Raw genomic sequence first — 72,089 nt, 5'->3', positions numbered from 1 at the left:
ACTTGCTCAGATAGTTTGGAACAATGTTCAATTTACTTTGATTGGGCGGGAGATGACTGACTGATTTTGCTTTTGCTGCATTGTCCAAGGTTTTGATCCAGTCAAGCTCGCCCATTTTTCTTTTTATTTTCGTCGGATTACAGATGAGGTCTTGCTCTGAGGAGTGAATTTCCAGTAGTTTTGCTTTGCACGCTGTTTCCCAAGATTTTAACACACTACAACGTGCGGCCAGGGTTTCAGTACGTATAATGGCTAACAGGTGCGGACAGTCTGGGAGCAGCGTTTTCCTATAAAGCATCATGGATTTTATCTCCATGGTCCCTTCTAGGGAGAGAAGGCCTAACTGTCTTCTGATGAGTGGCGCAGATGTTGACTTTGGGAGGCCTAATACCGTGCGCCAGAAATGGCCCTCTAACTTCAGCCACAAATGCGCTGGCGTGTGAGGAAGAGCTTCTGCTGCGTAGGTGAGTGACGGAACCACCTTCGCATGGTAAAATTTGATCATTGGTAGCAAGGAAAAACGTCCAAATTTCTCATCCAGGGCGCGGGCTTGTGCCGCTAGTTTTTTTGCTTTGTTCATTAAGCAGCTCTGGAGGGTTGCGTTGATACTGGAACAGTCCAGTGTTACTCCCAAGTATTTGAAGCTCGAGACTTTTGCAACCCGCTCCAGGTACCAGGATAGTTTTTCTTGTGGTCGTTTGGTTTTTTCCATGATCATGATCTTAGTTTTGGATACGTTGATGGTTAAGTCATTTGCTCGAGTATAAGCGGCCAAGTTATCAAGCTGGCGCTGGAGGCCAATCGGGGTCATGTCCATTAGAATTAAATAATCCGCGTATAGTAGCCTTGTGGTTTTCTGCTTCCCCATCAACGGCGGAAAGGAGCGAATAGGTAGTTCGGAATCCTTGAAATCGCTGAGATAAGCGATAAAGAGGGCCGGGGCTAATGGGCAGCCCTGTTTCACTCCTCTACCAACTGGGATTTCTGCCGATAACAAGCCGGCTTGATTTAGCATCACTCGCAACTTGGTATCTTGGTGTAGTGCTTGAATAGGTTGAAGAAATTCTGTAGGGCATTTCCAAAGACTCAGTTTTCCCCACAGTTTCGCTCTGTTAACTTGATCAAAAGCTTGCACCAGGTCTATGAATGCCAGGAACACTCTCGGGCCTCCTCCGAGGACTTTGCTTTTTAACGCGCTGAGGAACATGATATTTGTCGTCATGCCGTTGTTTTTAGTAAATCCCGTTTGAAACGGGTCGGCGCACTCTGCGTTACTTGCCCATCGCTGAAAGTGTTGTAGTAGCAGCGAGCCAAAGACCTTACTGACGGTGTCCAGAAGTGCTATAGGGCGGTAATTCTTTGGGTCTTCTTTGTGCCCTTTTTTAAATATGGGCACTACAATTGATGTAGTCCATGAGGACGGAATTTGCCTGGCCTGTTTACATCGTTTGAAAATTTCACTAACCAGCGTAGACCATTCTTCTGGATGTTGTTTAAGGTCAAAGTTTGTGATTCCATCCGGGCCAGGGGCTCTCGAAGGTTTAAGTCTTTGAAGAACTTTGGTGATCTCTGCTTCGTTGCTCAGGTCTACCAATGGCTCCTGTTTAGTACTGGTCGCCAGAGGGCTGGAGGCTGCGGGCGTCTGGAACAAGTTTGAATAAAAGTTCAATCAATCTGTTTCACAGATCGGGTTTATTGGGGATTCCTCTAGGGGAGCAGATGTGGATCTGAGGAGGGACCAGAACTCTCGCGGATGATAACCGCAGACCAGCTTCAACATGGCTTCCGCGTCTTGTTGGTATAGGTGAATCCGATGTTGTCTGTTCCAGGATTTATAGATTAGCTGGACCCGATTGAAGCTTGCTTGATTTTCTGCTGAGGGAAAAACGGCAGTTTTCTTCTCGCTTTCCTCACTAAGCGCCTTTTCACGACCAATTCTTTGCTGTACTCATGTGTAGCGAGTTTGTTTTTCCGTCTGGAGCTATTGGGTTGAGATCTGAATGGCACCAGGAGAGGTTGATAGTCTGGTAGTTGCGGGTCGTTCTGTTGACCAGGCTCGCTTCCTTTACTTAAGTAATGGTGCTTTATCTGCAAAATGGAAGCTGCCGATAGTTTTAGGCGTTTTTGTTGGTTATTTGACTCCACTTGAGCAGGCATGTATAGGTTGTGAGTCTGACTATTCTTCCATTTCAGGACCGGCAAATTGTGATCGTTCGCAGAGGACTTTAGTACTTCAAATGAGATGGTTAAAGGTGCCAGGTATCTGCTGATGAAAATGTGATCGATGTCCGCATGAGAGTTGCCTCTTTCCCAGGTTGGTGGCCTCTTTTCTCTAGAGAATAGGTCGTTGGAGCAGAGCAAGTCTCTTGACGACATCAGGGACAGCCACGTTACTCCACATTTATTTCTGGGTGATGAAGAAGGAGGAGGAGTACCGGTCGTTTCATGCGGGAACCAAGTGGCATTTAGGGCGCCGCAAATAATCAAGAAGGCCTCTGGACAATTCACAAGAGCTTCGTCAATAGTCTCTCCAGTCAAGGCAATGAAGGATGAATCACTCATGGCTACAGGGTTCCAGTAAACATTGATGATAATTAAGGGCTGCGTTTTGGACTTGCCCTTTTCCTCCTCAAAACTCTCCCAGCTTATTTCCATGGCAAGCAGGTATGTAGTAGATCTCAGAGTTTTCTTGAGGTGTAGTCCACAGCCACAGCGGATGGCCGTTATGAGGCCGGATGAGGGGCGGCCAAAGAGCCCTTTAGTTGCTGGAGCACATGCCATGTTGTATCCGTCCATGGAGGGACGTTCAATCACCCAGGACTCTTGTAAGCAGATTATATCAAAGCACCCAAGATTTAGGTCCCCTTTCTTAGTCAGATGTAAGAATCCGCAGGTGTTCCATGACCCCAGAGACAGCTCTGGGGTTTGTCTGATAGAAAGGGGTACGGAGAGGTGCTTGGCGGGTTGCTATTTGTTCTTACCGAGCGTGAGGGCCTTCGGTAACCAGGCCCATAGTTGCGATAATGGGGCTTGTTTGAGAGCGTAGATTCTTTAACCGAATGATTGGTTTACGGTCCGTTGAATTTTTGCCAATGGGCCGACAGGGCGTCTGCCTATTCCTAGGGGATCTTTATAGGCAATTTCGTTTCTTGTGACATCTTTCGTGGGTTGACGAGTCACTGCTTCACGGCGAGAACTCGGGGGCGAACCCCGTATATAGAGGTCCTGTGAAGGTGGTTCGTTGAGTCGAACTTTCGCTTCTGGGTCCCTCGACTCCGTTTTTTCCCCAGACGATTTTGGTTTACTGCTAGAGTTTGTTGAATGGGAAAGTTTGTTTGACCCAGCTGTCTCAGATGGTTTTCGTGGTGAGGCGGGTAGTGCACTCTCTTCGAGTTCGAGGTCAAATCCCAGCTTTAGTAAGTGTTCTGCTGCCTCAGAGATCGTAACTTTTGCCCAGTTTGTATGCACATGCAGATAGGCACTATAAATAAATAAATAACCCAGAGCCACTAAAAAGCCCCACTCCCATCCAGCACGCAACACCTAGCAACACCATCCTCCAGGGGCTGGATGTGATGGTGAAGCATCAAAGGGAAGTAGAGGCCATTGGGAACATGCATTCAGAGTATCTCCAGGCATTCTGTGAATGCCTGCAAGGGGCCACCCCCAGGAATGTGAGAGCCATGGAAAGAAACCTGGAAGAGGCATATGCCAGTACTGCCACCCTGACTGTTTATGGGCAGAGAGTCAGGGAGCTGGGTGAATGGGTCTCAGCCATTGCAGAGGCTTTCTGACAAAGCACAGAGGTCACACTGCAGCACATCCGTGTGCCAGGCTCAATACCCTCCAGTTCAACAACACCCACTGAGGACCCACAGCAGGGCACACCCAGGTGTGGCTCCCAGTGCTAATCAATACCAGATCACCAGTTTCTGGCATAGGTGGAAAGAGGCCACGGAAATAACGTTGTGACATGTTTTCCACTGAGTGGCCGTGCTGGGAAGTTGGTGGTGGGAGGGGGAGTGGGCATAGTGTGCTGGGGAGTTGGTGATGGGAGGGGGGGTAGTGTGCTGGGTAGTTGATGGCGGGAGGGGGAGGGGGATAGTGTGCTGGGGAGTTGTTGGTGGGAGGGGGAGGGGGGGAAGTGTGCTGGGGAGTTTGTGCAGGGAGGTGTGAGGGTGATAGTGTGCTGGAGAGTTGGTAGCAATACATCTGTTGAACTGCATCAATGCAAGGACATTGTTGATTGTGTCAAAGTTGTGTTTACTCAAAATAGTGGGTCTTACTCAGTGGTAAATGTCTTGTGCCATGTACATGTGTCAGAAAAAAATCGTCCTTGAGAGCCTGGCGTGCAATTCTGCCATCCCTAACATCAACTCTGTTGATGCGTTCTGCAGCCCCTTCATCATGATCAGCATCCTCATTCCTCTGGGGGTAGCATGTCTAGTCTACATCAGGGTGTAACTGTACATTGTGTTGCATGCAGAGGTTGTGCAACATGCAACACGGTAGCACAATTAAGTCAGCTTTTTCTGGGATGTACATCAGGGCTGTAACAATTTAATGAAAGACCACCATCAACACAGGGATTTGCTTCCCTCCCGTTTTAAGGTGTGTTAGGGATAATTCTCTTATAAGGCTAATTTCCCAAACCTAGTGAGTCCCCCAGCAGCTTTGCTGGATTTTTGGGGTTTGTTTTTTTCTCCTGCTAAGAGTGAGAATCTTTTCCTCCCACTCTTAGGCATGATTTGAGGTATGTCTCTGACTCTTTGTGTGCTTATGGGCTATGGGGTTTTCTTTCTGCTCCATAGGGTATCATCTATTTTTTATGTGTGTGTTACCCAGCACCCTCAGTGCAATAACACAGGGGTGTCATAGTGACCCCCAAACATAGACTCCATACCCTACGACTCACTACTGTCTCCCAGGGCATGTAAAGTCACCATTGACTTTACTAGTCCTAAATTGTGAACAGAACCAGTACAAACCATCATATTGTGGAAGTACTGGGAGGGGTTAATTATATTGCCCCTGGGTCTGTTTTCAAGGGGGCACTGTCCAGTCCCCCCTTGTCGAGTTTCTGGCTGGTGGCAGTGGTTACCACACGAAATATTCCACCAGAATATTCTCTATGGGATTTTCCCATTGATTTTTTTTTGGTGCAATGTTAAAGATACCGCCGGTTTATTTATTTAATATTAAATTAATGGTTCAGTCTTTTTGGCAGAACTCTTTTCTAAAATGGCGTTCGTGTCCATCTCTGTAACTGTGATGAAGGTCGAGCCCTTTGTTCCACTTTTTGGCGGGCTTCTCCACAGAAGCCCTCCAAATGGTGCCACTCTGTCTGGGTTCCACAGGATGGGTGGGGAGGGGAATTGGCACCCTGGACTGCGTTGTCTTAGCAACTCAAGTTGCACTCTGTTCTGATTGGGCCAGTGGTGAGCCGCCCGGCTCACCACTTAGCATGTTTGAGTGACAGCTAAGCTGTTGAATGGGGGTTTTTCTGCATAAAAGCAGGGGCTTTCGGACTGGAACTTCAGAAGTCGCCACAGGACCTAAGAATCCGAAGAGGGAAGAAGCTGAGCCATCTGCAACGAAGACACCACCGGTGAAGCCCTGCTGCAACTACCTCACCACTTTCCCGACGACAAGAAGATCTTCTGCTGGACGAGTCTCCTTCCTCTGAGCTGGTGGGACCAACCAGTGCACCCCTTTCACTTTCCAAAGACGTCTCTTGGTCGAATCGCCCGTGCCAAGCACCCCGGCTGCCGGATAGCCAAGCTTCACCACTTTGACCGCGAATAAAAGGAACGCACCTTTTATCAATGAACTCCGTGGCTGGTTTCATCCCTGTGCAGTGCAACAACTCCATGTTTCCTCCTCGATGAGATCCTCTCTTCCCCTGATCGGAACAACGAACTGCAACCACTGCCAGGAAGAACTGCCACCGCTGGAGCTTCCTCTCTCTTTAAGGTACTGTGTCCTGCCTGGCCTCCCTTTCTTTGGTTTGCCCAAGGTGACCCTTAAATCCTTGGCTTGTGGACCCATTTGTTCAACTGCCTCAGGTCTGCACATACTCTCCATTGACAGTTTGGTTTGAGGATCCCCAGTACCGGGTTGTTGAAGGTACTGTGGAGTGGCCGAATCATCCCACAGGATTCTAAATTCTTAATAATCTGTGTGAGTGACTCCATGGACTCGAGAGGTAACCGGTATTGTTTCACAAATACAGGAGCCATCTCGGGATCCGTGGGAATGGTGGTTGAATGAATGCATGTAAGTTGCAAGTTTTTTTATTCAGCCACTCTCCACAGGAAACCCTGTGATCTTCCAGCTAAATGTCAGAGGATGTCTGATCAGCTGTAGCTCTGGAGCCAACAGGTCGATGGGTCTTCCGTGTAACCATCTGCTACCACGTGAACCCTTGAATGGGCCCTTTTAAATCAGTAACGCGTCATACAAGGATGGGGATGCAGAATAACTCTTACACCAAATAATTAGACTGACTCAGGAAGTTGGCAAAATGTCTCCTCCGACTTTTTATTTTTTTTATTTTCAATTGTGTAAAACAGGGAGTTACAACAGACATCAATGGACGTTCAATCGTGCTCTCATCATCAAAAACACACTTAAGTACAACTTTATAAGTGATGTCATAGTACGTGGCAAACTAAGAAAAACTTACGGGGAGTTGTGATTGGCTCAAGTGAGCATCTAAGTATACTTTCTTTGAGGGATCCAGTTGTGATTGCATCTCTACAGTCAGGTGGGCAACTTATGGCCACCCCTAGTGCATGTCATCTTCATCAGTTACTATCCACGGTACACCATTGACTATCAAACTATAAGGCCCTTTGTTATATGGCCTTCTACAATTGGTTGGCACACTTGTACCCTTCTGGAACATTTGGATCACTAGCAGCACAGAGGCTGGTAGCCCAGGTGCCAGTGGGTGGACTTGACATTCTCTTCCCACCCAATTAGCCCTACATCTCTCATCGCTCATGCCTTCTGCCGTTCAGATTGTCTTTGAACCTGTGTTTGCAAAGTATCACTGCTCCTGGGAATAAACTGGAGTATAGGCACACTCTTATCGCAGTCCACGTCTGTATGCAAACTCCTATTTTCATCCTTGACTCATGTGACAGGAGACCTTATTTTGGCCAGTTTTGCAGCATTTAATTGTCTTGAATTAATAAACTTGGCATTCATGATGTTCTTTCTTGCACCTTAACAAGGGCTGAGTCAGCTTCTCACATTCACTTGTTCTTCAAGGATAGATAACTGATACTTGACTGCTGAATCCTTTGACACCAGGCCAGACAGCTATTCCAGGTTTTTCCTTGGTCTTCAGTTGTTTTCTTACTGCAACACAGCCCTCCGATCCTTTTTTCTTCACGGGTCTGAGCTGTACTAAAAATGTGATACTGATGTCCAGAATTCTATATAATGGTGGCACCGCCTGCAGTCTATTCACTATGTATAGCCAGCCTTTATGATTACTTAGCCTACTTACATTGCTGCATCTGTACAGTTATAAAAAGGATAGCATTTGCAGCAGAATTCTTCATACGTGCACTCTTCAATCTGCATATGAAAGTTTACTTGATTCTTTACTTCGTTATCAGATTCTATAAAATCTATGCAGTTTTCTTCTTCAACCATTCTTCCCAGTGTGTCACGCTCATTTCTTCTGATGTCACAGGCCTCTTTTCTTCTCATCTTCATATTTCTTTGGGGATCTCCTCCAAGAGATTGTCATCTCTGCGAGGGTACATCACATAGGGTCTTCTCAATGGATATCTTGTCTCAAAGGCTCTTCGTGGAATAGGCACCATCATTGGTGTTGCAGACGTCCCAATTTCTGGCTTCTGATATATAGGCAGAATGGGTGAGGGACTTCCTGTGGAGGCTTTCAGCTGCTCCTCTACACTCCCCCCTCTGGTTGATTCATTGACCACTCCTTCACCAGTCTTCACATCTTGGTATACTCTCTTGAAGAAGTACTTCTTCGCAGTCCAGATTTTCACTACTCCCTTCAGGCATCCCGCTGATTTCACATGTTCATCAACACTCCAGGTCATGTGGCTGCACTGTCCATTCGGGCTACAATAGATCCATCGTCCCACATACATCCTGTGATTTCTTGGATGTAGGAACCTTGTTCCCTCAGGTGCTAAAATGCTGGCCTCTACATATTTTCTGATCTCTTCATCGGTTAATTCCTTGGGTCCAAACCCTGACTCGACATCGATCATAATCTTCATTCCTACTGCCTTCTTTAATGTCTTCTTGCACTTTGTAATTATTATCCTAATCACAAAGAATCCAAATGTTATCATCACCAATACTGCTCCCAGGAACTTGAAGATATTGGCCAGCCATTGTGGAACCCATGAGAAGATAGATGCAAACCAGTTGTTATCTGTAATATCTTCTGTCTCATCTTCCATCTTGTTGTGTAGATTTGTTAGCAACGTTATGGCCTTTGTCAAGGTCCCATTCTCGTCATCATGAGAAGGTATGAACGTGCAACATAATTCTCCAATTTTGGTGCAAACTCCTCCATCCATTGCTGTGATCATATCAAGGACATATCTGTTCTGGAGGGTCATCAATCTTATTGCCCTCAGTTCTTCCCTGATAGCATTGAATCCCTTTATGGTGGTGTTGGTCGTGTGCAGGAGCTCCCACCGAGTGAACTGTAACCACTTCACATTCACCATTGTCTGAATCCCTGGCATAAAGATAATTGTAAAGATTGAAGCAGTCTTGCTGAATAGCCTATGCTCATAAGGAATGGCATCAAAGGCTTCTATCTATTTAGTTGAGAAATAATTCTCCCTCCTTGTTTGGTTGAGAAATTCAAGTTATCTTCTCATCTTCAAATGAGCATCTGCCTTTGGAAACCCTCCAATGTTCAGGTCACTTTGAAGAATCACTAATGTTGGAACATGAATAAGCACTATAGAACACATAGGGCCTCATTACACGGACGGCGTTAACCATGGCGCTATTAGCGCCATGGTTGCCGCCGGTATTTTACCGAGTCCGCCATAGTGAATGGCGGAATTACCGTCCTATTCCAAGGTGTGTGTGGGCGGTAATTCCCCATTCACCATGGCACTTCCCCATTCCCATTTTTGCCCCATAGGGCTCAATAGGAATGGGGAAGGCAGTAATTACAGTACCGCAAATTGCGGTACCGTAATTACCTCCAAGGTCCCTTTGCGGGTCCCATCCTTAAAGGCTGGTAAAACCAGCCAATAAGGTAGGGTCCCACAAAGGGACCTCGTAGTAAGGCGGTAAGGGTTTACCGGCACTGGTACCCTTACCGGTACTGGTAAACCCTTACCGCCATCCGTGTAATGAGGCCCATAGTGTCCTTGGGCAGCTCCATGTAGGCTCTGGATCCACAAGCCCAATAGTGGTTCATTAGAACTACTTTCCCATCCTTCATGCCTGGTACATCAAGAAATTCAACCGCACTGATGATTCTCTCCAACTTTCCTCATGCCTTTGTTTCTGAGACGCATTTGCTAGAGGTGTTATCTGCAACAGTCCTCCTTTATCATCGATTCATGTCAGTCATTTTGTAATCTTCGAACAGTGATCTATTCACTGTCCTTCTGCATGTCCCACAGAGGCTTCAGGTCATCCTGTTAGTGCTTGTGCTTTGCATACAATCAGGCCTTTAGGTCATCCTTCTGGGGTCAGCACTGTTCCTTTAATTTCCAGTTGACCTCTTTCCCAACATCTCTGTATCTCTTCTTTATCTTTGCCTTGACAATTTAGCTTCTTGTTTTCTTTCATCCAAATTTCTGCTCCACTCATTCCAGGCTGTTCATATCTGATCTCCAAATTCCTTGATTCTGGCTTCTCCCTTGTCTTCAAATCTTGTACATAATTATCCTCTCTTTGAGATGTCTCTTTAGTCACCCATACCAAGGATGCATTTCGACCCTGGAACTGTCCTGCTGTCTGGCAGAATGTGTTAGGGAGAGTTCTCCAGAGTGGCTAATTTCCCTTACCTACTGAGTTCCTCAGCAGCTTTGCTGGATTTCTAGGATTTATTTTTTTCACCTGGTAAGAGTGTGAGCCTTTTTCCCCACTCTTACATGTGTTTTTCTGTGTGTGTTTAACATGTTCTTGTGTTCATAGACTGTGGAGCCTCACCTAATCCATAGGCATCATCTTTTTACTGTGTGTTACACAGCACCTTCAGTGCAGTGACACAGGGTTGTCTTTTAGACTATTTAAGACTCGATTTTCTGGGACTGACTACTGTCTCCCAGAACTTGTAAAGTTGCGATTAAATTTATTTGTTTTTTAAATCCACAGAACCAGTACAAACTATCTTACATAGAATACTGGAAAGGGTTCATACTTATCCCTTTTTGTCTGTTTCTCTTGCAGCATTGTTTCGCTCCCTTTTCATCAAGACTTGGCTAGTGGCAGTGGTAACTACCCTATTTTTCCTAACACTGTTATCTTAAATAACATTGGTAGTGTTTTAGGCTATCTTGGTAGCCTCGAACTTAAACCCGCTAGACCATATACATTTTTATACATTTCCGGCTGGGTTTATTCGCCATTTCTTTTTGAAAATGTCTTTCCCATGTTTTACTCCGCGGGCCAAACCAGGTTTGGTTTCTTTTTTCACCGTCTTTTCGCGGGCTTCTACAAAGAAGTCCTCCTTAGGCACCTGAAAGTCTAGGTAGGCAGGATGTGAGGGAGGGGTTTTAGGACCCCTGCCATGGGTTCCCTTGGTAACCCAAGTCACACTCCCGTTTGATTGGCTAAGTGACTGTCCCGCCAGGACAGCCACCCTGCTGTGTGATTGACAGCCAGGCTGCGTGAATGGGGGAAAACTGCATAAAAAGCAGGTCTCTGGGTCCGGAAAGGCAGAGTCACCACTGGAACGAAAGAACTGACGAGAAGCTGACAGAAGAGGACCCCTACAACGACTGTCAGCTGGGTGAAACCCTGCTGCATGTCCGAATCTTCAGACTCCAACGACAGAGGAAATCTACCAGGAATCGTCTTCCGCTGAGCTGGTGGGACCAACCAGTTCACCCAAACTGCAAGCCAGGACTCACTCCTCTGGTCGAATTTGCTGTACAGAGCTACAGTGAACCAGATAGCCAGGAAGGTCTGACCCTGCTTGGGTTTTAAGGAGCGCACATTTTATTTGTTGCTTTGCTCTGCTGCTGGTTTCTTCCCTGGGTAGTGCAGGACCCTCCAGTCTTCCTATTTCATGTCAGTCCAACAGTCGCTTCAGGAACCGTGAGTCTGCGGGAACTGCCAGGAACGTCCGCCGCAGCTACAGCTTCTTCTCCATTTAAAGGTACTGTGCAAATCCAGTTGTTCATTTCGTCCAGCCGCGTTAAAGGTCTGTGAAACCTTTCGCCAATCCGAGGGCTTGTCCTTCTCTACTCTTTAAACTAACTTTTCTACCGACCCACTTCATCCGGAACTCTTGGCAAAGACTTAACTGCAAACTACCCTGAACTGTGTGATCTTGAGCAAAAGACTTTTGTCCTATTGACTTTGCCCCTAAGCCTTTTCAATTTGATTCCATCACTCTAGTTCCTCTTTCTAGATTGCCCTGCTTACTTACCTGTTAGTGCTGCTCAATTTTTAACTAACTTTGTCTTTCCCTCCCTTTTTAAGTTACTGGAGTGCCATTTTGCTCATACTTCATTTTGAGTTTAACTTGTCCAGAATCTATTGGGAGTGGTGTGGCGTATTAAGAGTGTGATTTTTCAACTGCTTTACTTTAGTGAAATGTTTTACAACTGATGTGTAAATAAATGTATATTCTTTTACTCAGAAACCTTGAGTCAATGTTTGTTTGAATCATAGTATTTGCTGTCCTTTGTGTAACTATTGATACTGCTCACTTACTCTTGAGATATGTCTGGCTGCTCAGCCATCACTACCACTTTACTCTATAGTACAAGCTTGTACCAAAGGTGAATTTGTACTGTCACTTGTAGTCTTAATTGTGTGTGGTGTTCCCAAAGGGTACTACATATAATTCTGCCTAACAGAGTGTGAGATGCGTCATGCAATGAGCTCTTTGCACTGATACTTCTATAGCTATGAATATCTTAGAAGTTCCCATGGCATAAGGTATGAGCGCAAAGACATAGCAACTCCCCTTAGATGTTCTCCCCCCCACCTTTTTCTAGTGCTGATACCATATGTTATTACCCAAGTGGGCTGCACTGTCCAGATATGTGTTTACCCATTAGTGTCTTCCTCTGTATTTTTCCTGTGCCTCTTTAACAAAATATCTGCAGCCCATGGAAACAACTCTAAAACACCTCCATGCTGGGGAGACATTGTCTCATTGGTAATGGGCAAACCAACAAGAGTTCCTGGAGTGGGGAGAATCAAAGGGATCTCTTCCTTTTTTGGATCGAAAGCATAACAAAGCTGAATCATAAGAAACAGAAAGACACAAAGCAAACCTGTTCATATGTATATTGCACACCAACATACTAATCCCCACCATTTATGCCACTTTGGAACCTCGTGAGCTAGCTCATTCTCTGAAATTGAGTTATCTTTAACCTTTCTAATTTTTGCTTCAATTTAAGGAAGGAAAAACATTTTACTCAGGTAACTGTAATAGGTCTGGCAGCTGCAGTAGTTCCTCTACTATTGCAATGAGCAACTGTCTGATTGCTAGGTTATTCTTAGGATCCTGTAAAAAAGTGTGGATATCCACATCTCTTCTAACAAGAGCTGGATAAGCTCAAAGAATAAACACAAAAATGGCATGCACAATACGATGCACATTACTTTCGGGGAGAACCATAAAATCAGTCAAACAAATATTCAGTGAAAAACGAATCAGGGTACTGCGCATGTTTCCAATTCTTAATCAAGTGTTGTCATTTAAGCATAATCACGATATATTGGCATTTCTTTGAAGTTCATTCACATTAGTCCTGTGGCTCAAGCAAAAGAGTTTCACACCTACTACAATATCTATAAGGAGTGTCCAAGCCACAGTCCAAATGCAACTCTGCACGTATTAGTCAATTTGTATCCTTATTGTCCTTCTTCTTTGTCATGGATCAAGTCTGCACACCCTAAAATTCTTCTACTTGTCTTGCTTCTGTATCGATGGATAGGGGTGGTGCAGCTTTGCCGGTGTAGATTTTGACAGGTGGCTCCATGCTCGTCTGTCTTGAACCTTTACTGCCAAGGGATACATTTTCTCTACTACATATAGGCCATCAAACCTTGGCCCGTGCCACTTCCTAGTGAAGTTATTTATCAGCACATTGACCCTTGAGTTGATCTGAAATGAGAGAGAAACTAGCGGTCATACATGTCAAATAATCATGTATTTAATTTCCTAACATTTTTGCTGCACTCTGGGCATCACTTCTACTCCTCAATGGAGGACTTGGAGGCATTCTTGTGCGCCTTCCTGTCACTAGCTTGTGGGTTGTGAGGTGATGGTCCGAACCAGGCTGATTCCTTAGGGCCTATAAAGCTAATGGAATGCAATGTAGCCATCCCTTTTTCAGTGACAACTTGAGCTTGGTAATCCTTTTCTTAAGGAGGCCGTTGAGTCTCTCATATAATCTGTTCACTTGCAGATGATAAGCAGGAGAAAATGTGTGCTTAATACTCAACAATAATCCTATCTGTTTGAATACTTTATTAACAAAATGTGTCCCATTTTCAGATCTCAGCACTTCATACACTCCCCATCTTGGAAAGACTTTGTGTACTGAAAACTTTGCTGCACAAGTGGCATCAGGGTATGTATGTGGCCCTTTTCTGATCCACCTAGAGAAGGGACACACTACCAATATCAGACACCTGTATCCACTACATACTTGCAGCATAACAACATAGTCAATATGTAAATGCTGAAAAAGACCATTTGGTCGAGGAATTACTCCTCTAATCATTCTCAGTGTATGCACAGCAGTACATTTTTGATATACGATGCAGTTTACTACATAAAATGCGATGTGTTCTAAAAGGTTTGTACAAACCAGTCTTCTGCAATTGTTGCAGGAAGACTTTCCCTAGTTATATGCGCAGGGTAGTGCATGTGTTCAAGCATACCCTTTACAAGGCTACTGGCATCACCGGCTTGCCAGTGCTATCCTGCTGCCATAATGCTTCAGTGTGGTATAAAGAACACCCCCTTCATTTCCACAATTCCTGCTCTTCTTGTGGTGCACTTCCTTGAATCTCCATTAATTGCGTTCTCAGTAAATGATTAAATCCTTCTTTTACTACCATGGTCGTGACTACTTTTTCCTTAACATCTGGAGTATCAAAACTTGAAATGTCTGTAGAATACGCAACCCTTTTGGCTTCTGCATCTGCGGCTTTGTTCCCGCAAGAGATAAATAAGTTTGCTTAGTGTTGTGCTGCGCATTTAATTATTGGTATGCTACTGGGAGTTGCAGTGCCTTAATAAGCCTGTCCAATAAAGATGTGTGTTGCACTGGATTGACGTCCACTCGGAGGTAGACCCTCTTTTTCCAACATGATAACCCTGCTTGTAGGGTTTACGTCACATAGGCGGAGTCACTGTACCCCATCACTTCCTGCCCTGCATGATTTTCGAGAGTGACAATGAGTGGTACCAATTCTGCCACCTGAGCTGAAAAAAGTGAGATGGTAGTCTTGCAATTGCTACAACTTGGAGTTCTCCATTTGCTCTGTGCCTCACTACAGCTACTCCAGAATGCCTTTCTCCACTTGTTTGATACATTTTCGAAGAACCATCAATAAGTAGAATTTCCCCTCCTGACAACGTGTTTTTTTTTTTATGCGCGGCATGTCAACATAAAACTCTATATAATTTGCTCACTCATGCACATGCTTGCCCTCTGCCTCTGGCTCAGTTACAAAGGTGGCAGGGTTCCCTATTTTACATCTGACACTTTTAATTGCTGGGTTTGAGATTATTACTTCAAATGGAAAAGCTCTTTGGGATGTTAATGTACCTTTGGGTTTCTCTAATATGGCAAACAAAGCATGTTCTACAAAAAGCATCATAGAGCAGCCCATTACAATGCTTGTAGATTTCTCAATTGGGAACGTGGTGGCTGCCAATGACTGTTCGCAAGGAAAGTGTCCTTTCATAACTGGGTCTAAAATCCCACTGTAATATACTAGAGGCTTATGCCCCAATATGGCCCTCTGTGTCAGCACTGCAGTCATGACTGTACAATTTCTGTTGGGAAAAAATAGAAAAGCCACCTTGGTATAATTGGGAATTCCTAAAACAGGAGCTGTACAAATTGCTTTCTTCAACTCTTCAAACCCTCCTTCCATTTCCTCAGTCCATTATATGCTCTCCTTGCTCACCTGTGCTTTCTTTAAGGCCTGAAAAAGAGGTCTTGTGTACGGACTGTAGTCAAATACCCAGGCTCTTACATAATTACATAGTCCCAAAACTGTTGCATCTGCTTCACTGTGTGTGGTTTTGAAGTCTTCATGATCGCCTCAGCTCTTTCAGGCATCACTCTCTTTCCCTCATGTGAAATAACTGGCCTATGTATAACACCTCTTCTTGACAATACTGTAGCTTCTCTTTGTCTACCTTCTATTAGTTGTCTGCTAGGATGGTCATCAACTGAATCGAGTCCTGTCTGCACTCATCTTCTGTGGTGCTACAAATTAAAATGTAATCTACATACTGTATCACAGCACTCTTCAAATCAATATTGCCTAGGTCCATCTGTAGGACTCTGTTAAAGATCGATGGGGACTCACAGTACCCATAGGGCAGCCTAGGATGTTTCAGATGAATTTGGCAAAACGTTAAAAAAAAGTCACATCTTGTGAGTCTTTGTGCAATGAGATTGAGAAAACCGCATTTTTCAAATCAATTACTATGAAATACCGAGCTTCTCCTGGGATAGTGCATAGTATCATCGCCGGGTTAGGAACTAAAGGAACTCTGGCTATACAATCTGGTTAATCAGTTTCATATTTTGTATAAATCTCCATGACCCTCCCTTTGATTTTTTCACAGGGTACACCATGGTGTTGCACGATGATTCTGACGGTACCAGGATACCTTGTTCCATCAGTGGTGAGATAGTCTTAAAAATACTTTTACCTGCCTCTCGAGACATTGGGTACTGTTTTGCTCGAGGTAGAATTGCTGCTAATTTCAACTTTATTTTAACCTCCCCTAACATCTTCATTAGACCTACGTCAGAAGGGCCTGTTGTCCATTAGGCACTTGGCACCTTCTCCAAGTCTTCGTCAAAAAATACTTGGTGCTGCCGCATTATCGCCATTCACTTTGGGATCTCCCTTTTCTCTATTCTAATCCAATATGTGATGCTCATTAAGAATAGTACTTCATCATCTGTTGGGGCATCTCTAAACATTTCATCATCATTGACGTCAGTCAACCTATTCCCTTCTTCAATTTCTATCATTATTCTCCATGGTCTACACTCATCATCTGTTCCTTTGAGCAATGCCATTTCCCCTTGTACTATGGCTGCATCAAATTCTATTGGGATGGTCTGTCCCCCCTCTTCATCCATAGGTATCTGTGGTCTAAACAAAAATTCCCCAGGTATTCTTGTAGTCTTCCCCACTAAGCCAGGTAGCCATGTTAACAGAATGCTCACCCCATAAAGAAAAACCTCTGGCTCTATTGGAACGCCTCGCAGAGCCATTTACCCATTAAATGCCAATGTACGTTCACCCACATATCATGTAGTGTATTCCAGGAGTGGAACACACTATCACTTCATCAGTAAAAGAAATCGTCATGTTAAGTTTTGTCATCAAATCTCTTCCCAAAATGTTAACTGGTGTCTGTCGTGAATACAATAATGGAACAGACGTGTCACACTCTCCTTTTGAGACTGGTAATTCATCAATAAAAGGAGCTCGATTTGTAGCTCCAGAGAATCCTTGAGCATTCATGGCATTTCCCCGATATTGGATATTTTCACTCTCATATAGATGAACGAGTAGCCCCAGTGTCTACTAAAAATTAAAATATTTGCCTCCTATAGTCACATCGATCCTTGGTTCCTCTTGGGGGTCTGTTGTCACTGATAGTACTGAACACATCAAGTCACTATGTGAGCTATCCTATTGTGGATAAATGCATACCCCTGTGCCCATGAAAGGATTTCCTCCCACCACAGTGACACCCCCTATTCTAGGTGTGAATAATTGCCACGTGTTTGCTTTCTGCTGTATTTGCATAGGGGTGTGCTGCGATTGCCCTTGCAGTGGATTCATTTGTGCTTTCTGTAATTGCTGTGGCCGCTGTGCGTGTTGCATTTGTGGTCTGATCTTGGGTGAACTCTTCCCTAGCTTGTGAGCTATATTCTGGTGGATAGGCTGTCCCCACTGTTGAGAATTGAACATTTTGTGCATACCCTTGGCTCCCCCATACGCACACAATATGCCCTGTCATCCCACAAGGTCAACATATAGGAGGAGCCCTTCTAACTAGTCCCCCTCGGTTGAAAACTCCTTGCACATTCTGATTCTCATTCTGTGCATTCTGAAACACACATTGATTATTTTGGAATCCACTCCTTCCTCTGTACCCCATGCCTCTACCTCATGGTATAAACCCATTCCCTCCTTGTTCCATCGAGCGCTGATTATTCGCCTGCAATGTACCTGCAGCTTGCTGTACTCCTAGTCATTCTCCACTTGTCAATACCACCCCTTCTATGGCATACTTTGACTATTTAGTTTAGCTTCTTCATGTTTCCTAACCTCTTCTCTCTTCTTATTTTTCTCCTGCAACAGCCGACATTGATGCACTATTGTCACCTGCATTTCTGCCCATGGTTTTGCTTCCATTCCCAATTGCTTTTTCATTTGCTCTGTACTTGCTCGGGCAACACCTGATATAGAATCTGACATAGAATCTGGTAAAATAATGCCACAATTTTTCCCCACGGTTCCCTCGTTTCAAGAGTCCAATGCTCTTGAATGTCCTGAATGTAAGCAAGGGATCTTAGTCTTCTTTATTTTTATGTGTCATGATTGCACCCATGTGGGACGTCTCAGGATACAGTACCCTGAGAGACCTCCAGACATCTACCCTCTAATTATTAAACAGCGCTCCATCATGCACTGTGTTCTGTGCTGTCACACTCAAATAGCCTGCTCTCTTCCATATGTCATCAGCTCTTTCCCCAAGAATAGCTGCCAAGACACCCTTAATGTCCCCTAGGCTAGCATATTTCTTCCTGTCATTGTTTCCAATTCATAAATCCATTTTCCCACACCAGATGTCAAACTCAGGAGCTTGCACCTTAAATTGTCCTTCTCCATCTGCGGCCATGGAATATACTGTGGTCTTGCTCCTCCTTTTTCCAATAAGGGAAACTCTATAAACCCTTACCCGCAATTGGATCCCATCATAGTGTGGACAATGGTTCCTGACCATCTCTCACTGTCTCCTCCCCCTCATTTAACTGAATGGGGAAACACAACTCTTCGCCCTTCTTCTGAATGTCCATCAAACTTTGAGAGGGTTCTTCCTTGTCTGGTTTCACAGGACTCAATGGGCCTCATTCCGAGTTTGGCGCAAAGAGATACTGGGCACCGGTAAGGACACCAGTGCCGGTAATCCCTTTGCGCCCTATTCCGAGTTCCCTTAGCGGGTCCCTTCCTTAATGCCTGGTTATACCAGGCGTTGTGGACGGGGCCCGCTAAGGGATTTCAGAGCTAATTACAGTACCGCAATGTGCAGTACCGTTATTAGCTACTTCCCCATTCCGATTGAGCCCTATGGAGGCTCAAATGGGAATGGGGAATGGATTTTTCAATGGGGACCGGTCCCGCAAAGGTCGGACTAGACCGGTAAGTCCCCATCGAACAAGGTCGGAGTCGGAACCGGTTTTGGAGGCAGCCATGGCGCAAATAGCGCCATGGTTACCTCCAAACTCGGAATGAGGCCCAATGTTTCTTCTGATTTTGGACTGGTGTACAACTCTAGGATGTTGCCTTCCATTGATGATTGCCTCTTAAAACTGAGAGGAAGGTTGATTTTTACGAATGGTGAAGGGTTCCCATCGCTTGTTTGTTTTTCTACAGAAATTACAGTGATGTCTGGGAATTGGTTATTCTTGAAATGGAACTCTACATTCTCAGAGCACTGATCAATTATATGACAGGTACCATTCAGGCTTACATAACTGGTACTCGTTTTTTATTTGATAGGGAGGTTAGTCTGAGTCCAGAGGACCTTGTTGTTTACACAGTCGATTAGAGGCAAAATCCTTCTTAGGAGATTGTTCCCCAGTAAACGAGGTGTGCCCTCTGAAGTCACCACTAACCCTGTATCTTTCAGCTTGTGTCGTTCAATTTTTATATCCAGATACGCAGTCCCTTCAATGGAAATATCATTCCGGGAAGTGGTGTGAGTGGAATTTGGTGGCCCTCTCCAACCTGACTTTAGTTGGTCAAAGGCCCTTTTTGACAGGAGGGTGGCTTGGGATCCAGTATCCACCAGAGCTGGTAATTTACACTGACCCTGCACCTTGACCGGGTGCATCAAATCGGCCTTCTTTCTCCTCCAAGGAAAGTGGGAGTTATTTCACAGCCTGTTAGTCATTTTCTTAATATTAAACTCAGACACCGTATGATCCTGGGCAGATCTCCGTGTCATACTTTGGGAAAATGTGCAACTCGCAATGGGAGTTGTTGGGGAATCTTCCTTTTCCCCGGCTCCTTGGCGGTCCCCGTTACCTGGCAGCAGTTCTCAGTACCTGTTTGGAGAATGGACACTGCCTCCGTTTCACTTCTGTCGGGCTCACATGTTTGGGATTGAATAGTTTCTGGTTCTTAGTCAGTCTCCATACTTACCCTGACCCACTCAGGGTCTATTGGGACCCATTTTTCTTTGGGAGGGATTGAAAGAGACGGTCTGCTTACCTAAATTCTCCATGGATTCTTCTCTTTCAAAGGGGATAATCCAGAGTTCCTCCACAAAGTGGATTCTTCTTTGGTATCTCCTGCTTACCTTCTGCCTTTTCAGTGCTAACATTTTGGGGGTAGAATAGACTCTTTTAGGCTGAGAGGTTTTCAGGGGTTCATTTTGTGTGAAAAAGGAAGCTTCCTCTAGGAATTGGCATCTCCTCTCCTCCATGTCCCCCCTCCTCCGGAACCTGTGTTTTTTTTCCAGAGGTTTTCTCCCATCATTTCCCCCCTGGGCCATCAGACCTGGGTGTTGGGGAATTCTGTGAAGCAGTGTTAGGTTGAGAGTTGGACTGAGCCCTCAGCACGCACCCAGATCATCAGTCAGTTGCTGGACCTGTTGCTCCAGTTGAGAAACCTTTGTCTGGGTGGTAGGGAGGTCTCAAGTCATACCTCTGCTGCACCTGAAAAGGGTAACTGTCCTTTCTGCTGGAGTAGCTTGGTTACTGAAATTCCCCCCATAGTTTTCCATCCTGAATCTCCCTTCTCATGGGTTCAGGGATCTATTGTCCTGGAACTGGGGATAGAGAGGAGGATTGTTTTGGAAGTTCTGATTCGGGAACATCTGGGGAAAAGGTTCAGATTGGGAGGTGTAGTGATACTACTCTCCTGAGGGAAGTTTGGCAGGAGGTTTCCCAGGTTAGTGGTTACCGGATTAGTTCCCCCACCTTGGTCCAGGGGAGTGTATACATACCCCAGGACTGGTTTAGTACCCTCGTACCTGGGACTTATATGGGTGGCAGAGTCCGAGGGATCATTGTTCTGGGCCCCTGCCTAACTACCATTCGATTGGGCCGGGTTAGGGGTTACTTTCCGCCCTCCATTTTTCTTGTTGGCAGAAGGGTTACTTTTAGGCCCCCTGTCTCCATATCCAATGGAGGGATAGTTTGCACCTCTGCCACCTTTGCAGAAGCAGTGGTTTTAGATGGTTTGGGGGTTTTGACAGTATTTTTAGTCGGCACAGGCTTTTGGACCTCATACATCCTGGTGGCCTGTTCAATCACCCAATTCAAGGTCCTGTGCTCATGAAAGTAATGCACCAACTGAGTCATTATCTATTTGGGGAGGTCATGGAAATATGTAGTTGTGAACTCCTTACTATTGGTGTTCACCCACCGGGAAGTCTGAGCAAATGCCCCCTTTAACTCCTCTGCAAACTCCCTAGGCACTTGATCTTTGCCACACTGCAAGTTATATGCAGCCTTATGGACCTCTTGTGGGTTTCAATAGAGGATATTGCACCTTATAGGTGGACCATGTATGATGATCCTGGTCATCCAGTCCTGCAAGGAAACTGGAGTACTCAGTAGAGATTGTTTTCTTTTGCAAATGCTATACAATTCACAGAATTCCTGATCGGGAATGATGCCATCATCTGCTCATAAAGTTCCAGGTGTTCCCATACGGAATACTTAGCATTCTTGTGGTATGTGGTCAGGAAGCTCTTAATGGCTTTGATTTGCCTGATTGGGTCTTTGACAAAAAACTTTCTTTGTTTCACTGTATGTTTCTTCTTCTGCACGTGAGCCAATTCACCTTCTGACTCAGAGTTGCTACTAGTACTCCTTTCCTGGTCTTCTAGGTGCTCCCTATCTCTATGAGACTGGGAATATCTCCCAGAACCACTCGGTCAGGCCTCCTCTTGCCTGGACCAAACTGAACCCTCAGAGTCACTCTCCCTGGATTTCCTTTCCGGCCCAGGAGAGAACCCAGTTTCCTCATCCCTCCTACCAGGGAGTCTGGGGAATTCCCCTCCCTTCCACTGAATATATTGAGGTTTGTATAATGCCCTTCCTATGCTGAGGGTCTGGCTTTTATCCTTCAGCAAAGTGGGTAAGGTGGTCTCTTTGTAGTTGCATTTCCAGCCAATCTAACTCCCTGACTTTCTCCTCATAAGAGTTTTCATGGTGGTATTATTCCTTGCTTGCCAGGACACACTGGTCCGCCACTTTCCCTTCTGTGTGGTAGAGATGGATACTCATCAATATCAGACAGGGACTGGCCTTCTTGATCAGTTGAGCTAGCCCTGGGTACGTCTAACTGCCTAATGTCACCCTTTTCTCGATAGGTGACATGCATGAGGTTGGTTCCCATTTTTCCATGAGAGGTTGTAAATGACTGGCATGAGGCCCCTGTTGGGAAGGGCGCCTCACCTTGATCAGTCGGCCTTGTCCCATATACTGATTGGTCAGGGTGCACCTAGGCCTGTCAATCATTTTCAATTTCCTTGGTGAGGCTCTTACACCTGTGTCTCTCTTTATTTATTAGTTGTTGGTAGTCAGAGAGCTGGCTTTTAAATTCTGACACTAAGGCTGGATTAATCCATGCTCTGAGCTACCAACCGATCTCTTGTTTGCTGCACCTCATGGTGAAGTGATTCATTTTCCATTTTTTTTATTTTTTTTATTTGATATAGCTGAATAAATTCAACTTTTCAAATAATAAAACAATTTTACATTCAAATTTGAAAAACAACTAAAATAGCAAGAGGAAAGCAAGAAATATAGAAGAAATGTACAACAGTATGTGAGCACATACTAAAAGATTATAAAATTTAGGAACTTAAAAAATGATAAAATTATACATTTCATTTCATTTCTTACTCAAGTGCACAACATAAATTTGAATATGAATATACACCACGTGAACTCATATTTCCAAATTATTTTGCAAGTTGATTTCAGCAGGGAGAATGAGTTCCAAATAGTGCACAAGAGCCTTTATCACCGAAAATCTTGTGGTATTACATAAAATGCTCCATATCTGATTTCCATCCCTTTCCTCATGCAATTTCAACAAATCACTAAAAAATTTAGCTCGCATTTCCTTCAGGTTAGGACACGATATTATCAAATGCTGGAGGGTTTCATTCTCAGTACCAGATTCACAAAACCGACAAAAATTTAGATGTTTTTTCACCTTGCCAAAACTTCCCTAGTGGACCATAAATTAAGCCTTAGTCGTAAGAATTGATTTCGTACATGCCCGGAAGGAGATTTCAGCAAGTAACTTGCCACTTGGCCCAAACGCTTGATTACGAAAGGTTGGCTATTGAAATCTTTAAATTTTGAACATAAATCATAATTTTGTATCCACACCCAGCCATTGAACTTAGTCTTAGCACGAACTGAGTTTTCAAGCAGAAGCTGTAATGAAATGTCAGCCTCAACCAATGTGTTCAATACTAAATTCCGCCATTTCAATGGAAATACATGATTCGAAGAGGACAAATAGCGTGCTACAGTACTCAGAATGCTGTTATTTTCAACGGCACACAAGCATTTTCGAAAGAAGGAACACATTCTCCACTTGGCTCTGCTGGATAGTGCGTTAATGCCTAATTCAAATCGTAATAAAGGCATCAGTGTACAGTTTGGTAGATGTAAAACTCTTTTTCCAAAGCCTCCAGCTTATTCCACATTTTATCATTTGTGTACAAATTTGATTCGACACCAGAAAGAAGAATGGGAATTACTTTCTGCTCATAAAACATTAATATATGTTTTAGAGTGAATTTCCCATATTTATAGTGAGTATTCTAGCCTGTGAAATCAGGGTCGACTGTTGTTATCAGTGACAGTATTTTGTAGAGGAAGCCCCAAATATTTATATTGCAATCCTAGTTCCATAACTTTGTCACAAATGTACCATTTTCTAGTAGTGCATTTGGATTTGCCATGTGGCCTACAAACCAAAATCTGTGATTTATTCAAATTTACAGTAAGCTGGTTCATTCTAACATATTCCGAAAGAGCGGATAACAAAATCTGTAGACCCTTGGGAGATTGAGAGATTAAAACTAAATCGTCAGCGTATAACAACCAAGATATACGCTGACCTCCCAATTCAGGAGCATCAGACTCTATTCCGACAAAAGAGAGACCCATGTCAAAAATGAAAAGATTAAACAATATTGAAGCTAGAATGCACCCTTGCTTTAGACCCAAAAAGTGGCAAAGGATGAAGACAATAGGCCATCCAAGGATAATCTAACTCGCATAGAGGTTTCCGTGTGCAACTGAATCACTAGAGCCAATAGAGAAGGAGGACAGGCAAGCAGTTTGAGTTTTAGGAATAGAAGGTCACGATTTATTGAGTCAAAAGCTGACCGGAAATCTATAAATACCAAATATAAAGATTGTTTCCGGCAAGCATACTGTGACTTAAGCATGTTGAGAGAGATGATATTAGGGAGAGTGCCAAGACCACTAACAAATCCAGATTGAAAAGGATCTCTCTTGAAACTATTTTTGGTCCAAATATTCAACTCTCTCAAAATGAGACGACAAAAAATCTTGCCAGGCACGTCAAGCAAAGAAATGGACCTGCAACTAGCCGGGTTGGTCTGATCACCCTTCTTGTAAATAGGAATGAGGATGGATTGTTTCCAGGACGGTGGTATTTTCTGAGTCAGGTTAATGTTCTCAAAAATAAGATATAAAATGTCTGCCCAGATTTCCGGGAATTGCTTCATATGGGTGTTAGACAACCCATCCGGGCCAGGAGCTCTGGAATGACTCACATGTTTGATGAAATACAAAATATCGTCTTTATCAAAGGATAAGTCAAAATGAGGCTGGGACTCAGGCTTATATATACTTAAATGAGCCGGGGGTGCAGCAAATAGTTTTGAGTAGTAAAGTACCCATGTCTCTTCAGACACATCATTAGTTTGTACAGTAACCTGGTGACTTACTACAGCTTGGTTGATGATGTTCCAGGACTGGGCTGTATTTTTTGCTGCTAAAGATTTAAGCATATTACTTCCATCTGGTTGGTATAGTTTGGCCTGCATCCCTCTAGACCAATTCCTATATCTGGTTTTAATCAGGGTTAGGGCTGTCAGACATGTAGCAACAGGGAGCTTGGAGGCTTTCCTCTTTTCAGCCCGTACCATCGATTTCGTAATTCTAATTTCATGGTCAAAGCTGTGCAAGTGCGGAGGTTATTTTTGTCTGTGTATGACTGAGGATGGTTGAAATAATTGCATTAAGTCGGGATAAACTACCTCTTGGTTATGTTTCGAAACAACTTTAGACTTTAACTCAGCATCATAGTATGATCTAAAGGCTTCCAAAGATGTCTCGGACCACATTACACGGTTTCTGGCTGGGTTTACTTTGTGAGAGCCCGTAATGTAACACAATTTGTCTTGTGCCATGCTGGAATCACGGAGCCAAGTACCATTTAGCACATTGTGATCGCTCACTTCAGTGTGAATTATTTGAAAAGAATTTACTTTGTTTAGCATGTTACCATTAGCATAAATAAAATCAATAATTCCCTGACTGTTAGCGCGATGCCAAGTGGTTCTAGGTGGAATATCCCAAGAAAAGGAGCCATTTAACATAAACAGGCTTCTGGCTTTAACAAAGCTTGTCCACTTGGCAAGACGGTATGTTTCTGATGTACAATACAGACCCAAACAATGAAGGTTCAAATCACCTGCCAAAATGATGGAATGCGAGTGTCCATCGAGAATTACGATGCCAATGGCTTTGTTCACAGATTCCAGAAAGGTGTCATCAGAGATGCCCACAGGATTCCAGTAAAGATTTATAGCTGCACATGAAAAGTTTGATACGACAATTTTAGTCATTTGCAAAAATTGATTTGGAGAGAACCAAGGTTCGACCTTTAAAGCAGAAGATTGTTTTACAGCTGTTAACAGACCAGAGGTGGGATGCCCAGAGGCGCCCTTAACGGCTGGTATCAGGAGGACATCATGGTTATTCCAAGATGGTGGACTCGTTAACCAAGATTCTTGCAACAGGATTATATAATGATCTAAAAGATGCAGAGCCTGATTATTCAAAATATGCTTGCGTCCTCTGGAGTTCCAGCTAATCAAAGAGACAGGCAACACCAAAGACTTTGGATGCTAACCTTGGTGATTTTTGGGGTCGTATTTGCGTGCATGTGTAGGAATACCTTGGTTTTTATTTGTGTGTTGATTTGAGTGGATGTCCAAATGCTTGACTGATGAGCAATCTGAGGTATCAGAGCTTGGTAGAAGAATAAAACCAAGGTCAAAAAGTTGGGACTTAACAGCCCATATTGCATTTACCACCACTCTCGAATTTATCCAAAGGATCACAGAAGAGCATTTTAGGTGATCAATAAACTCAACCAGCTCAATGTCAATGGTGCCAATGTCATCAAGCTCGGGAATTTCGCTGAATATTGACAGAACAGAAGCACAGTTTAAATTGTATTGTTTTGCAGGCAAAGGCCTGCCACTAAAAGACAATGAGTGAAGTGCAGGGCGGTTGAAGCGCACAGTCTGATATTTTTGTTTTTAAAGGTTTAGACAGTTCATTAGGAGCTTCAAGCGTGACACTGGGATCATTTCTCTGGATAATACCAGAGGCTACAAAAAAAATTGTTAGTGTAGATTGAATCAATTTTTCCATGTCACAAATACCCTGATGTTGAGTGTGTGACTGAGGTTGGCATGAGTCAATATTATTAGGAGCTTGAGATTGTGTTATAAGCACTTTCTGTACAATGGGGGCAGTGGGCTCATATATTTTTACCATTTCTGGTAGTGCAAAAGACAACTTCTTTGGAACAGATTTAGAGGTCATGTACTCATCAACAGCTTGCCTTATTTCTTTACGCCATTCTACATTATTCACATCATCTGAGACCACTGGAGGAATAAAGCAAAAGCCATTTGATGGTTGAGTTTTAGAAGAATGTTGAGATACACCAGCAGCAGCACTTATCAGTTCATTTAAAGGACTATAGGCCGCGACAATGGGAAGTAAGGTTGGCAACGTCTTTGTTCTCTTTACCTGCGACTGAAGCAGATATTTTTTCTCTATTGCTTTAGAAGCAGTTGCGTTAGAGGTTGCTTTAGTTGAAATATTTTTGACAAAAGATTTAATTTGAGTGGTGCATTTGGCAGCACCTTTCAAGTTCTTAGATTTTTTTGGGTGGGCACCCTTATTGGGGCCCGCCTTTGATGAAACATCAAAAACATTTGTGTTTGTACCATCAAAAAGTGAGTAGTTTTGTTTTTGTTGCTGGCCCCCTGCAACTTCATTTGCAATGTGGGCCAGATCAACAATGGGATTCGGTATCAAAGGAATAGTCTAATAACGCTGCAAAGGAACATCGGATAGGCTTGAAGTTTGAGAGGCCACTGAGCTTTTAATAATAAGGGGGTTGCAGGCATTACTCATACTTTCAAGCCTATTCGATAAAGTAAGTTGGTCAGATAGAAGATGATTAAGCTGATTAGAATGTACATTGGCCTTATTCGCTAAGACCTCAAACAGTTTGGCCAAGGCAAGTATAGCAGTATTCATAGATGTCAAAGCAATCCCAGTGTTTATATTATGAGCATCAACCAACCCTCCACCAGGAGAGCAAGAGCCCCCCATTTTCCATGGGGTTGGTGCAATAAATGATAGTTTATCTACTGAATTGGCAACACTCACATTTGTAAAAAGAATTGGAGACTTGGATAGGTTTTCAGATATAGTATGAGTTGAAAAGCAAGAAGCTTTTGTCTCCAGATCAATTACCGCCATGTCTCCAACAGAGGATATTGTATGCACACTTGGGTTAGAAATGTCATCTGCAATCAAGGAGGACGTAGTTGGTGCTGTGACAGATGATACAACAGGACCAGTGAGTACATTGTTTAACAGAATACTGTCTGTTAGGGAGACATTTTCCTTCGCAAAAGTGACCGTGGAACCGGTCGGGGACACATACTTTGTTGACTCACCCGTTGGGCCATCAACCGCTGCATCGTGCTTGCCAGATTGTCCATGTAAAGTGTCCTTTGTGACTGCAACATTTGTTATGTCCACACAGTCAATTCCTGTTGTTGAAATATTCCCAATGTTTTGAAATGGCAGTGTCCACATGACTTGCTTCTCGACAAAAAGGACGAATGTCCATACTTAACAAAAGTTCAGCTCTGCTTTTACATTTAGGTTTCATGATACCCATGCGTGGAGTAGAGCTTAGTCGGGTTTTTTTTACTGAAGAGGGAGATAGACTATGTGCAGGAATCACGCCATTTGCACAATGCAAAGCAGTTACAGTAAGCATGCCTGATTTAAGAGTGGGAATGCTACGTTTCATGGTGGAGTTATGTCAAGAAAAGGCAGATTCACTCAACAGACATACAATCTTTACAAAAATATAATGAAATCACAAATTAAATGATGAACCCAAAAAGTGAGAGCCACGCCACTCACTGCAACGAACGCGGCGAAGCAGCAAAGCGGGACTTGACGGGGCTTCACAGGTGCGTGCGCGCAACCACGTATTTATGGCCCCTCCCAGATAATGTTTGATAGAAGGCCTAAACAAAGACAAAAGAGTTCTGTCAGCATAAAATTATGCTAGAGGCTGTTATATGTAACTTCCAACAGCAAATCTTCACCTGATGGGGCTCGTAGTTCGTAGTTAAATCCACTGTAATCCAAGGCAGGAAAGGAGCTCCAAACACCCGCGGCAAAGCAGGACTTGACGGGGCTTCACGGGAGCGCACGCGCTGTGCACGTGCAACCACGTATTTATGGCCCCTCCCAGATAATGTTTGACAGAAGGCCTAAACAAAGACAAAAGAGTTCTGTCAGCATAAAGTTATGCTAGAGGCTGTTATATGTAACTTCCAACAGCAAATCTTCACCTGATGGGGCTCGTAGTTCATAGTTAAATCCACTGTAATCCAAGGCAGGAAAGGAGCTCCAAACACCCACGGCAAAGCAGGACTTGAAGGGGCTTCATGGGTGCCATCTGTGAGCCTTGTTGGCTGTGAGCATATTCATGGCGCTTTTCCTTCAGGAGAATAATCTCTTGCTCGTGTTCATCCCTACATGTTGCTCCCTCTAATAGTTCAGCTTCTATTTGCCTCACTCTCTCTACAAGCTCATTCCTTTCTTCTCTAATTCTGATCAGTTCCTGATAACCTGACTGTTCCTTTTCTACCTCCATTTCCAACTCATTTATTCCCTGTAATAGGATGCTGTTATCCTGATTCAAGAGGCTTTTTTTCCCGATCCAGCTGCTTCCTCCTTTGTACTTACCTGCTGATGTATCTGATCAAAGTCATTTTGGGAATGAACCCCTTTGATAATCAACTGCTTTATTTGTAATTGAAAGGCCATAATGTCATCCAAAATGACTCTATTGTGACAAGCCTGGTCATTAAGCTTGTGTTGCAGTGTGCTCAGATTTTCTACACACTCTTTATGTGAAATGTTCAGTGCAGAAAACTGTGTTTCACGCTCTACACTCTCTTGCTGCTGGGTTTTTAACTCATCTTTGAATTGTTGAACAAGATCCTGGGCTTGTGACAGGTCTCCAGACTGATTCACCCTATTAGCCTCGCTATTTTGCCAACACACTTCTAATAACAGCAAATGAAAATATAACTGAGCAGTTAGCTGAGCCATTTGTATCTGTTCATCACAAGCAGGTGTGGTTATATAAAATGCCTCATGTGCTTTGTTCAATATTCTGCCTTCATGCCAAATAGCATTGCTTACTGTCATGTCTGCCCCTGCTCCTGCCTCCGATTCCCCTTCCGTGAAACCCAGGTCGAAATTTCCTGCAGACTTGCATTACAACTATCAGCAGTTCACTCATAGAACGGAGGCTAGACAGTTCTATTCCTGCTGGAGACTTACATGGAAGTTTCCATGGAGACGGGCTGCGTGTCTGGGATGCTGCACTCTGCGTCCGGCTGCTGTGTTAAAGAGTCCTCACGTGATCAAGAATGTCACTTGACTGGAATGTCTCGTGATTGTATTTAAACTAGGTAATGGTGGGCATCTGGTGCTTATGATTAGCATTTCATTCATTTCCTGAAGCTCTGGCATTTTACAAATGCTCCTCTGCCTGATTTTCCTTCGTTGTCCTGTGGTTGATCCAGCGTTCCTTCATGGGTCAGCGGCTCCATGACTGCTCTCTACATTACGACTATGGCTTGTTTAAAGGAACCTCTAATTCCATTCTCCACAGCATTCTGACTGCTCTACGCTTACCCAATAACACAAACAGGGATTGCTTAAAGGAACCTCTAATTTCATTCCCCACAGCATTATGACTGCTCTCTGCTTATCCGGCATTACGACTATGGCTTGTTTAAAGGAACCTCTAATTTCATTCTCCACGGCATTACAACTGCCCTTTGCTTATCTACGGCTTGTCTCCTCTTGTTCCCGTTTCCACAGCATACATTTGTATTCGGATTAAGGAACTACCTAATCCATTTTCCTGCTCATAGCCCCCACAGTGGCTAATTTCCAGGCACCCATAGCGGGACCCGCTAAGGGACCTCGTAGTAGGACGCAAAGGGATTACCGGCACCAATGTCCTTAACAGTGCCCGGTATCCCTTTGTGCCCTACTCGGAATGAGGCCCAATGTCTGAATATATGAGGGTTCGGATATGCAGTTATGTCGAGGGGCTTAGAAGTCTGTGTCTGCCAATGCTCACAATAACGCCCACTGAACCTCTTAGTCGCAAGTTCAACCAAGTTTGACTCCTGGCTATATATTTGCATTTTCTCTTTTAACCAGACTTTGAACTTTCTTATGCTGTTTGATAAGTTTTCATATTGTTCCACTAATAAGGTACTTATCGGTTTTTAAATATGCTTGCATGTATTTAACAATGATTGTATCATTATCCAAAGACATCAAATTTTCATAGCACATTACAATTTTTCGCACACGTTCAATGACAACTCCTTTCAGTTCAAATTCTAAGCAAATATATTCAAAAGTGAGGTTCTCTGGCATTCTGAATATTTTCCTAATTAGCCAAGCATCATATTTTTTGAGGACTTTCCAGTAATTATGCCCCCAAATCTCACAGTCATAACACTAGTGGCAGAACCTTGGCAGAGTAGTACGTCAGAATTTCTTGCGTGGAGATACCAACGTTCTTCCTTATAAATGAACTTATTGCGTTAACTGATTTCAAACATTTTGCTTTGGTGGTGTTCCAGTGTGAATCCCACTTCAACTTTTCATCAATCACTATGCCAATATAGGTGTAAACTTTCACTTTTTCCAGTTTAGTGTTCTCAATTTGCCAATTTACTTTATGTCCATTTAACTTGGCATACTCCATTAAGGCATTTAACAGGTTTTGAAGACCACTGGCAGTAAGATCTAACAGAAGCAAGTCATCTGCATACACCAGCCAGCTTATATTTGCCGTGCCAACCTTTGCTGGACTGATCGCAAAGTTGCGTATACATGTCAGCCAAGTATAGGTTGAACAGGGTTGCTGCCACAATGCATCCTTGCTTAACTCCTCTACACGTATCTGTAGATGCTGAAAGTTTACCCCTGCCATCTAGGCGAATGCAGTCTTTGGTGTCAGCGTATAGCAACATTAACATTTTCAACAGTCGTGGCGAAATGTCCTATTCACTAAGTTTCCTCCATGAAGGCCGCACTGAAGTCAATGAAGGCGCAATGTACCTTACACCTTTGCTGTTTCCAGGAGAATTCGACAGCCGATGTCAGAATCAATACATTATGCATCGTGTTTGCCTTGGGCCTAACTCCTATCTGATTTGGTGGCAGGATGTTCTTAGCTTTGATCCAATGATTTAATTCAACCAACAAAACACTGAGCAAAGTAGACTTTATATGCTCGATCCACTGACCCTTAGATATGCAACTGATGTTCAGTCTCTCTTTTTTAATCCACGCATTACTTCCCATATAGCGGTATTATTTTGTTGTTTGGCAAGGTTCATAATTGTTTTCTTCCGTTCTAGCACGCAGAGTTTCTTATGATTTTGCAACCATTTTTGATGCACTTTCTTTGCAAACCCGAATATATGTTGTAATCCCGCCTGTATTGCTATATAGTGTAGTAAGGCTTATCACTGTGCCAATTGACTTACAAAGCAATTTCTTAGCTGCTAATATACCTTTGTCTCAGAATGTTTGCTTGCCCAAAAGATTTTTGTCATGCCACTTTATCCGATTGTTCGGTTCGTTCAAGGTAATCTGACCATTTTTGTCATAGATAGTTGGTAGAGGCTTTGTTATCGTGGGAACCAATAACACACATAAAGGGAAGTGGTCACTCTCCTGGCAATAGACTATAGCCATGTCAATGGTACTGAGAAGGCCACTATTGTTAGTGAATACATAGTCAATTGTTGATGTTGTCCACCCATCTAAGTGTGTGAAGGCTAGCATTGTATTGCTCTGGCAACTCCCATTCAATCTAGTTAACCCAAATTCATCAATGATTTTGGCCCTTGGTCTGCCATGGCGATTTGAATATTGTTAAGCAATGGTTGTTAATTATGCTTAACTTTATAGTTATGTCCTCAATATGACGTGCCTACAGTAGCATTAAAGTCGCCAACCATCCATAGGGGATATTTATGTGAATATATTGATAGCAGAGCACCAACTGTTTTAACATTTTTCTCTGTACTTTTTAAGTTTGGGGGATCATATATATTAATGCAGACTATGACATGATTCAAGTGAACAATTGTAGCTCCTCTGACACAACTCGAGGATACCTTAAGTGTAGTTGATATCCATGGGAACTTTACAGACATCAAAAGACCACCCATTGGCCGCCCTTTTGGTCCCTTAAAGGTCACTTGCTGCACTGTACTACGAGCATCTGAGTGAATAGGCTCAATACCATGTTTTGTGCAAGGCCACCAACGTAAATAGATCGATTTGAGATGCTAGACCATCCTCTTCAAAGATGTGTGTATAGCCACGTATATTCCACGAATGAGGTTAACATCACCGGCATATTGTATTAAAATGTTGTTTGAATGCTACTGGAAGCCATTGCCAGTAGCCCAAATTTTCATTTATGTTTGTTTCTGTCTTATCACATATTCCCTCATTCTGTACATGCCTGATTTATACTTCCCTGCAACAAAGCTTTTTCACGGCTTGTTGCAACATCAACTCAGAGATTAGACAGTAGACTTGCTCTTGATTTAGTCTCAGGTAACCACACCACCTTACATGAGTAGCCCATTTGGAACAGCTCAACGTCTGCTTGAAGTATATATTCTAAGATTGCACTAGAGTGGAACCAGATATGTGTCTTAAATTCTGGCATATGTTCGACTTGATCGACAATTTTAATGTCTTCAGTTGTAATCCTTCTCAAGGTCACTACTGAATATAATATATGCAGAACTGCAGTTCCATTAAGCTGAGCCATATTTCTATCTAATGATACTGGTTGGAGTTGGAGTGCTCTTATGAACCTAACTCGATCAGTGCTAGGCTCACACATTGGTTTCGATGAGCCTAAATCATTTCTGGCTAGCCAAGCTCCTGGTTTTGAACTTTGTTTCAGTGGCTTAGTAGAAGCTGGTAAGCCACTATTATTATCTCTTTTCTCATTAGCTGCAGTGGACTTTCTAGTTCATCAGATAACTTGGTCAGTAATTATGATCTTGCCCTGTGATGAAGCATCAGTCACACTGGACCATTCATTCACTTGTTTTCTACAACCTAATGTGGTAGCAGCGGCTTGGTTAGCCTGACTTACTATTTTCTCCTTATCTGCTTGTGTTGAACCTTGGTCTGATATCGAAATCACGACAGCTGAGTCAGGCACTACACATGCATTTTGCATGCAGTATTATTCGATCATACATAAATGTGTGATTAATCAGGTTTATTTTGCGCCTTTTTTGTTTTAACAGTATGTTTCCTTTTTAATTGATATTTACCTATGTTAGTCGTCTGCTTAGAAATGGTCTTGTTCATGGAATAAAGTTGCCCAATGTAGTTGTTGTCCAACGGCTAATCTCGATAATCTCTGCAAAGTCTGTAGAAGTGCTTTGCTCACGAACTCCCTTTCGGCTACGATTAATACTTTTATGTAGCAATAATGATTACAAGTCTAATTTTTTTCTCAATATTGTCTGACTTGCGCAAGAGATGGTTCAATAAGTTTTCAAAGGCTTCAAACATTTCGTCTGATGACATACTATTATCGCTTTCATCTAACAAAGCCGGGATATTCTTTTGGCTCTGATCCTTTATCAATCTATATTGTTCACTACTGCCACTGTCAGTTATATTTAAGTTACTGTTGTAAGCCAACGGTTTTGGAGACTTTTCTCTTTTAGTTGAGTCAAATGGCATAGCTGGTGTAAAAATGTCCTGGGGACCAATGTCTATATGGCAGGGTGAAAAGGACCGTGCCATAACATCATCAATAGAGTCCACTTTGCCACCATCGCTCTTCTCACACTCTAGGTCAATGGTATTTGCCTGGTTCCTAATATGAGCTGTGCTATCTTTATCGCTGGCATGTATCATAACTTTGACCATGTCTTTCAGCTCTGCGAAGCTACATGTGCTTGGTGACTGTATAATTGGGCACTTTCTATGTGGGCTTGATTTTAGGCTGGCCTTCTACACTGACATTACCCCCTCAAGCAGTTTAGCACTCACACATCCTAGAGCTTCACTGAGTTCAGCTACTATCTCTTTTACAGCAGACTCTTCATCTATTTGTTCTAATATTTGTTGTTTAGGTTGCACTTTAGGATAGTATTCTGTCATTTGTTTAGATTTGGCACCAGTGTTTGGTTTAGAAATTGTCTTGGGGGTGACAATCCGTCTACCAATAACGCACCGCTTTCGGGGGACTCTCCTTTTTGGATGGTAATAGTAGAACACTTTTTAACTTGTTGCAGTCAGGAGCGGTGCTATTTACAGACACTGTGGTTACTATTATAAACTTTGTTTCTACTGGGGAGGAAAAAAAATTGTACTAACTAATTACTCTTAAATAATGTAGGTACAATTATTCTTTACCAGTAGTTATAGCAAAGCCTGTCACTCTAGCAGATCACTTATTTGAGGTTCTCTTTGTTGACCTGCTGTGGCTAACGGCTTCAACTAACTACTTATATGCACTAGGATCTGTTTATATCTAGGTATAGCTAACTACCAAACATTAGTTCTCACAACAGCAAGTTGCACGACTTTTCCGTGTGCGCCAGTAGCACTTTGGTATTTTGGTATTTACAAAATTCACAGATACCACCAACAATCTCAACGCTCTCAAACAGTGTAATACAACTTAATACAGACTTAATAATTGCCCAGCAAACAGGTTTGCTACTTGCAAAACACCACCAAGACCCATTCATGGACACGGTCGGCCTCTCCTGGAGTCACGAGTCACAAGTACAGTCTGTACGGCGTCAGCTACAAGCCACACGCCTTGCACTGAACAGACAAGCCGCACAGGAACGGCAGCAAGTGAAACAGATACGTGTGGTGAAACTATAGAACTAAACAGCGGACTTAGATTCAAATACGATCCCTCACAGTCAACTTCTGATTTTAACCCCTTGAAAAAAATTGTCATGTTAAGTTAGCAAATGGGTGACAAACAACTCACCCAGCTCAAGACTGTCACATTGCAGTGCATGTAGTATTCTATACGCTCCTTGGATGTCTGCCATACGACACTGCTCTCACTCTACCGAGATTGCAGGGCTTGGGGCTGTTTGATTACAGAAACATTCCTTTTCCTTTTGCTTAAAGTCACGAGAATAATTAGAATCTATAGGGCTGAGCAACGGAGCCAAGAGCACTAAAAATGTCTCGCACGCTAGGCAGAAGACTGGCTCTGATGTAGAGGTGGGTTATCCAATTGCTATTAATATCACGTAGTAGCACGACGGAGCAGCGCTACACACAGTTGTCGGTTAACACCCAGTCGAGTTCATCCAACCGCTCCTTGAAACAGGATGCTGACAGGGAATACTTTGTCTTTGCAATGTCCGGTGTGAAATGCAGATCACCCCCACGACCCACAAAAATACTCTGCCACACTCTGACTGTTCCGCTACGACTAGGGTTTATAAAGTTAACACCACCTGAAATAAATGGAATTGGAGACAGACTCAGGTTCATATTCAGATAGCCACAAAAACACTCTGCCACACTCCACCGGCTCCGCTAGGACTTGGGTTTATAAAGGTAACACCCACCTGAGCTGGCCACAGACCCGCCTCTGAGGACAGGGGGAAAAGGCTGAGCTGGCCTTGTCACAGATTGACTGGTGTAAGACCGTGGGGGAGTACCAAGTTTCTGTAGCATGAGGCATCTGACTATATGTTTACATGGGGTCATCCCTCATGTTGGATGCAACATGTGCATGTGTCGGTGGACAGGTCAAACTCTTGCACACAATGATTAAGAAATGCTTTGTGTCTGTGTTCACGTCCACAACCCCACCGCCCCATTTGCTCAGGTGCTCTGCAGCACATGGATGCGGCCAGTTGTACTCACCCACAATCCACATCTGTTGTCCACAGTGCCTCTCCATGTATCCTGGGAGTGTGCTGGTCTGTAGGTGGGTAGAATCTGGGTAACGGGCACAGCAGTGGCTGATGATGAGGTTGGGGTCACACGTCACCTGCACATTGAGGGAGTGGTAGTGTTTGCAGTTTCTGTACACTGCTTCATGGGCCAGGGGTGCCACCAACACCAGATGGGTGCGTCCAGGTCTGCAATCACATACCCAGGCCTGCAATCACATTTGACATTTGTGTTATGGCATAGAACTGTGCTTTCATGGCATTCACCTGGCTGTGGTGGTGGACATTGAGATGTGGTGTTGCACATGACACATGAGGGCATCCATCACCTCACCCAACACTGCACAGAAAGTGGGCTGTGCCATGCCTTGTCTCAGAGGATAGCTCAAGGGCAAAGTGCTTGCCTTGGAAGCAAGACGAAACGGAGCACCACAGGTCCGATCCCTGAGTCTTGCTTAGATACCTCTGGGTATTAAGCACGTTATAAATAACCTATCATATGATATCATATATCATGGCCACAGAATGCTGGAAGGTGAATACCTAGACATTGAAGTACTGACTCTAGCTTCAGCACTGGGGACACAGCTGTACGGATGTTATTCCTGCCCCCTATGTCATCCTGGATTGTTGTGAGCAGCCCTGTGATGGTCTTGTGGTACAGTGTCAACATCTGGGTGTCAGTGAGGGTCCAGGGTGATGGCCTGTCTCTTGGGATGGGGGCACGCCTTGCTTTTGCTCCTCTCCTCTTCCTCTTCCTCCTCCTCCTCTTCCGCCTCCTCTGCCCCCCCTGTACTCCCTATGCCCTGGTCTGCTCCTCCTGCCTCTCGGCATCCAGATGCAGCATGAGCAACTGCCTGTCTAAGCTCACAATGGCTCATGACAGCAAGGTGTGGAAAACAGTGTTTGGGGTAGGGGTGTGCCTTTTGTAGCCCTCTTTGATGTATTGGGATCACCTGTGGCTTCATTTCAGGCACCTGTGCTCATTTACCTCTAGCTGCAAGTTGGAGGTAACTGTGCAGTATTTTCAGCGGAATTAGAGCCGGTTTTTGGCGCTAATAGCGCCAACATGGACTTGTGATATGATTGTGTTTGCGCCTTGTGTGGCCGGCTGTAATAGCGGTTGCTGATTTTACAGGGTTACCACCAGACTTGTGATGAGGCCCAAAATCTGCCATAACTGGTGATATAAAAAGCACTACAGAAAAATGTGACATTTCAGCCTTCTCTGGCATTCCAACCAATTCAATATGGTTAGTAGTGATAGAGCAAAGCAGTGGAGCAATTGCAAAATACAGTTCCTATTAAGAAATTAACTAATATTAGTGGCAAACATTTCAGTAAAAAGATCATTGCATCTGCCACCAGGGGGTGCACAAATGCACTACATCTGTGTCGCTCCCCTTTAGTTGGGCACATATGGTTTAGGAGCCCCTCCAAGCAACCCCCAATGAGATGTGCCTGTGACCCCCCTGGCAAGCCCACCACGAGCCCCTAGTGGGTGAACAAATTGACCTGGAGGTCCCCGGCTTCGAGCAGAAACACAATGGGAGACCTGCAGCATTGTCGATAGTCCTCTCGACTTGCATCACAGCTCCACATTGCATCCAAGCGAGGCAACAGAGGACAATAGGGTGCTCGGTCGCCCAGGAGAGCAACCTCGACTGCCCCCCCCACCCATTTAAGGAGAATTCAGCGTCTAGAACATCATAAGAGGAGGTCTAGGGCGGCCCATTGTACGCAGTGTGGCGAAAGTGCCAGAGTTAGCAGAGTCCAGCACCGGCAGGAAGAGCGTCGTACAGGGGGTGGACCACACCATCCATAGCTTCTACAAGATATACCATATGGGAAGGTGCCCCCCTGGATTACAATGCGTGAATACCCTGCAGCAGATGACGCTAAGGTTAAGAAGGAGGAGTCTAACCCTCCTGGACTCTGCAGCACCCAGTCCCCATAAACCAAGTGAGCCCACAGTGGGTCCAGGAGGGGGGGTTGCAGTGCCCTCGTCCAGGGGAGGCCTGACCCAGAGGGAGAGGCTGCCCACTGTCAATAGCAATGATGGAGCAGCCTGGGGCCCACTGACACTACATACCCCAGCCTCTCTCTGCGCCATTGCGGAAAGACAAACCGCCCAGGGTGCTGTGGCACTGCACTGAACTGCCACCTGGTCTCCAGGTCCGGGCAAGTGTCGGGGGCCCCCTGATGGGCGACCCCAGTTTCTTCCGCCTTAAGTGCCGGTCCTCCAAGGCATTGCAAGGGAATGGCGCCACCACAAGAGCCTTAGCCCAGAGATTCAATTGGGGTCACTGTGTCTGGCCGCTCACCCCCCAATGATGTGACACCACGGAGGAACCCCTCTGCTTTACATCCCCAGGAAAAGACCAACTGAGTGAAGGGTGAACCCAGTGTTTAACAAGTGTGAGGGCATCGAGTTAAACAAGGAGAACCCCCACATACACATCCATGAACTGGTCCGTCCCACTCCAGAAATACAAATTTACCCTGTCCCCAAACCAGCAATAGAGGAGATGACCATGCCTGACCCAACCATGGCAGACAATGTGTTGTCCATGCAGACAGACATGACGGTAATACTTGAGGAACTCAAGGGCTTCAGGTCCAATATCAGCCGCAGGCTGGATGGCCTCGATAAAAGGGTGGACGACATGGATGGTAGACTTCAAGGCCTAGAGGCCAACTAGTTATTGTTAGAAGTCCTAGAGATCCAAATCGATATGAGGATCTCAGAATTAGAGAGAAGAGAAGAAGAGTGTACCCTAAAAATGGACGAATAGCGAGCGCCGCACCAACCTCAGATTCTTTGGATTCCTGGAAAAAGAGGGGAGACCCAGAGGGAAATTGTAACAGCAGTCAATGAAGTCATCAGGAATCTTTTCGAGGAGGACATGACCACAGAACCCACTATTGACAGGGCACATAGAGCCGGCGGTAAAGCTAAGGGCCTGCGCTTTATATTGGCAAGGTTTCATTACTATGCAGAGCCAAAGCCAGGTCAGTGGGCCCGATACCATAGGGGTCTTCCCGCATTGTCATCTACCAAGACCTCTCAACATTCAACTTGAAGATTCTGTAGACCACTGACGAAATGGTTAACTGCCAAGGGCAACAGATACAGGTGGGGGTTTCCCTTCTCTCTGAATTTTGAATATGAGGGGTATAAGTACGATTTAGTAACTAAGGATGACATCAATAGGGTCTCCCGAGAACTGATGGGTGAAGCTTCAATGGACTACACGGACAAACCATGAAGAACGAAAAATATAAGAACAAAAGTTCTACTGACAGGAGGTGCATTAGGGGGAACTAAACCTGCCTTCCCCAGCTCAGACATAAGGAATGCACCTCAGTAACACTCTTGAAGGGAAATAGAACCCTGCCCAAAAAGCCAGCAGTGCCAATGGCGGGATAGACTGCCCTGTCTTGCTCTGCTTCCCGGGAGCTGGACCGGGCAGAGATGGTGGCTGGAGTTAAACTAGCCGCTGTTATTTCCGGGGGAGAGTCCACTAAAAGTGTTAAGGGGCAGGGGATGGGGTTTGGGTTTGGGCATGAGCTAAGAGATAATCATTTGATTGGGGGACTTGAGGGGGGATACTTAGGGTCAAACAAGGTGTGGAGAAGAAGGGTAGGTTGGTGATCTGGCCAGATGATGGAAGGTGCATCATTTAAGGTCCAGACGCGATCGGGGGGACAGGGGGTGGGGCATTATAAAAGTCATAACTGTTTTGTTTGTTCTTATGGGGAAGGTTTTCAAAAATGTTACTATTGTTACATGCTACACATGGGCTTCACTGGGCCGTCAAACACAAGGGAAGGGTACAAACGGGTCACATGGCAGGACCCTAAAGAGCAAGTGTAGTTCTACTGTATACAAACAATGGCCCATATGACGATGGCACATATATCTGACCTAAACGCTGCCTTAGTCCTAGGCTCTCTAAGCATCAGGGGTCTCAACTCCCCACTTAAAAGATCCTTGATGATGCGCAAATTCAATTGTTTAAAAGCAGACCTACTCTTCGTAAAAGAGACCCACTGACAAAGGGCAGGGAACCATCCATGAAGGCGAAGTCGGTTGCAACAATCCACCATGCCTCTAGTACATCTGAGAAAAAGGGAGTGGCCATTGTTATAGATAGCAAACTGGGGCTTTTGACATGGAGTCGACCCTAAGAGACCCAGAGGTACACTTTCTACTACCCAAAGGGTGGATAAAAGGACAAAAGTAACCCTGGATTTGGTTTACTGCCCAACGAGGGACAGGAACAACATTGGGAAACGGCAAAGGGGAAAATTCAGACCTTCACAGTTGGGCTTCTGCTCTTTGGGGCTAATTTTAATATGGTGTTGGGCCCAGCAATTGACAGGAAAATAGTGAACCCAGCTTTAGTTTCCCGTGCCTACCAAAGCAAATCTCATACCTTGGCCCTGTTCATTGCTAGAATGTTCAATCAAGCATTGGAAACAGGAGTCCTACCCAACTTCCTACTAGTGATTCCAAAAGACGGAAGAGACCCGACCCAATGCCAGTCATATTGACCTACCTCCTTGTTAAACATGGATGCATAGATCTTTGCCAAAATGCTGGGTAAAAGGTTAGAGAAGCTCATTCCAACAGTAATTCACTGTGACCAAGTGGGGTTTATCTCCGGGCGCCAGGGAGCTGATAAACAATCTGAAAAAACAATTGATCTAATGCACGCTGTGCAAGAGCAGAAATTGGATGCGTACCCAGTTTGCAATGACTCGGAAAAGACTTTTGACTGAGTGGAATGAGCATATATGGGGAAAGTTCTAGAGAGAATGGGATTCGGACCCAAATTTTGGAGGTGGATTTCGGCATTATATAGGGATCCAACGGCCAAAGTACTAGTCAATAGCGCCATCTCCATCCCTTTCCACTTAACTATAGGTACCAGGCAGGGCTGACCCATCTCTCCACTTCTGTATGCAATTACAATGGAACCTCTGGCGATAGCAATTAGAATCAACCTGTCACAGCTCGCTCCCTTCGTTCCCGTTCCCGCCACTTGGGGGCATGTTTTTGGGTTTATTCCCTACTGGACATTTCCTCCAAACCTTATGCTACAGTGCTGTGATGAATTGGGAGCGCTAAAACCTTATTTAGTTACTTCCCTTCCGGATCCATTCCAGGTTTTTGGCAACCAGCATGCTACTTTAGTCTAATGACTATGCTTCCCAGAATGCCTGGCTCACTGCTTCACCTCCTCCCTTGCAGGACAAGGTTGGGTGGAGGATAGGCAATACCCGTGGCTGCAGGTGCAGCAGGCGGCACACCTGAGGGGTGTGCTCGTTAAACAGCTTTAAAAGCCTCAGTTTGCTTCAGTCCAGCGCTGGTCATTGTTGCAGTGTTCCTGTTGTGACTGGTCCCTTGTTCCTGGTTCCTAGCTTTTGTGCCTAGTTCCTAGTTCCTGTTTCTTGTTCCTCTGCCCTGGATTTCAAATTTATCTGCTTAATTAATTTCTGCTTTCTGGATTTCCCTTTCTGTCTTCCTCTGTCTGCAGGCAGCCTTTCTCTGTGCTTTACCCTTTGATGCAGCCCAATTTGCCTGTGTTCTCTGTTTCTTTGATGCTGTCCTTTGCTACTGAAAAACTTGATGCATTAGTCTTTCTCTTTATAGATTTAGCTTCCTGCCTTTTCTCCTTGGATGGGTGGGAAAGGTTTCCTTTTGTGATATCATTTTCCCTGCTCCTGATCCTTACTTTCTATTGGGATCCATTCCATGTTTTCCATTGCACTTCTGCATTTATTGCCCATTGATTATTAGGTGTGGGGTGCTGTTGTAACTAGCCCCTGTGTGAATGCCTTTTGTTTTCCTCACTATTCTATAATCACAATTCCTACTTGCCCCTTGGCTTGGGTCTTATGCATTTAGTTATCCTCCACCCATTGATGTTATAGCCTTCTGGGTCCCTGTTTGATCAACTGGGTTCGTGGGTTTACTGACATTCAAGTGGTCTTTCCGGTCCTCGTGAGTACTGTTTCTAAGTTCCTTATTCAGTATCATTCAGAGTGTCAGCTCACAGATCCTGTCCTTGCTTGCCCTCTACGTGGGCTTAGCGCTGTCAGTATCTGTAATAGCATAGTGGGTAAGGAGTTTGACGACTTTCCTTTCAGTCATAAGGAGGTTCTAAGTGCTTACCCCACATCCCTTTTCATATATTGGTATTATTGTTTCACTCTATTTGCACTCCTGGGTTTTAGTATACACGAGTATTGGGTATTGTATGCACGTTGTTAGATTCAAAGTTGTTCACTGTGCGATTCAGTGCACATTTCCCTTGCCATATTCATTGCCTTCCTCCTTTCTTAACAAAATGACCAGCTGTTATTCCCGTTTGAATATGGCCAGTTTAAGAAAGAAAGGCAGCAAGGCCACTAACAAGTTTGTACAGAAAGCTTCCCTTACGTTTACCTGTGACAATCAAATCACTGATCCTGACTTGAACTCCTTGTCACGAATGGGTATTTACGTGCAAAGTATTTTTCCCACAGGATGGCCCATCGTACATTGCCTGATCCTAGTTCTGTCTTTAATTTTGATCCAGATTCTATGTCCGCACAAGCCTTAGCAGCGGAAAACAACACACTGCTAGATTTACTACACACAAGTACCTCTGTTGTTGAACCCCATGATTCCGGTTGTGCTTTACCTCAGATTGAACAGTTTCATGATTCAAACATAAAGAATGGAGGGGTTCCTTGCATATCTTCTGTTTTCAGCCCTCAGTCTACAGCTTACTCCTCTGCACAAGTACTTACTGTAGTCCCTAATGCCAAGAGGTCTGATGTCAATAGTCTGCTTAAGGGAAACACAGACCAAGTCGGTAAGAGAGAGTATAGATCACAAAACCTGCAAGCAGTAAATGACAATGTACAATCAGTGCACATCCGGATGTCTAGGGCAAGATCCAGCCCTGATGACACCATGCCTTCCCCTGTGCCTACTGATAGGGATGTACAGTTAAGAGGGGGCATGCTAAAAGCTGAACTTGAGGAGTTATGTAACGCTCACCTGGTTCCCACGGGGGCGCTGGTCTAGTCTGGATTGCTGTGGCCTCTTCTAGCGTGATGCGCAGGACCCGGAACACCGATTGGACAGGACCTCCAAATCGTGCTTGCCTGGCCCGTAGGAATATCCTTCTGCAGATGAGAAAGGGGATTAACAGTCTGCAGAATAGTGTGCTAGCTCCCCCCTTTCCCCCTTCGTTCCTTTCTAACTTCCTCCAAATCCCGGTTTAAGGTCACCTTATGGTTTGGAAGGATGAACTCTCCATCCTGCTTCTGGTGCAGGGGCGCGCGTTCGTCCAGTTACTTCACTGGTTTTCAGAATGGCGCTGGCAAAATCCACTTGACTTTCCTGAGCGATGCGCCATAAGTATAAAAGTTCAAGTGAGGCCCCCTTTATGTTGTCTTTCTAACCTGTGATCTGTCCTTTATTTCAGGTGCAGAATGAAGGTGATGCGTCGAGGGGTTAAACTGCCGAGGTGAGTAGTGATGTGGGCGATCCCTTTAAATGTCCTTATCATTCCCCAGAAATGTCTCTTGTCCTTTCCCCATAGGGGCCGGGGTACGGTACCTGCCAACGGGGCGGCGCCGACCCGAAATGTGGAAGAAAAGCCAGTAAGTATTATGGCTGTTAATCAGGCTTTCCTTCTGTGTTCCTTCTGCTCACCTTTTGTTTCTTCCTCTCTCCCCTAGGTGCAGAGATGTGGCGTCTGATGCTGACAGCCGCGATGGAGCCGGGAGATGTCTCGAGGACAGGTGAGTGAAGCGTGGCGCTGCAGCAAGCAACGCGATGCTTTTAAATGGAAGTCTTTCTTCAGGGATGCTGGCAAGAAGATTCCGGATGCAAGTAAGAAGTTTGAAATAGTCCTTGGTTTTCACCTTTCTCTTCTCTTCCTTCCTTGCAGGTCTTCCAGGTTTGAGGCGGGCGTGGCTGGAGTCCAGGAGCAGGAGCAGACACGGTGAGCGTTAAGCTGCAGGAAGCAGAACAACGCGAAGCATGAGCTGCTGTCTGGGCGTGGCTTAAATAGCCTCCAAAGAAGTCCCAGGTATGTATCCTTCCCCAACTAGGTATGTGTCCTTCCCTGGCCACGCCCGAGTGAAAAAATAGTCCCTATGAAAAAATAGTCCCTTTCAGGTCTCAGGGAGGCCTGAAGCGTGCAGCATGGTCTGCATCAGGTAAGTGCACAAAACACCTCCCTTTATGAGCCTGGCGCCTATGGCGCAAGGACTGATGTCCAACATGAGCCTGGCGCCAAAGGCGCCAGGACTGAGTCCAAAGAGCCTCTATAAGGGGCCGCTGGGCTTTTACCCGAGGGCATGATGACTGCTTCCGGGGGTGCTGGGCCTGGCCTGGTGCTCCAAGGGTAGGCATCATGACAGCACTCCCCCCCAAGGCCCCGCCCAAGGTCGTTCCTTCTGGAGGTTTCGGTTTGTTTGGGAAATTCCGATGGAACCTTTTTACCAGCCGAGGTGCATGTACGTGATCACTGGGTTCCCAAGACCTTTCCTGAGGCCCGTACCCTTTCCAATCAAAGTTTTGATTTTGAGATCTTAGAATCCAAAATGTTCTTCACCTCGAATTCAGGCTCCCCATCTATCTGAATCGGTTCTGGTGGCTTTGTTAATCTGGTTCCTGGGTGCACTGGTTTCAAAAGTGACACATGAAAAACGGGTGAATCCGCATGTTAGCTGGTAGATCGAGCTTGACTGCCACTGGGTTGATTATAGCTTTGATCGAGTAAGGGCCTAAATACCTTGGATTAAAAGTTCGAGGCCCCTTGAGTGATAGGTGTTTGGTAGCCAACCATACTTGATCCCCTATTTGGTATGGAGGCGCCTCTCTTCGATGCAGATCCGCATTCTTTTTGTATTTCCCTTTCGCATGTTGCAAATGTGCAGTTGCATCCTTGAAGGCTTGAGTAATCGTAGAATGCAAGTGGTCCACTGCGGGCATTTCAAGGCTCAGAGGTGAGTCCAAGTCTGAAGTACGAGGGTGATGTCCATATAGGGTATAAAAGGGGCTCTGACCAGTTCCAGAGTGTATCGAGTTATTGTATGCATATTCAGCCACCCATAAAATGTCCTTCCAATTACCCTCCGATTGGTGCAACATACATCGTAGATATTGTTCAAGGGTCTGGTTCGTTCTCTCCGTCTGACCATCGGTCTGTGGGTGGTGGCTGGTCGAGAGTCTTACGTCGATTTGTGCCAGTTGACAACACTTTTTCCAAAAATGAGAAATAAACTGGCTTCCCCGATCGGAGACTAGTATGGACGGGAATCCATGCAAACGGATGATATTTTCGAGGAATTCCTTGGCAAGAACAAAGGCTGAAGGTAATCCTTTCAACGGAATAAAGTGGGCCATTTTGGAAAATAAATCCACCACGACCAGAATAGTATTGTCCCCCATTACAAGAGGGCAGGTCCGTGATATAATCTAGTGACAGGGTGTGCCAAGGTGCTGGTGGAATGTCTAAGGGCTGAAGAAGACCGGTGGGTCTTGTCTTTTGACCTTTGTTTTGGGCACAAACTCAACAGGACATCATGAAAGATTTAATATCCTTTTGCCAGGAAGGCCACCAGAATTGTCGTTTAACCTTTTCCTCTGTTTTGGCAATGCCAGGATGTCCTTCCATCAGGGTATCATGATGACGGGAAATAACCAGTTCTTGCAATTCCTTTTCTGGCAAAAATAAGCGTCCTTGGAAGTAAGGTAAGCCATCCTTGACTGAAAAGTTAGACCCCCTTTTGATCCAATCCTGCAAGGCTGAAGAGTCCAGGAATTGTTTCACTCGTGCTTGAATGTCTTCAAGGGTTTGTAAAGTGGTTATCCCCAAAATTCTTTGTTCGGGAATTATCGGCACAGGTTCTGAGTTTGTGTCTATTTCTTCCATTCCAATTCGGGATAGAGCGTCCGCCTTACCATTCTTATAGCCGGGGCGGTAGGTGATTACAAAATCGAACTCAGCAAAGAACAAAGCCCATCGGAGCTGTCGAGACGATTGAGCCTTGGCAGTTTTTAAATATTGTAAATTTCGGTGATCAGTGATCACGGTGATGATATGCCGGGCGCCGAGGAGATAATGCCGCCAAGCCTTAAAGGCGGACTTAATGGCTAATAGTTCCTTATCGGTGATCGCATAATTTATCTCCGGCGGCGAGAACTTTCTGGACCAAAATGCTACGGGGTGCAATTGGTTGGTTTCAGGGTCTCTCTGAGACAGGACAGCTCCCATGGCTAAGCTGGACGCGTCGGTTTTGACTATATATGGGAGATCGGGACGCGGGTGCTTCAAAATAGGTGCGGACGTGAACTTAGCTTTCAACTCCTGAAAGGCCTGTTCGGCTTCCTCGGTCCATTCAAAACGTTTATTTTTTCGCAAGAGTGCAGTGATGGGTTGCACCACACGTGAAAACTCCGGGATACACCTGCGATAAAAGTTGGCAAAACCAAGCATGCTTTGGACACCTTTCACCGAACTAGGTGATGGCCATTTGAGGATGGCATCCACTTTCCGTGAATCGATTCGGACCCCTTTAGGTGTCAGGATGAATCCGAGAAACTCAACCTCGGTGGTATGGAAAACACATTTTTCCAGCTTGGCAAACAGTTTGTGCTGGCACAGTTTCTCTAGGACGGCCCTGACATGCTTTCTGCGATCAGATTCCGAAGAGGAGTACACACGAATGTGATCGATATACACGACAACACAGACATCGATGAGTTCCCAAAGGACATCGTTCATGAAGAATTGGAAGGCTGCAGGCGCGTTGCACAACCCGAAAGGCATCACCTGGTATTCGAATAGTCCATATTTTGTACGGAAGGCCGTTTTCCATTCGTCGCCTTCTTTTACTCGTACCAGATGATAAGCCCCCCGGAGATCTAACTTGGTGTATACGCAAGCGTCCTTCACCTGGTCAAGGAGTTCAGGGATCAGAGGCAGAGGGTAACGATTTTTAACAGTTATCTGGTTCAATGCGCGGTAATCGATACAAGTTATAAGGTCGCCTTCTTTATTAGGCATGAAGAACAAAGCTGAGGATGCCGGGGACTTTGACGGGCGAATGAAACCATTGGCGAGGTATTGATCTACATATTGTCTCAAATGCAGATTCTCTCGTTCAGTAAGGGCGTAAATCCTGCTACAAGGGGGTTGTGCACCGGACACCAGATCGATTTGGCAATCGTACGATCTGTGGGGAGGTAACGTGTTGGCCTGTTCCTTTTGGAAGACGTCCTGAAAGTCTTGGTACTCTGGAGGTAGTTGCACGGGGACAGAGGTTACTGATGCTAGATTAATCTTTGGATTTTCTGGGTAGCAGGTTTGTGCACAATCCGGGAAGGTTATTCTCTTCGCTCGCCAATCAATTTGATGATTATGTGTCTCTAACCAAGGGATTCCGAGAATAAGCTGAAACTGTGGAGCCTTGATTACATCAAACACAACTGCCTCCCGATGGCCATCCGGACCTACAAGTGTCACCTCAGCTGTGGAATGTGTTACCGGTCCAGAGGCAATTTCGGTTCCATCTACTGTGGTGATGACATCTTTGTTGGTTTTAGGACGCAGAGGGAGGTTTATCCTAGAGACCAATTCTCGATCCACATAGTTTCCTATAGCCCCGCTATCGATGTATGCCTTTATAGCATGCAACCGTTTAGGCTGTTCCGGATCTACGAGGACCATTGGCACAATGAAATGCGAGGTCTGAGAGTTAGTTTTCAAGCTCGGCAAGCGGACCCCTACGCTTGCCGGGCGTGCTCATTTCCCGATACAGAGTTTCCATGGATTTTATCAGCGGCTCCTACCACCTTCTTGGGCGGCTTAACCGGGCAATCTCGTAGAAAGTGTCCAGAGGACCCACAATAAAGGCATAATTGCATCTGTCGTCTTCTTTCCCGTTCTTTTTGAGTTAGGGGTCCTTTAACCCCTCCGATTTGCATAGGCTCCGAGCCATCAGCCCCCTTGGGGTTAGCGTGGGTCTTGGCCAACACCCGGGTTTCAAACTTGGACCGATCTGCTTTTCTGTTTTGCAGCCTGTGATCCAATTGGACCACTAAGTCTATATAGTCAGTGCATTCTTGGGGCGGATTTACAACCTGTGCCAGGACATCTTTAAGTTCTCCTCGTAGACCTCGATAGAATAACGTGATTCTTTTATCCTCTGGCCAACCAGTTTCCACAATTAGTCTATTGAAGGTTGCAATGTAGGATAGAAGGTCTTGATTGCCCTGTCGCAGAGATAGAAGTTCGTCATCCAGAGCCTGTCCCTGGGAGTGTCGAGCAAATAACCTTTCCATGCTTGTTTGAAATCCTTGAAAATCACGAAGAATCGGGTCATCTTGAGTTACCAGTGGGACTGACCAATCGGCAGCACAGCCACTGAGATATGACAACACAAAGGCTACCTTGGTCTGATCATTAGGGAAGGCCCCAGGTCTGCATAGGAAGTGCAAACGACACTGATTCATGAATACGGCGAATCGTTTGGGGTCCCCAGCAAAGCGTTCAGGTGGGGCCAGCGGCATGTTTCCAGGTAGATTAATCTGCACCGGGTTACTGGAAACCACAGGAGCGGGGTTCCCCCCGGAACCGGGTAAAGGAGTTTGTCCAGCTTGACCTTGCAAAAGCTGTCTAGCCAGGTCATCAGCTCTATCCTTTATTACAATCACTTCCCTCCTGAGGGCACTAGTCTCTTGACGAGCGGCGTGTACTTCGGCCCGTAATTCCCCCAGTAATTGGGCCAACTGGTCAGTTTCGGAAGTTTCCATAGCGCCTGGGTGGGAATTTGTAGGAAGGCTTCGCGTTCTGTAACGCTCACCTGGTTCCCACGGGGGCGCTGGTCTAGTCTGGATTGCTCTGGCCTCTTCTAGCGTGATGCGCAGGACCCGGAACACCGATTGGACAGGACCTCCAAATCGTGCTTGCCTGGCCCATAGGAATATCCTTCTGCAGATGAGAAAGGGGATTAACAGTCTGCAGAATAGTGTGCTAGCTCCCCCCTTTCCCCCTTCGTTCCTTTCTAACTTCCTCCAAACCCCGGTTTAAGGTCACCTTATGGTTTGGAAGGATGAACTCTCCATCCTGCTTCTGGTGCAGGGGCGCGCGTTCGTCCAGTTACTTCACTGGTTTTCAGAATGGCGCTGGCAAAATCCACTTGACTTTCCTGAGCGATGCGCCGTAAGTATGAAAGTTCAAGTGAGGCCCCTTTTATGTTGTCTTTCTAACCTGTGATCTGTCCTTTATTTCAGGTGCAGAATGAAGGCGATGCGTCGAGGGGTTAAACTGCTGAGGTGAGTAGTGATGTGGGCGATCCCTTTAAATGTCCTTATCATTCCCCAGAAATGTCTCTTGTCCTTTCCCCATAGGGGCCGGGGTACGGTACCTGCCAACGGGGCGGCGTCGACCCGAAATGTGGAAGAAAAGCCGGTAAGTATTATGGCTGTTAATCAGGCTTTCCTTCTGTGTTCCTTCTGCTCACCTTTTGTTTCTTCCTCTCTCCCCTAGGTGCAGAGATGTGGCGTCCGATGCTGACAGCCGCGATGGAGCCGGGAGATGTCTCGAGGACAGGTGAGTGAAGCGTGGCGCTGCAGCGAGCAACGCAATGCTTTTAAATGGAAGTCTTTCTTCAGGGATGCTGGCAAGAAGATTCCGGATGCAGGTAAGAAGTTTGAAATAGTCCTTGGTTTTCACCTTTCTCTTCTCTTCCTTCCTTGCAGGTCTTCCAGGTTCGAGGCGGGCGTGGCTGGAGTCCAGGAGCAGGAGCAGACACGGTGAGCGTTAAGCTGCAGGAAGCAGAACAACGCGAAGCATGAGCTGCTGTCTGGGCGTGGCATAAATAGCCTCCAAAGAAGTCCCAGGTATGTATCCTTCCCCAACTAGGTATGTGTCCTTCCCTGGCCACGCCCGAGTGAAAAAATAGTCCCTATGAAAAAATAGTCCCTTTCAGGTCTCAGGGAGGCCTGAAGCGTGCAGCATGGTCTGCATCAGGTAAGTGCACAAAACACCTCCCTTTATGAGCCTGGCGCCTATGGCGCAAGGACTGATGTCCAACATGAGCCTGGCGCCAAAGGCGCCAGGACTGAGTCCAAAGAGCCCCTATAAGGGGCCGCTGGGCTTTTACCCGAGGGCATGATGCCTGCTTCCGGGGGTGCTGGGCCTGGCCTGGTGCTCCGGGGGTAGGCATCATGACAAGTTAAAACAAGAATACATTACTTTACAAGAGGAGAATAAAACCTTAGTCTTTTCTGAATACACCTCAAACTTTATCCGTTGATGAAGTGAATACTGTTCAGTCCCTGAGTGCGGAGATTTTTGTAGGTCATGATACTTGTCAATATGTAAAATCAATTGGGAGTGAAAGTCTTTTTTCTAGCACAGCACTTATTCAGGGCACAGGTTCTGACAATTGTCCTACCGTTTGTCAGGAATTGCTGTTAGCTGAAGATTTACAAGCCACTCCTTTACCTAAGATTTCCTGTGTAGCAGTTTGTCATAATTCTGAGCTTGAACACATACATGCTTCTGATTTCCAAACACAATCCACAATGGTGGCATACACAGAATCAGTCACTACTGTAGGCTTAGGTTCTGCCCTTGATCTAGCTGCTGAGACTGAAGTAGACATTCAAGCTGATGTGGAAAAAGATGTTACCTCTGTGTTCGCTCTTCCTTCTGCCAATTTTTTGTCACAACGAACAGTCAAAGACAGTCCCGAATTCATGTTTTGATGGACTCATTCCACAGTATACTGAACCAAAGACCCGGCAGGCGATTCCTGAACTGTTGATTGTTAATATGCCACTTTCAGAAGCTAAGACAGAGGAATGGACATTTGACGAAATCCTGATTAACAGAGACTTTACTATGGTGATTCCTCTGGTTGATTTTGACTTCTACAAAGGAAGAGACTCTGTGTCATCCACTAAGGAGATGGATGGCAGGGGTACAGCTCAGTCTTTGGTTACTGGTGCCAAGGAGTCAACCGCCCTAAAGGTGCTTTCCATTCCTGAGCCACAAATGTGTCTGTCGACTTCTGGGACTTCAGTCTGTCCTCCTACAACCATTGACTCTTCGATTATCCAGTCCACAGCTCTGCAGTCATCGTTGACACACGTGTCTTCAATCAATGAACAATTGCTATGTCTGCCAGTCACTCAAGAGCCTTCACCATGTACGTGGTCAGAGCCAAAGACCTTGACAAGTTTGTCTTCAGCTAACGAGACGGCTCCAGCTTGCATGCCCTCAGCCTCAGAATTTCCTCTGGCATGCCTGTTTTCGGCTACAGTGACTCATCCAGCGGATTATCCTTCAGCCATGGAGCCTCCAGTAGCACATCCTGAGTGCATGTCTTCGGTCCCAGATCCTACTGCTAGTTTGGCTTCAGTTCATGAGAGACCTGTATCCTGCTCAGCCTCGCTGCCAATATCGGAGGTGCACCTGTCTACTCTGTCTGATCATGTTGCATATTCTTCTACTTCAGAGTTACCTCCTGAATCCCAACCATTTATTACGGATGAACGTCCAGCCTGCCCTTCTTATGCTTCAGTGGGATCACCAGAAGGCCTGCCTTTTACACAAGTTGATTCTCCCAACTGCTTGGCTGTAGCATGAGCGCCTCCCGAATATGCAACATCTGAGTCTGAGACTTCTGCCAGCTCTCTCTTCAGAAACATCAAGCTGGATCACGACTCGGGAGGGCCTTACATGCGAGGCCGTTGGACTTGCCTGGAGTGTTACGAGAGGGAGACGGATACCATCCGCCATGGCCCAGTCAACGAACAAGTAGCCGACCAGGATAGCGGGCTGGACGGTTCGCATTTGGGGGCCGGTTTGGATCAGCCGCTTGACAGCTTTTTTGTTGCCGGATCCCACATGAGCCTGAGGGAGGGGACGGGCATGGCCCCCCAGCTGCAGCACCAGTCGGGTGCTAGTAGCCAAAGGAAGGGTATGACTGCTGCAGTTCAAGATGTGCCTGTTATTGCTCCTGCTGCGAGTGTGTCTGATGTACCAAGTACTGCGTCTATCACTCCAATCGGTATGCCAAACGTCCCTGCGGTTGTATCCCACGTGCAACAAGGTGGCTACATGACTGACACCAGGAGTGCCAGCCTCGTACAACCCATTGGACTTCCAGGCCCCCAAGGCGTGGAACAGAGGCAGTCGAACCTTAATCACCCTCAACCACAAGCCTTTACCCAGATGGATGGCGGGAGAAGATCAGAACCTCTACCTCGGCCACCACCTTCTTTTTCTGAACATGAACATTTCCTGAAACCTGCTATTTTCTCACCTCCTGTGTGTCCGCTCTTGGCAGGGAGGCTAACAGAGCATCTACCATTGTCTAAAGCATGTTGCACCAGCCTGCCTCCCTCCTCAATGATGTATGAGTGTTCGCTCCCAGTGTCTGAGCTTCCTGGACCTTCCAACGCTGCTTCGGGTCCTGCAAGTCCTTCATGCCTTTCTTCGACCCATGAGTCTCTTCCTCACCAAAAACCTGCCTATGGCTCTTCTAGACTGCGGCCTGATTCTATTCATTCCAGTCCTTCTGCTTTTGCCCGCGGGTCATCGTTTCCGTCAGTGCCACCTCTGAAGACAAAGTGCTCCTGTCATGGAAGGAAGATGTTTTGTGCGGGTGACAGTCGCCTGGAGTTGGCCGTGGGAGGGGGTATACTGTCACGGCTCGCTCCCTTTGTTCCCGTTCCCGCCACTTGGGGGCATGTTTTGGGGTTTATTCCCTACTGGACATTTCCTCCGAACCTTATGCTACAGTGCTGTGATGAATTGGGAGCGCTAAAACCTTTTTTTCCTAGTTACTTCCCTTCCGGATCCATTCCAGGTTTTTGGCAACCAGCATGCTACTTTAGTCTAATGACTATGCTTCCCAGAATGCCTGGCTCACTGCTTCACCTCCTCCCTTGCAGGACAGGGTTGGGTGGAGGATAGGCAACACCTGTGGCTGCAGGTGCAGCAGGCGGCACACCTGAGGGGTGTGCTCGTTAAACAGCTTTAAAAGCCTCAGTTTGCTTCAGTCCAGCGCTGGTCATTGTTGCAGTGTTCCTGTTGTGACTGGTCCCTTGTTCCTGGTTCCTAGCTGTTGTGCCTAGTTCCTAGTTCCTGTTTCTTGTTCCTCTGCCCTGGATTTCGAATTTATCTGCTTAATTGATTTCTGCTTTCTGGATTTCCCTTTCTGTCTTCCTCTGTCTGCAGGCAGCCTTTCTCTGTGCTTTACCCTTTGATGCAGCCCAATTTGTCTGTGTTCTCTGTTTCTTTGATGCTGTCCTTTGCTACTGAAAAACTTGATGCATTAGTCTTTCCCTTTATAGATTTAGCTTCCTGCCTTTTCTCCTTGGATGGGTGGGAAAGGTTTCCTTTTGTGATATCATTTTCCCTGCTCCTGATCTTTACTTTCTATTGGGATCCATTCCATGTTTTCCATTGCACTTCTGCATTTATTGCCCATTGATTATTAGGTGTGGGGTGCTGTTGTAACTAGCCCCTGTGTAAATGCCTTTTGTTTTCCTCACTATTCTATAATCACAATTCCTACTTGCCCCTTGACTTGGGTCTTATGTATTTAGTTATCCTCCACCCATTTCTGTTATAGCCTTCTGGGTCCCTGTTTGATCAACTGGGTTCGTGGGTTTACTGACATTCAAGTGGTCTTTCCGGTCCTCGTGAGTACTGTTTCTAAGTTCCTTATTCAGTATCATCCAAAGTGTCAGCTCACAGATCCTGTCCTTACTTACCCTCTACGTGGGCTTAGCGCTGTCAGTATCTGTAATAGCATAGTGGGTAAGGAGTTTGCCGACTTTCCTTTCAGTCATAAGGAGGTTCTAAATGCTTACTCCACATCCCTTTTCATATATTGGTATTATTGTTTCACTCTATTTGCACTCCTGGGTTTTAGTATACACGAGTCTTGGGTATTGTATGCACGTTGTTAGATTCAAAGTTGTTCACTGTGCGATTCCGTGCACATTTCCCTTGCCATATTCATTGCCTTCCTCCTTTCTTAACACAACCCTGATGTCTCAGGAATAAAAGACGGTGACGTTGACTTTAGATTGTACCTCTTTGCAGACATTTTATGTTATCTAGCGAACATCTCTCGCTCCCTCCCGAAACTCCTGGAAATCACAGCCTCCTTTGGGGGTTTCTCTGACTTGAAAATCAATACATTCAAGTTCAGTGTCATGCTATTATGCGTGGATCATCACACCACGATTGACCCAGGACCCCTGAGAGGGATGAGACTTGAACCTAATGAAGTCCCCTATTTGAGGATACGAGTGTCCAGAGACCTAGATAGGTTCATTGACATCAACTATTCGCCCGCTCTGTTCCGATCTTGCCTGCTTGATACCCCAGACTCTCTCAAGGTACGGTAGAATTACATCAATCAAAATGACCATCCTACCGTGTTTTCTATGCATATTCACAGCCACACCCTGAACCCTCCCCGACACCTTCTTTGGAAAGCACAATTCCATGATATCCTGATTCAATTGGCAAGGGAAACATCCCAGGGTTAAAAGAACTACCCTTACCCTCCCCAGAAACGTTGGAGGGTTCAGTCTCACAGATTTCTTCCTTTATGATAAGACTGCCCAACTACGTATCCTGCGGCAGCACATGAGGGACGATATGGGCACATATATGACGTACTTAGAGGATTCTTACTCCCATCCTAAGAAAGTTAGAGATCTTATATGTTCCCCCTCCAAATCAAAATATTGTGGTTCTTATGGAAAGAAAATGGCCCCAAAGAGTGACTTTCCTCCTGGCCCTCCCCACTGAGCTCACTGAGGGGAAAGTCCATGAACCTGGGGAAAAAGGGATTCAAACACGCTCAAACGTGTTCTGATAGGGGCCTGGAGAGGGTGGGACAACTCTTTCAAGAGGGACAAGTTAAAGACTATGAGATGGTGAGAGAAATGCTAGGGGGAGATTTTTTTAGTGTATTTCATTATCTGAGGCTGAAGGGTACCTATACAAATCCCAGAGTCCTCCCTTGCCTGTCCCATCCGCTAACATGCTTTGAGAGAGTCATCAAGAAAGCCAACACCAGGAAGGGGATTATTTCCAAGATGTACATGGCAATGGTGACAGCGGACCTCTCGGGGAGAGAACATTTTAAACGAAGTTGGGCCTCACAAATAGGCAGAGACATACCTGAGGACACCTGGGGAAAAGTATACAAGATCATTTTCCATAGCAATCTTTTTACAGCCACAATGGAGAATCATTTAAAATGTTTACATGGTTGGCACCTATCCCTGCATAGGTTATTGAAAATGTTCTCTGGGGTGCACCCATTCTGCCCCAGGCAATGTGGCCAACACGCTAGGTGGTACCATCTCTGGTGGTCATGCCCCAAAATCCAGGTGTTCTGGGCGGAAGTCCTTAGCTGGGTCAAGGTGGTCACTGGAGTAGCCCTAGACCTCGACCCTATGCAGATGCTGCTGGACGTCCCGGGGAAGGGCAGGGAGGAACCCTGACTACGGAGAATGTGGGAGGCCATGCTGAGAGCTGGGAAGGTGGCAATAGCCCAGAGATGGAAAAGCAACTCTGTCCCCTCAAAAGCGGACTGGATGAATACAGTATGGAGAAGCTCACTGCAATAGTAAACGATGGCTTGGAGGACTTCCGCACCAACTGGGGAATGTTCATTCTGAAGTGGCATAGTCGTACACCAAGCTGATACTCTTGTGATGGTTCTAGACATGTGTGTTGAAGAACATGGGTCCATAGTATGATTGACACTTCTGGGATGGGTTTGCGATGAGAGTCCTAGGCACTTAACATTGGGCACCCTCGCATCTCTTTTGTTGTTACTCGCCTTGCACGTTTTTATCAATTGTGGGCTTTGTGATTTATGTCCCATACCCCTGTGTAGTACAAGTTTACATGAGAGGGAGTGGGTGGTGGAACAAGGGGGAGGGGTTGAAAATCAAACCCATCGTAGGGTAAAGATGTAGCGGTATTATGGTTGATGTTCCTGTTATTTTCAAAAGTGTAGTAAAAGCTAAGTTTCAATAAAAAAAAGAACAGTGTTACCATTATTTAAAAACTATAGGCAATACTTCCTACTTAGGCTCCATACTAGGAGCCAAGGGGGAAGCTCTGTCCCTGTAAATTGAAAGATCACTCCTTCTCACCACCATCAATAGTTTCCAGTTTGACAATAACATTGAGTAAACTGTCATCGCTATCTGATGAATTAGAGGAATAACCTTTTCCAGTCCCATGCTGGTCAATAACAGTTCTAGATTTCTTAACCGATTTATCAAGCGGACAGGTCATGACTTTGGTACTTAGATTTCCACACTGCGGACTAACAGCCAGTTCAAGACTGGAGGTGGAAAGAATAGTATCTCTATTTTCAGTCCTACCATCCTCACAATACCTTGCAAAGGTCAAGGTATCTTTAGGGGGAGACATCACTCCCAATAAGCTCTTCTGCTTGTTTTTCCAACTAAGCCTCTTAAGAAGTTTTTTCTTTATATTTCTCTGTTTAACAACAACATATCTGCAGCAAACCTTTGTTGAATAGCAGCTGAGCGTGTAACTGCCACATCTTCGTTAATTACAACAACACCAACTGGAGATGTTGGCAACATGAGAGGTAAAGGATCACCTAGAATTGTGGCATTTTTTTTAAGACCATTTCCACAATGCTAGCCACAGTGTTGCATAAGTCCTTTTGTATTTGCGACTTAGTCATACACAGGGTAACTAACGCCTTAGTAACCATTAAGACCTCACGGAGATCAGCACTACTATGTTCAGAAGTCGAGCCCGCGCGGCACTGCCCCCTCAGCCATTCCTTCCCAGAGCCTCGCTATCACAGAGGGTTCGAGCGCGCGCGGCCCTGCCCCGTCAGCCAATGGTCCTCAGAGCTTGTGGACACGTGGGTGGGCTTGCAGTGGTCGCCATGTTCCGCGCCGCTTGAACCGGCATTTTCCGCGAGGCCGCGAGCGGGCGGGCAGCCGGTTGACGCTGCTCCCTCAGCCTAACGGTGCCCCGGCGGCATGCCCGCCTCGGGGCCTCCCCTGCTGCTGGTGCTTATGGCGCTGTGGCCGCTGGGTCTCGACCTTCAGAAAAATGTTCAGACTAATTGGGATAAAAATGACCCACCCACCTATGACGACCCCGTCTTCATACAAAGGATGCTCAATGAACATAATCGATTACGTGCAATGGTCGTACCGCCGGCGGCAGACATGCTGTACATGACCTGGGACGTAAAGCTATCAAAAGTTGCCAAAGCATATGCAGAAAAATGTATTTTTGGCCACAATCCAGACCTGGACAAACCGCATAAATTGCACCCTGTTTTTAAAGTTGTTGGGGAGAACATTTGGATCGGGCCTCCCGGTGCATTGATCGCCGCTTCTGAGTCCTGGTATAATGAGAGCAGATTTTACACTTATTCTACTCAAGCATGCACCGATGTATGCGGTCACTACACACAGGTCGTTTGGGGCCAGAGCCACAAACTTGGATGCGCTGCACATGTATGTGACCGAGTTCCTGGCTTTGACGATGAATATTTGATGATGGTTATTTGCAACTATGGACCAGCCGGGAATTATCCACAACATCCATACAAGTCTGGAACACCATGCAGTGGATGTGAACCTGAGGATACGTGTGAGAACAAACTGTGCAGAAATCCAACACGTGATACAACCGACTTTCCACTGTTCACACCTAAATATCAAACATTTAAAGGAGGTGCAGAAAGTGATCACAAAGAGGCACCTGTCAAGCAAACCTTCAGCCACGCTGGTGAAAAGGCAACCAGAAGCTGCCCTAGGAGGAGGAGAAAGAATACACGTTTCAGCAAGGCAAGCCTTCCTTTGGATCACCTGGTGCTACACATGCTTTTATTCAATTGCTGTTGTACTCTGTTTTATTTGGTTTACCAGTAATTTCTTTACGTTTTCTGTAGAATTATCAGTTATTCTTGTGTCAATCGATAAATTACTGTTTTAAAACCAAAAAAATATATATTATGTTCAGAAGTGCATATTCATTTTGCATAGTACCTTCTAGTAACACATGAACTCCGTTGTTTTAGTGTATCCCGTCTCCTGTTTTTGTAGGTTATTCTTCAATATAGATGCTGATTCTTGGAGTAAGTTAAGCATCTTCATCACATCATTCTATGAAGAAAGGTGTGCCACACAATTGGCATACGGCTGAGGCACAGTTCATAATTTATAATTGTCATAATGTACACGTCAGCCACAAGATCACACGGATCACAGTATTCAGTCATGGGCCAGTGTGTACTCTTGTCACAACATGCAGATACTCGAACAAATATATAAATATAACAACGGGTCATGCAACGTAGATACTTGTCAAGATATGCACCTGTAGCTTGAAATGAGCACAGGCCACAGAACGCATATTAAGATCAATATGCATAAAAAAAGGCAACATATCGACCGATCGTTTGCCATTAACGAGTGAAAGGCGAGATCCTGTTTTTGGACTCATTGACAATGCCAGTCCTTCCAATCCCCGTGGCATTACATCAATTGAGATCTTACATTACGCTTCATTCCAGAGTCCAGCCACTATGCAAGGGACCAGGTTTCACTGGTGCAGTTCACCGATGTCTTGCTTACAACACAATCAAGTTGCCCTTGAGCTATCATCCAGGACCCTGATTAACACTCAGATCTATATTCATACTAATGTCCCTTTCCTCACCAGCTCTGTGCCCACACTCATTAGCGCCAGTATTCCTCTCACTAATGATAAGTGCTGGCAGTAAGTAGGCATCGGGGCACTTCCTACAACACCTCATGAGGAATGTGTGATGCATGTTTACCTTATAAATGACGAAGGGCGGGTTCACTGATGGTGAGATGAGGCCCAGATGGTCAGTGTATGCGCTCACATGGATGAGTGAAGCACTGTCAATGCTAGTGGCATTGATTGGTGAAGGTACAGGAATGGTGCAGAAAATGGGTACTGGCAATGGTGAGAGTTGCACTGGCACTAATGGTGAGAGAGAACATTGGCATTCATGAATTGGTGCCATGACACTGATGGCAATCAACAAGGGCATATAGTGTGAGTTCCTCATCACTTGCTGTATATGCACTGACAAGGTATACCACAGGAATGTCAGGGCATATGAAGACCCTCCCAGGGCTAATATGCTAATACCTGCTACACGCGTGGAAGGGTCTGTGTGATTTGATCGTGGCATCATTGTTTGCGGTGGAACTGACCATAGTCAATTTTGCAGAGAAACCAATTTTGCTGTGGCCAAAATCCACAAATCTATGCGCCCCTACCCCCAATAAATCCCCACCCTCCCGCCTCTTAACCTTTGCACGTCCACCTTCTTTCTGACCCTGCAGCGTCAGTTCTGTCCCTCTTACGTGGGTCGGTCCGCTTTTCTCTTTTTTTTTTTTTCTTCCCGTCTCCCGCCTCCAATCTTCAGAAAGCTGGGAACACCCGCTAATCCCAAAGGCCATCAATACCAAAAATAGGGAGCAGGGGACCCCCCTGCAATCCCCCCTTCCCATGTTCGGTAGTGACTACCCAATTTGATCGATTTTAATTGATCGAATCTTACTGGCCGATTTCGGCCATTTGTACCATTCGATCAATTAAAATCTATCAAATTGGGTAATACTGCTTGGGAATACCTGGAGTTGTGGAAGCAGTCACACTTCATGACATCTATATCCCATCATATGGACAGGTACTCAAGTGCGTCTTGATAGGCGCTCCTACCACATACTTGTTGGCGACATAAGTGATAGTAATATCCGTGCAAATTATGTCATTTCGTGCATGACTGCTTTATACAGTATTCCTACCTTTTATGCACCAACTAACACGACCACATATATACGAATAACAAAGACAAAAAGCCAAACAGTGAAACAAAAAAAAAACACATCTCCACCCACACATTCATGCACTCTCTGTTAATACACTCATGAACACACTATACAATAAATGCATTAAAGAAAATCCGAACTGATTGGCGTTGCCAAAGAATGTTTAGGAAATAGAGATAGTGAATCATCAACTCAAAATCCCCTTTGAAAAATAATAATTGCAAATTGCAAAACTTCAGTGCCTTGGAATGTAAGAACGAACACATGAAAAAGTGTACGTCTTTTGTGTTTATGCAAAGTTTAAGCTAAGTAATTCGTCATGCACACTGTACCGTAGACGTTTCCCAACACCTAGGCTGATTCGAATGCATTTTTAAAGGGGCCGATGCCTGAAAGGCTCAGAACGGATTCAGCAGGTACATTTGTGTGTAATTGTTATGTTATTCTATGCAGAGTCTATTATTTCGACACACGAATGTAGCATTCTTTTATCACCAAGCCTTGATTGCCTAGAGGTGAATTGTGACCCATTTCAGGGTAGAAACTCGATTGTTGTCTATTGGGAATAAGGAAAAGGGGATTAGAGAGGAAAGAGGAATACGTAGGGGACAGAAAGAGAGGGCGAAAGACTTCGCAGACAAAAGAAGTCCAAGGATACAGAATTTGACACAGAATGGGAGTGAAAAAGTGGAAACAACCATGATGGCAACAACACATCGCTAGCCCCAATCAGGTCAGAAATGTGTGATGACCTTGAGATGTGCTCAAGAGTGCCAAAGAAGGGTGGAGGCTACAACACTAGATAACGCGATTGGATTACATCCTGATACAACCTGAATCTTGTTATACTAAAGATGCTTTCATTAATTAAGGCAAGTAGTGGAATTACATGTTTCCTGGAAACTGTACTGTAGATGTAGAAAGTGCATATTGTTGATGCAAATTTAACGAGTAACATATATAAGCAATATGACCCGAGCGGCTGGGGCATTACCTAAGTCGGTAATGCCCCCGCCGCGAGGGTCATATAGCTTTTAGTACCCCGGCCCGCGTTATGTGCGTAACCGGGGCACTAAAAGCATTTTTTCTGTCCCGAAACGTGGCGGCGTTTCAGGACAGGAAAAAAAAACCGACCAAGAAAATGGCCGCCATGCAAAGGGAAAACGGAGTCCATTTTCCCTTTCCATGGCGGCCATCGGGAGCGGACGCTCTGGGAACACAAGTGTTCCCAGCGCGTCCGCTCTCGAAAAAGAAGCAGAAGGTAAGTGGGGTTTGGAGGGAGGGGATGGAAAAAAAAAAATAAATAAATTCTTACCTGTGTCCCCGGCGGGGGACGATGGAAGCTTCCAGCCGTGTGGAGGCGCGGAGCGGGGATGGCCCCGCTCCGAGTCTCCACACTGCTGGAGGCTGCTATCGTCCCCCACCGGGGATGCAGGAGCAAGCAGGTAAGTGGGGTGGGGAGGGCAGGGAGGAGGGAGGGAAGGGAAGAAAAAAGAAAAAAAAAAAAAAAGCTCACCTTAGTCCCCGGATGCGGACGAAGGCAGCCTCCCAGTCGTGGGGAGGCTCGGAGCGGGGATGGCCCCGCTTTGAGCCTCCTCATTGGCTGGGGGGCTGCCACGCCCCCCGCCGAGGACAAGGCAGCTGGAATCCCGGGCGAGAATCGAAGGATTCTCGGCCGGGTAAGGACCCGGCGAGAGCCAATCAGAATGTGTGTTGCATTCTGCTTGACTCTCGCCGGGTACTAAAATGTAACATGTAATTGTATAATGCATATGAACTAGGATTGTCCACACTTGTCTCCCAGTGAGATTTAACTAGCCTCTGCAAACTAATCTGCATTTTTATAAAACAGTAAGAATGAGTGACCTCTCAGGGTAAGAGATATTGCACGATTTGTATTAAAACAAGTATCATGGGTGTAAAAGATTTTATGGCACGGCACACTCCAGCCAGGGACTTCTTCCACTGACACTGAAGGTGGCGCACTATAAAAACGTTTTTTAATTTTTATTTGATTCCTGGATTCTTGTCCTGAAGAGGCATCAAACCCGTCTCACACCGACTTTAACAAATACCCTGTGTCGCAAAGGACCATTAACCAGGCCGGTGTGTAACAATGAAATATTTATTTGTTTTTAGAATTCAAATGAAAATCAGAGCAAAAATATAATTTAGGGCAGCAGCGAACACGGTGTGGCAATACATTGAATTCAACTTTCTAACATCATCTACATAAACCTTTAACAGAAATGGAAACAAAATCACTTTTTTTTCACAATCACAGATGGCACATATGTTATGCACTCTCCCTGCAACACTTCCCCCAAACACCTGCTAACTAAATTCTGTGTGGATGGAAAGCAATGGCAAGGAGTCAGAAAGAAGATGGAAAAATCGTTTTTTAAATTCAATTCGACCAACCATCCTAGAATGGGAGGCCAAAACGAAAAATGAAAACCATCAAAATGAGTGAAATGGCATACTCCGATTTTAGTTGTTACTTAGAGATCAGTTACAGTAGGATATCTAGAACAAAACTTTGTGTAGCTGCACTAAAGAGACAAGGATGCTTACAGGCTACTGAGCAGGGCACTAAAGCAATGGGAACCCAGGAGAGGAAATCGGTTTTGGGAGGAAAACAATGCAACAGAAATCACACGCGGCAGAATTGCAATTTGTTATTTCACACAGGCCTTAAACTGGGAAACAGCTAAGAAAATGGGTTTAGCAGTCAAAATCGGAAATCGTTTTTTAAAAAAAATGGGAAACAAAGACACAGAACAGATAGGATCCCGATGGGAAGGGATGACTCTTATAGGATGATGATATGGGTTTTATTATGGGAAATGCAAGTCGGATTTTAAAGAAAAGCAAAATACACGGGTAAAATCAGTTTTGTTAGCACAATGATTAGTTATACTGAGACTATATTTTAAGGCTATAATTATTAAAAACACTCGACAAAATGGTTACTTTCGAAGGGCAACAATAATGAATGTGAATTTTCAATGGGAAATTAATTAATTTATTCCAGATGATACTAGAGACTTACACAAGTAACTGAAGAAAATAAATAAAAATATGCAGATATAGACTAACACAGATTCTTCTAGGGCAGTGGTCTTCAAACTTTTTTGGCCGGGGCCCCCCTGGGAAAAATTTGGGCAGGTCGGGACCCCCAGAAATGCCAAATGGACAGTATGTATTGCGCACCGTCACCTGCTCCCATCACAGTCGCTTGGCTCCCTCATCCCACTCCTACCCACTCGCTGTTCTCTCCCCACCCCATCACACACTGGGCTCTCCCCACTCTGCTCCTACCACTATCCAATGGTTCCCGCCCATTGTGCTCCCACCATAGTCCCTGGGTTCCCCCCATCCCGTTCACAACATAGTCTGAGGGCCAGTGGTGGCTGGTGATTTTTTTTATGTGGAAGGGCATAACTATTTCCCCCAAAAATGCCATAGCGACCGAGCATAGTGAGGGAGACCAAACCAAAAAGAGGGGTTCGGCGGGGTTTCCCCCTGTGATTTGTTTTTAAATAATGGGTTAAAATGTTGCATTGTAGAGCATACTTTTAACAAAAAAATGGGTACATAGCCAATCAGATTGCAATTGGTGCTGGGGGGGACCAGGGGACAGGCATGGCATTTTTTAACTGGACATCTATGATAGATGTCCAGTAAAAATATACCACCCCTGTCCCCTAGGCCCCACTGGGCCTAACACAATCAACATGATTATGTGTGTATGCAAGGCGCTGCACATTCATACAGCAATCACTCTATCATTCACACGAGCATCCACCACCATACAATCACTCATAACATAAGCATACAGGCATCCATACACATGTTTAAATAAAAACAATGAACATACACGTACCTTCTGCATTGGCCTGCGTGTGGGTGCTGAAACGCCCTGCTCCAGGCTGCTCTGTCCGTATGTGCGAGTAGGTGCAGGAGCTCACCTTCGGACATACAGACATGCAGTGCCCCAGCCAGCATTTCCAATGAGCTATGCAATGCTGGCGAATCAAAATGCTGCAGCACTTGCATGGCTCAGTGAGCATGTGCGGCTGGGGAACTAAACTGAACTGTCAAAAGGGAAACAGTGTTTCCCTTTGACAGCTCAGCCAGCCCAGGAGCACTCCATCAGCTGGAAAAAGCAGCTGAGGGAGTGCTCACGGTTTCACTGGGCTGGCTCCTTAGTTCCTCCATAATGGGTGAGGGGCCACTGGGTGGGCGCCCCCTCGCCATTATGGATGAGCCGCCAGGCTCGGACTGGCCCATAGGGCAATGCCTGTACCAAAAACATAAAATGCTGATGTGGGCCAGTCAAAATGGGCCACCATTTTGGCCAATGTGGACCAGTTTGATGAGTTACTTAACTATGCAGTTAGTAATTTTGACCATTGTTGCTGAATGTATCACTATTTACTTACATTTTAACACAAAGCACCCCCTTGGGTACTATTGAAACAGTGGGCCTCATTACAACCCTGGCGGTAGCTGTGCCGGTAAAACTATATCTAAAATTCTGTAAATGGCTACACATAAACATAATAGTATTTGGCTTATTTCCCCAAGTTTAATATCTTTGCCATTTATGCTTCAGCCAGAAATGGCATTTTTCCTGCCATTTCAGTTCACCACGTGTCAGAAAGATGCACATGGTCTCATTGTGCTTGTCCAAAAATCACATTAAAACTGTCATAATATCACATTACTGCTTATTCAGATTACAGGGAAAATGTCTTACAGTATAAAAGTGCTGAATTATCAATGAAGTGGATTTGCCAAAGATGTGGGCGGTGCTGCCATCCCCCACAATCCAAATTGTCTTCTATAGGTCAGCTTGCACAAGGGTTTCCATAACTCATGAAGTCCTCCAGTGGGCACTGGGAAGGAACGCAGAGGCAAAAAACACCTCCGGGCCAATAACACAGGGCCCAGTCATCTCCATTGTATTTGATGGCAGGCCTGCCGGTCAGTCTGGTAGAACCTGTAGTTATCACACTATCAGTCCCATGAGAACAGAGCACATGACCTTACAGCCTCAGTCACTGGTAGGTGCGAAATAAGTCTTGATGCCAAACTGGATTGTCAAGAAATCCTGGGCCTCAGCCAGGCTGTTGAAGTCCTTTTTGGGGGGAAAAGAACATAATATACATTACTTTGCAGCCCTTCTACCCCCAGATACAATTGTGTTTCTGTGCGAGCCACAGTATTATTTCACATTTAGCTTTCAAAGAGCAGTTTTCTGCTTTTCAAGAGCAGTTTTACACATGTTCATTTTTTTACATGTTGATTTCACAAGATGCGGATTCTGGCGCACACAGTTTCCTTTCCATTAACTTTAGAAAGGCTTTTAAAGAGATGGTCAGTTTCTGGACACAGAGATAAGCTGCACATAGTTTCTTGGTAATTGACATGAGGCAAAGAGAGAGCCACGCTATAACTTTCCTTGACAGTAATTTAGGTGAGCTGGTTTATTTCAAAAGTAAATTTTAGCCATGCAGACTTGAAACAGAATTCCTTGCTTTTCATGGACTTTACTGATGAAAACATTGTTGTTCTTGGATCTGGCAGTTGAATGAAATACCCAGGCAGGGCCGTGTCTGAATAGAGCAAAACTGTGTGATATTTAACATGAAAGCACAAGTGCAATGCCGTCATGAACGCAGGTGATTTTTTTGTGCAGCCTTGAGTCTTTAAATGACAGAACAGCACTGTAGAGCCATTCTGAATTTGCTTATTTTCTCTGGGTTCACGTGAAGGAAAACAAAATGGATATGCATGTTGAAATGCAGTTTTTTGATGCAGGGAATTTCTGTTGGGGCTGGTAAATGTACCCCACATAGTCCCCCCCTGCTCTGCCGTGACTTTTTGTTGAGGGAGAGTAGGGCAGAGTGGGGTTCATTTGACAAAGTCCTCTTCCATCAGGGAGCGCCACTCCAGGATTTCCTTCTGTCTTCCGGTTGGAGGGTATGGAGCAGCACCCCCTTTCCTTTCTTCCCTTTCCAGGTGCCCAGGGAGGTCCTCACCAGGCTAGGAGGTCATGGTGTACCTGGAATATCACCTCATCCTTCCTGGTGTCACAGGTCACCTCTTCCCCCCCCGCCCATAAGGGCAGAAAGAGTACACCAGGAAATTCCCCCCTTTCTGGGTGAAGATCCTTTCTGGAGGTATGTTATTGTCACAGTCATAGCAGTCATTGGGTATTATTCCTATGATTTAATTTCCTAAGTCCATGGAAAAATGCTGGTCATCAACCGCCATTCCAATAATGGTGTCTGCGCCCAGAGTGATACTCCTAGGGTCACTGTTATCCACCAATATTGGAATGTTGTTGTGTTTTAAGTCAACTAATGGTGTTGGGTTTAACCCCAACCCCTGCTGTTGGAGATGGGCATTCAGGTGTACATAAGCGTCTGGATTTTGAAGTTTTTGTCCTCTCTTAATTTTTAAGTCAAGTGGGAATTGTCAGGTCCATCCTGGGATGGTGACCTCCTCTCCAATTTGAACTTCAACTGCATACGGTAGCAATTGAGCTGACCAAAATGCCTTTTCAGAATCAATAAAGCCCATAGGGTTGCCCCCAGGTCGGGACCAGGCCTTGTCATTTATAAGGTTCAAATTAATTGCAAACCGATTGAAAATGTCACTGCCTAAATAGAATGCAGCAAGGACATCTCGCATGACCCAACAATTATGCTGTATGTTTTTATCACCAATGGACATTTTTAGCATACTCCTGCTAGGCAGGAGATGTTTGGAATCAGGAGTTTCCAGGCCCATTTCCCACTTATCAATCAATTTAAATGTGGGAATGGCTGGATCTTTTGGGAGTTTCCTGAACAACACTTCGCTGATGAAGCTTTTTCCATTATTCAGGCACACTCTGGCGAGAGCATGCTTCCTCCCCTCATTTAACTGAATAGGGAGGAACAGCTGTTCACTAAGTTTCTGAATATCAGCCAAGCTTTGAGCTGGGTTTTCATCACTTTTAACTACAGGACTTGGATTTTCAGATTGGGGATATGTATAAAATGTCAAGGTATTTCCTTCCAGTGTGGAATGCCACTTGAAACTGGAAGGAAGGTTGATTTTCAGGAATAGAGAGGAGTTCCCATCACCAGTTTGATGTCCTACAGCAATTACTGTAATGTCAGGTATTTGATTGTTTTGGAAATGGAACTCAATTTGGTCAGATTATTGTTCAACCATGTGGCATGTGCTATTTAAACTGACATAGTAGATGCTTCGTTTTAATCTTATTGGCCGCTTAGTCTGAGTCCAGAGGACCTTGTTTACACAGTCTATCAGGGGAGACAACCTCCAAAGGAGGTCATTTCCTAATAGACAGAGTATCCCCTCTGGAGTTACGATTATGACAGGGTGTTTCACCTTGTGTCGCCCAATTTTAATTTTCAGATCCGCAGTCCCGTCGAAGTTCTGGAATTGTCCAGGAAGAGGGGTGAGAGGCATCTGGTGTCTCTCCACCCTTCCTGAATTTAGCTGCTCAAAAGCCCTTTTTGACGGAAGAGTGGCTTGGGATCTAGTGTCCACCGGTGCTAAAAATACACATTTCCCTCGTGCTCAGACGGGGGCATAGAACCTACCTTCTTTCTCCTCCAAGGAGCAAAGGAAATGGGCATTTTGGGCAAGCTGGGTGGTTAGTTTCTTTATTTTGGACTCCGACACTGTGGGGTTTTGGACAGTTTTCTGTGTCGGAGTTCGGGAATCTGCAAAGAAAATTTGGCATCCTGAAATAGATGGGATTTCGGAATCCCCTTTTTGCCTTAGCTCTGCGCTGTCCCTCTTCACCTGGAGACCGTCACTAGAACCGGTTTGTGGGGAGGATCCCTCCTTTATCGTTATGTTCTCCGGGTGACAATTCTGGGGTTCAGGGATGGGCGATTCTGAATCAGTCCCCCCATCTACAAAGTCTTGGTTGTGGTCTCTTGGGACCCATTTTTCTTTTGGAGGAATTTCCCCGTCCTTGAAGGAGAAGACTTTCTTCCCAGAATCCTCCAAGGATTCTTCCCCTTCAAACTAGAGGACACTGACTTCCTCCAAAAAATGGGTCTTTTTGCTCTCTTTGTTTCTCCTACCTACCCTCTGTTCCCTGGTTTGCAGATTTTTGGGGGCAGGAGATTTTAGTTACGGTTCCGGGGTGTCCAGGGACTTTTCATGGTTGTGTAAGGAAGCTTCCTCTAGGACTTTGCATCCCCTTCCTCCGGTGCCTCCTCCTCTGGAACCGGTGGGTTATCGGGGATCTTTCCACGTCATTGTTCTGGGTTGCCAGACCCTTAGTTGGAGTTATTCTGAACCGGCATGTTCATCTGAGGGTTCTACTGAGCTCTCAACATGCAACTCAGATCTTGAGTAATGTTCTGGACATGACTCTCTGGCTATTACGGGGGGTCTTAAATCAACTCTTGGTTGCTCTTGGGAAGGGTAACTATCCCTTATCCCGGAGTAACCTGGGTATTGAGGATTCCCCTGGTAGCCCTCCACCCATGGCCTCCTCTCTCCTGGATTCTGTGGTCTGGACTCCTGAAACCCAGCAGAGTAAGGAGGGTGCTCCTGGATGTTGGGGTTTTGAGGGTACCTAAGAAAAAAACTTAAACCAGAATTTGGGACATTACTGCCCTCCTGAGGGAAGTTAGGAGGGAATTTCCCTGGGGCTGTACTCACCTGATTGGATCCCCCCTTGGGCCGAGGAAGTCCACAGGTACCCCAAGATGGGTTTGTTGCCCTTATACCTAGGGCTGATGTAATTGGCAAGGTTAGGGTGTACATTTGTAGGGTACCCTACCTGAATACCACCTGCTTATGATTGATCAGAGGGTCTTCTTTGCCTCTGATTTGGTTGGTTTTGGGAAGGTGTGTTTTTAGCCCCCCCCCATTTCTAGGTCCAAAATGGGGGCAACCTTCACCTCTGCCACCTTGGCAGCAGCGGGGGTGTTGGTTGGTTTGGGGTTTTTGCTCTATTACCCAGTGCAGATTCCTGTCATCAGGAAAATCCCTTACCAGCTGTGTCATGATATATTTTGGGAGTGCATGAAAATAGGTATTCATAAATTCCCTACCATTCGTGCGCACCCACCTAGTAGTTTGCGCTAATGCCCGCTTTAGCTCCTGAACAAATTCTCTTGGGGCCTGATCCTATCCAGACTGCAGATTGTAGGCTGCCTTGCGGACCCCCTGGGGATTTCTGTGTGTGGAGAAGTGCTTCAAGATGACTGCCTTGTAGGTGGACCACTTTGAATGGTTCTGGTCTTCCAGCCCAGCAAAGGAGCTGGAGTACTCTGGAGAAAACATCACTTTTGCAAATTCTATGCAATTCTGATTATTTTTAATGTCAAAAGATGTCATCATCTGTTAATATAGCTCCAGATGCTCCCAGACAGAATATTTGGAATTCTGGTGGTACAAGGTCATGAAACTCCTAATAGCTTTAATCTGTTTAATGGGGTATTTCACTAAAGCTCTCTTTTGTTTATTAGCCTTCGTTTCCCACTGCACCTGAGTCCATTGGCCCTCATACTAAGAGGTGCAGCTATTTGAGGTCCCCTTGTTATCATCTAGGTACTCACTAATTCTTTGAGTTTGTGAGTTTCTGTCAAAATTGTGGGGCCTAGTATCATCTCCCCTGTTGTGCCTTGAGCTCTCTGGGTCACTCTCCTTGGACTCCCTCTTTCGCACAGGAGAGTAGTCTACTGACTCCTCCCTGCTTCCAAGGTTGTGGGGAATCCCCCCCACTGCCCTGATTGGGTGGAGGTTTTTAGAATACTCTTTTGAGGCCTCAACGCCTGATTGTCTCTTCATAGGAGCTTTCTTGGTCAGATCCCTCAGCCATAATATTTTTGTACCTGAACAGGGATGCCCGTCCATCGGTCTCTGATGGACGCTGACCCGTCAGCTCAATCATGCTAGGTCTATTGTAGTCGGGTCTCCTCATGGTTTCTGGCTCATGTGAACCTCTAGACATCAAGTAAGCAGTGTCTTGGGTATACAACGGGGTAAATGGGGTTGAGGCCCTTGGTATAGAGGGCATCATACTGTGATCAGGGGTTGCCCTGCCACTCTCTACTTGTTCAGGGTCCCTCAAGTTTTGGTTCAACCTAGCACACTCTTTTTCTAACTTCCCAAGTTTTTCCTTTTCAGCCCCTACCTCTTGATAGTAGGCAAAGACCTGAGCCTTTTGCTCTGCTACCAGGGCTTGGCTGACTATTACCTTCTCTTGGACTGCTACCTGACTCTAGAGTCCACTGTTCTCATCACAGAGTGCCTCATTTTCTTTTTGTGCTGCTTGTGTTGCCTTGGAACACTGAGACCATTTTTTTTGCAGGAGATACATTTCCTGACTCTCCACATTTCTGGCTTGGGTGGTCTCTTCTAGATCACTTTCTACTTGTCAAATCAGCCCAAACAATTTTCCATATTCTACTTTTAGTTCATTCAGTTCCTGGAGGTCTGATCTCTTTTCTGTAGGTATGTTTTTAATTTGTACACTTTCTGATATAGGGCATATTTTGCCTGATACAGGGTGACAACCTGTTCAATCAGTTCATCTCTTTGTTGTGTTATAGCGTCTAACTTCTGGCGATCTTGGTCAAACTCTGTTTGGGAATGGAGTTCCTTAATAATTAATTTATTACTCTCCTCTTCAAATTTCTCAATCTGTGTTTTGTAAAGTAATTATCTGCTCTGAGCAGGCTCTATTATATTTTATTTGTTGGTTCAATTTTCGTTGAATCTCTTTCAGAGAGTCAACCTTTTCCTGACACTCTTCTTTTAATGTATCTAATTGGACCTCTTGCTCTGAATTCTTTTGTCGCTGTACAGCGAACTCTTCTTTGAGCTGCTTGATGCTGTTTTCAAATTCTACCTCTGAATTTTGACTCTCTTGCAATTTTTCTTCCACCGGTTTTAATTCACTCTAGATTTGGTTTAAGAGCTCAGACTGGTTTTGTGCAAGGGTTCTATTTTCTTGATATTTTTACTTCATAACCACCATGTGGAGGTATATGTAGGCAGTGAGTCAGACCATTTTAAGCTGTTCCTCTTTAATATTCAGAGTCATATACAACTCAGCCAAGGCTTGATGTAACAGGCCACTGCCCTGTGATAGGCAGAATCACATGCAGTACCCTTTGGGAACACTGCATGCAATTAAGACTACAAGTGTCAGTACAATTTCACCTTTGGTACAAGCCTGTACTACACAGTTATGTGGTAGCAGTGGCTGAGCAGCCAGACTTATTTCAAGAGTTGAGTGAGCAGTAGAACAAGTTGCCCAAAGGACCAACAAATACAGTGGTTCAAACAAAAACTTACTCAAGGTTTCTTGGTAAAAGAATATACATTTATTTACACAGTCAGTTTGAAAACATTACACTAGCAAGAGCAGCTCAATATCATATACTAATATACTACAAATACACAACCAATAAGTTACTGAACAAGTTCAGCTCTCTGAGGTGAGAGCAAAATGGCACTTCAGATACTTTAAAAAGGGGTAAAAAGTCAAGGTTATAAGAATCAACAGCAGAAATACTTTCATAGGCAGGGCAAAGGGTTTCAGTAAACTACAACCAGCAATTCAGTTCATAGTCCTGGCCCAAAATCAAGGGTTCAGAGTCTTTGTATAGGATAGCACAGTTCTGGTAGTAAACAGTTAAGTCTTTGCCACGGATTTTAGGAGAATTTGGCTGGGCGAAAAGTTTGACGATTGTTTACGAAGAACAAACCTTCAAAGACGAGAAAGTTTCACAAACTTTCTCTGTGGCCAAAAAGATTTCTGGACCGCTTTTGCACAGTAGCTTTAAAGTGAAGAAGAGCTGTAGCTGGGGCAGTTGTTCC

General features: G+C 45.2%; 1 pseudogene; it reads left to right on the top strand.

Moving 5' to 3' along the window:
- The first annotated feature begins 57,321 nt into the window (after positions 1–57,321).
- LOC138565928 (GLIPR1-like protein 1 pseudogene) lies at positions 57,322–58,283 on the top strand (annotated as a pseudogene).
- Positions 58,284–72,089: the final 13,806 nt, after the last annotated feature.

This window comes from Ambystoma mexicanum, chromosome 2p (assembly GCF_040938575.1).
Source record: "Ambystoma mexicanum isolate Mex_15411 chromosome 2p, UKY_AmexF1_1, whole genome shotgun sequence".
NCBI lineage: Eukaryota > Metazoa > Chordata > Amphibia > Caudata > Ambystomatidae > Ambystoma > Ambystoma mexicanum.
This window is presented reverse-complemented; position numbering and strand designations above follow the sequence as displayed.